This window comes from Haliotis cracherodii, unplaced genomic scaffold, assembly GCF_022045235.1.
Source record: "Haliotis cracherodii isolate W230 unplaced genomic scaffold, xgHalCrac1.p SCAF_15, whole genome shotgun sequence".
In the NCBI taxonomy this organism is placed as follows: Eukaryota; Metazoa; Mollusca; class Gastropoda; order Lepetellida; family Haliotidae; genus Haliotis; species Haliotis cracherodii.
This window is the reverse complement of record NW_027266270.1, coordinates 20,628,848-20,700,936: the sequence shown is the minus strand read 5'-3', so window position 1 is coordinate 20,700,936 and position 72,089 is coordinate 20,628,848. Positions and strand designations below refer to the sequence as shown.

Genomic DNA, 72,089 nt, shown 5'->3' with positions numbered 1-72,089 from the left:
CGAAAATGAGCGTCTGCGAGCCATTAGTATGCTTGAAGCAGGATCGAGTCAACGTGATGTTGCAAGACAATTTAACCTCCACAGAAACACCATTTGGCGTTTATGGCAAAGTTGGCAACCGATGAATGCAGTCAGAGACCATCCTCAGAGTGGCATGCCACGCGTAACCAATAATCGACAAACCAACTAGATTCGAACACACCTACGAAATCGATTCCAGCCAGCAACAGTGACTGCAAGAAGCATCCCTGGCCTTCGATGAATATCTTCACAAACCGTGCGTTGCTTCTTCAGATGTGCAAGGGTTGTCGCCAGAAGACCCGCCAGACGTCCCATTCTGACAGGAAACCACCGTCAAGCACGTCTACAGTGGTGCAGACAGCGTCTACGCTGGACGGCCATGCAGAGGGGACAAGTTCTATTCACTGACGTCACAGCGGATTCGAGTGTACCGACGTCGAGGTGAACTTTTCGTCAATCAATGTGTCATGGAAGAAGATCGGTTCGGGGGCGGCAGCGTTATGGTATGGGGTGGGGTTACAGCAAGACAGGGGACCCGTTTGATAGCGGTAGAGGGAAATCTCAAAGGACAGCGCTACCGCGACGAGATCATCGGCCCTGTTGTTCTACCGTTTTTGCGTCGTCATGGCCCAGGTATTACCTCTCAACATGACAACGTCCGGCCTCATATTTCTCGACTTATTCAGGATTCTCTTCAACAAAACAACGTGAATGTCATCCCCTGGCCGGCTCGCTCCCCTGATCCCTCACCAATCGAGCACATGTGGAGAGATGGATCGGCGCCGTCGACGTCAACCACTCCGAAACATGCTCCAGCAGATATGGACAGATATCCCACAGGACTTCGTGCGACGCCTGGTCCATTCCATGAGACGAAGATGTGGTGCTTGCATCGCAACCAGTGGTGGACACACACGCTATTGATTTTCAAATTGACATTTTGGCATGTTCATGTTTTTTTATGAAATCACGCAAAATTTGCCACACAAGTCAGTGTGGCAAATTAAAACATTTGAACACTTACAGGAGTCTTTTATCTGTTGCAAATCGAAATTATTTCAGATTTTGTGAAAAACATAACTTTGCATTAAATCTTATTCAATGTCACAGGAACCTTTTTTTGTTTAGTATATATAATAAACCTCTTTACGAATTCCAGTGCAAAGTGTATGCCCGGGTTTCAATGCGTGTCGACCCGTGAAGATCCGGGGTAGAATAGGTCTTCAGCAACCCATACTTGCCGTAAAAGGCGACTATGCTTGTCGTAAGAGGCGACTAACGGGATCGGGTGGTCAGGCTCGCTGACTTGGTTGATGCATGTCATCGACAACCAATTGCGTGGATCGATGCTCATGATATTAATCACCGGTGTGTCTGGTCCAGACTCGATTATTAACAGACCGACGTCATATAGCTGGAATATTGCTGAGTGCAGCGTTAAACAAACAAAAAACCAACCATCCAATCCAATGCGTGTCGTTAGAGCTGACTAATATGATGATTGCAAGGTGTGACCTGTCTCATCATGTGGCAGAGAACACTGTTAAAGTTGACTGTTCATGCTCTGCTTAACAACCACTGGTTTGTCTGGTCCAGATGTGGCACTGGTGGCTCTGCAGAGGCGTGCAAAAATAATAATAATAATAATATTAATAATGAATCTATTTGTATGGCGCCAAACTCCATACCAGCTCGTGTGCTCACGGCGCTTACATTATTACCCCAGTCAATGGATCAGTGAGCACTCGATTTTCATTCTCAGCTCCCTGGGAAGTATAGAACCCAAGCTGCCTGTGAGGCGCTAGAAGGTTAACAGCCACATTATCATCTCATCCTACCGGGTACCCACTCACTGCTGGGTGAACAGAGGCACATTTCGAACAAAGTCACTTGCCGAAGGAGACACCACGTGGTACATGTGCTTCAGTTCGGGGCAGAACCGAAGCCCTAGAAACTCACAGGAGTCAAGCTGCTGAACGTGGTCACCCATCCATCTACTCTCCGAGACCGACGTTGCTTAACTTCACCTGATTAGTGATTTGTGCGCTGTGCCCAAAAGCCAATCATCGCACTCAATATGATTCTTGATTTGTCAGTACCATTCCTGCTCGTGGGTTTCATCAAAGTGGTAAACGTCTGACAGCTTCATCACTTTAGTCCGTCCTTCAACATCAAGCTGTTACTCCTTTATATGGCCCGTGAAGACCAGTGTTAGAATAGGTCTTCAGCAACCCATGCTTGCCGTAAGAGGCGACTATGCTTGTCGAAAGGGGCGACTAACGGGATCTGGGGGCACGGGTGGCCCAGTCGTACGCGTCTAAGGCGCCGCGATTCGCTGTGCAGACTTGCGTTCCTTGGGCACGCCAGAAACCTATGATTCGAATCCCGGTTCGCCCCGATCATGTTTCTAGGTTTGTCAGCACCATGCCCGTGCTCGTGGGTTTCAACGAAGTGGTAAATGTCTGAGCCCTGCATCAGTTCGGGCTTTCCTCCCACGTTCAGCTGACACGCCGTGATATAACTGGAATACTGTTAAAAGCGGCGTTAAACCCAACTCACTCACTCACTAACAGGATCGGGCGGTCAGGCTCGCTGGCTTGGTTGATGCAGGTCATCGTATCCTAGTTGAATGGATCGATGCTCATGTTGTTAATCACTGGATTGTCTGGTCCGCCATCATATATCTGGAATATTGCAATAACAAACAAACAAACACTCCGTTATATAACGCCTTAAATTCACTCTTTCCCAGACTTTTCTTCAAGTCGCCGTCTTTCTCTCATTAAATTAGCAAGGCAAGATGATAGAAATTATGTGATATCTTATCAATAAATGTATATCAATATCTATGAATTACAAAGGGACAACTCCCAGTCGCCATAAGCGCTAAAGTATTTATAATACAACAAATACTTGGTTTACAGTACTTGCTTGAATAAACATCGCCGTGAGAGTATAACTGTTAATTTTGATCATGAAGGACAAGATCTGATCGGAGTCTTTTCTGGCCTATTTTAAATGCAGCAAACAGATTTTTAAATCGATATGCAAATTACCAGATGTATATATATATATATGATTAAAAATTGGAATTTGTTGATTTAAATTTTCGCATGTTTTTATGTAAGGCTAAAATATTTCATTTTCATTTTAATGTTTAAACATGAGCCGATGTTGATAGATAAAGGCAGTAAAACTTATGGCAAAACATTCATCTTGGGTCACAGATTGCCTTACACATTATAATTAGATCGTCTCATGAATATCGAAAAACGGCCTGTTACAATCATATTAGCCATACTTATGTGATTGCTGATGTCTAAAGTCCTATTCTTCAAAGCATAAAAAGATACAAGGCTGGTTATAAGCCATTTGAACATTTTTGATAAATCTAATACTAATATTTCGAAGTTTTCTGTAGCTTTAAAAGTGAACATTTCCAGATAGCCAACATGATCGAGTGTATATGACTTTACAACATTTCCACGTGCTAGACCTTTAACTACATCAAATACAATGGTATGAAACAATGTAAAAAAAGGCTTGTTAATGAGGGTTTGGACGAGCTTTTTAGTTTTGTTTCAATATGAGTATTCCTAAACCCAAGCTGATACTTTCAGGATTAGCAAATAACACAGACATGTAGAGTGCAGACATTTAGTGAAAATCGTTTTAAGTAATTGCTTTTTCATGCACCTGATGTCATTGAAAGTAAAAAAATAAATCCATTGAGAAATGTGTGCTAGTCATTTAGGCACGCTGTATTTCTACACTAATTGTGAAAGTTTCCTTCAAACTTACAAATGTGTGGTTTAATTTAATATGTGTGAGCGGAAGGGACCCTTGTTGATTTACACCATTAAACGGAAGCATCTGCCATGGTACAAAAGTACATTTATGGAGTTCTTTCACTCAACTTCCACGTCCCCTCGCAACAATGTCTTGGCGCACCATGTGGATCAGATGAAGACGCTCCTTCAAGTTTGAGAGTGTTACGTGCAACGACACGACGATATGGTGAGGCGTTACTTTTGTATTCGTGTTTCATTTCAAAATATTCCTCAATTCAATAAAGACACTAGCAATATAAAAACTATTTGTCCAAACCTTCGGCGCCATCGAGGGCAGGACATGCTGTCCTTACATCAGTCCTCCTTGAATAGGTTTGCAGTGATTCGCTACAATGTTGTTAGGGGCAGATATGGGTCTGTTTATTAGATTCAGCAATATAAACAACAAACATTCTATATGCTCGCGGATATCTTATCTGTGGTAGTATTATCCATTATTTCGATTTTGAGTTGATATGTGGTCACACAGAATTAAATCTGGTGGTCATTTCTTAATCTTTAATTAATTTGCTTAATGAATGTTTTATGTTTAACAAGCTATATACCTGTTTCTGTTACCGCAATTCACTCAGTTCTTTCCCATCATTCAGGTTTGTTTCTGTATTTGGTGCAGGAAGATCCCTTTGTGAAGACAGCAGATTGGTACCGTGATTGAACTCAAGAACAATTAAAAATGGATACTATCATGAACAATCCAAATTTAGTATACATTTTCTGGTATGGGCTTTGCCATCGAGCAACTATATTTCACATCGTTGCTGATAAAAGGAATACCGTATGCATTATATTTATAACATATTTCATTTAAAATAAAAACTAAATTCATCCTGAAATTAAATGTTGCATCTTTAAATATAAGTTCGTGATTCACTTTTTTACATGCATGTTAATCCCCTGCGCACAGTTTGGATGTTTGCATGTTGGGAGCATGACACTCAAACATGTGTTGTTTTTTTTATGTGAACAGCGTGCAAAGATTGTTTAGCTATCAGGTGCTCATAAAAACACTTTTGTTTAACCATAAATAACGCTTACGAAATGCCTCGACTTGTTGGAAATCAACGTCGTCGCGACGTGGGAATGTTGCAAACGGGAATGGCGCAGAAAGAAGTTCATAGACATTTCAATGTTCATCAAAACACAAGACATCTATTTGGAGACGTTATGTAAAGCAAGGCAAGACTCATGATTTGCCACGGGCCGGCCGTCAACGTGTGACGTCACGTCAACATGACAACCATATTCGGTTGGTGCATCTACGGAGTCGATACCAAACTGCCACATCAACAGCTACGATAATTCCTGACAGTTCCTGACCAATTAGTGCCCAAACCATACGCAACCGACTGAGGAAGCACAATATCGCCCTGTTCAACGACATCCTATTCTGATTTCACGTCCCCGTCATAGGTGAGCCTATTTGTCATCTGGACAGCCCTGATGACTAGAAGGGTCTACAGGCGACCAGGAGAACGTGTGAGCGACGCTTGCGTCACTCAACGTCTTTAGTTTGGAGGTGGAAATGAAATGATAGTGTAGGCATCACAACGCATGGGAAAACACAACTCTTCATCGTTAGCGGGACTACATCGTTTGAGATCATAAACCCTTTGTGTAAACGCAGGGACGTAACGTCACATTTCAAAAGTATAATGCCCGCCCATACGTTCCACTGTTTGAGGAACCTTAACATGTAGGCCTGTTTTGATTAGATATATGCCTAGTGCTTTAAAGGTTTGTAAGTCATTTGGGGGTTTAGTACCGTTGCAAGTGTCATTTGATTTTTGCAATTTAGTGTGGATTGGAATGTTGTTTTGTGTTGCAGGTAATGTGTGCAATATAGTATTACGTGTTCAGGCGTTTCTTGTAAGTTGCAGTGGAACATTTACCGGTTTGGTGTTTTTTAATTTGGTGTAGGTGGGGGTTTAGCTTTCGTCTCTGGGCCAAGGCTTATATACTAGTATCCCAGGGTCATCTAACACGGATTAAGTCAAAAATATAAACAGCAGTAGTAACAAGAAGTGACAGCTCGTTCAGGATGGCTGACAATCAATGTACAATACAATGGGGATTAACAATTGGGATTAGCTTCTTATAAATAATGGTAATTAAGGAAATCTAGACATACACATGTCATGGCCACAGGGTAATTAGCCATTGGAATTGAATGTTTATTCAAACAAAGGTTGTCCCAAATCGGTCGCTATGAGATATGTGATGTGCCAACTTGACTATAATATCGACCTTAAAGGCATGAAACAGATCAGGTTCTTATTCATTTCCGAAGCATTAGAAACGGAATACACATCTCACATTATAACCTGAAGACAGCCATGTTCTGCTAAGCCAATACATGTAACTTGACCATGACACTGAGTGAATGGCATTGACATATAAGAAGGTGTATTTTCTTCGGTATGCCTTCCTGCAAAACAAAACAGAATACAACATCAGGAAGTTAAATATTTGTTACGAGGTGTTCTCAAAAGCTCCCAATTATTTTTTCCAAAACCAATGTGCTTACTGCTGAGTGTTGAGCCAAAGTCTCATATGTTATTTTAGAAAGTTCCAAAAGGGTTGTCAAATTTTCTAAATGGTGTATCTCTAGTTACCATCGAACAATGGAGAATGGCCCATGAGATAAGGTCTACAAAATTGTATCAAACTTAATCATAACTTCTTCAATCACATTAATAGGTACAAAAAAAGTTGTCCTCAATATGATTCTACCAATACAACAGTTACTGTCCGTCTTGTTCTCTTGTCGATAAGGTAACATTCTCGTATACGATGCAGCTCCTGTGCTTGATCCGAGAAACTATATAGCGAGCGTGCACAATAGTACAGCGAGGGAACGCGATACTTGTGACGAGAGAACGCAACAATACGACCAGAGAACGCCATATTATAGCGTAGGAAGGCGAAACTATAGCGAGGGGCCGCGAATTGTTTTTGCGAGGTAACGCGATAGTATTACGAGAAAACGCTATGATATGGAAGGGGGCGCAATATTATTTTTTACGTGGCTGCTATAGGCTTTCGTAGTATAGCGAGAGAAGGATATAAATATATACCATGGCAGATAGCGGCTTCCGTAGTATCTAGTTCTAATGAGGAAACACAGACGCCCGTGTTGTGAACTGCATGTAAGCATTCCGACTTAATGACGCCGTGGTAAGATTCGAATTTCAGTGGAGATTTTACTGCCTCTTCCATCGGTATATACATCGCATGTCCACGGCACATGAACTCGCCTTGTGTGGGAGGGGTATGAGGTTTCGGATTTCAGGGAGTGGTTACCTTGTTTTAAAATGACAAAGACATATTATCCAAAATGCATTTCTGTTGACGTCACACAGGCAGATAAATTTCAATGGTTGAGGTCACAATTTGACGTGAATGGTCAAAAGATCGTCTCAGCACTTCGCCTACAAAATGTCCATACACATTTATTTGTATTCATGATTGATTGCATCAAAATATTCTTTTCAAATTTATAGTCCAAGAAAAAATACACTAATGATTATTATTTAACCATATACGGTAAGATCAGATGGATGATTACAGTTTCAATAAGAAGTTATAAAACATTTACTTTCGCGTCAAAGGAGTGTGAAGCAGTTATACAATCCTAATGCTTTCTACGTTTTGTCAATGCAGCCAATTAATTTTCACAATTTCATGGTTGTACCAAACATTTTATTATTGATGCTAGCCGGGTAGAGAATGTATGGACATAAAAACAATGCATATAGCTACCAATGTTAAATGTATAGAGAAGGTATGAACATAACAATCCACGTTAGCAGAATAGAGAAGGGTGGACATAGAAAATATACCTTCAGTTATCCATGCTAGCTGGAAAGAAAAGGAATGGACAGACCGAGCATGTACATAACTACCTATGTTAAATGCACAGAGAAGCCATGGACATATATGTCTATAATTACCCTTGCTAGTTGGATATAAGAAACGGAATTTGCAAATATACGTATAATTCATGTTAGTTGGACAGAGAAGGAATGGACAGACCAAGCATGCATATAACTACCCATGTTGAATGTATAAAGAAGGAATGGACATAACAAACATGCTATAATTACCGATGATAACTGGATAGAGAAGGAAGGACGAAATTGAAGAAGCAAAAATACTTATAATTTTCCCATGCTAGGTTGATAGAGAAGGTATTGACTTAAGAAATATGACTATAATTACCCATGCTAGGTTGATGGAGAAGGTATGGACTTATGAAAAATAACTATAATTAGCTATGCTAGCTCGATATAGAAGGAATGGACATAACAAATATGCATATTTTTACACATGTAAGCTGGAGTGAGAAGGAATGGACACATCAAATATGCGTATAATTACTCATATTAGGATAAAGAAGGAATGGAAATACCGAACTGATGTAAAGCTTATCCTCCTTCGTATCCAAATATCGCACAATTACGTCATAACACTAAAGATTATTATGGAAGTCAAAGACTAAGATATACAAACATCTTAAATCAATTGCCTTGATATAACTGGAATACTGTTAAAAGCGGCGTTAAACACAACTCACTCACTCTTAAATCAATTACAGGATACTTTATGCATGATAGTCTTTGTCATATATTTGCAAAATGCCTTTTAAGAGATTGTATTTCTTCCATTTGTGTGGCTTTCCTCTTCCCGCGTACAAATTGATCAGATGTGTCATGCAGCTCTCCTGTCTCCTCCTTGGAAAGAAATATTAGTTGTAAACGTTAAACACATGAAATATTAGTCTGTTGAAACTGACGGTAATGATTAGTGTCCTCTAAACCTAACCCAGACGCAGTGTTCTAGGTGAGGAATCGGTAGAGAAGGATTTTTATAGTTAAAACGTTATTGGACATTGTACAGTTCTTTACGTTGATAAAATCAATTATCAGAGACACATCATCTGGAAAACAACATTCAATCAAATTTAATCATAAATATGGAATGCTTAAGCAAAATATTCTATTGAAATCCACCACTGATAAATTTTGTAATACTACCGATAAGACACGTATGGTCTGTATAAGGATCTTACTATTCATTTAAAATGTGAAAATGCTCTTTCCTTCAGTTTTTCAAATGACATTTCTACTAATTCAGTTACTTTCGTCTTGAACCAAACAGAAGCATCATCAGCCATATTACAGACACGGAAATAAATATGTGTTATTATCCCATGGTGAATAATATTTCAGGTGGACCGGTCATAATTCATTTTTATAAAGTTTAATCGTTTCCCATGTTATCTGTCTAGTGATGTATTTCCAACTTATAATCATTGATGTAAATGGTTATCATTCCTAGGACTGTTGTCGGTCAAGTATTTCAGTCCTATGTAATATTAATGGTGCGAAATCTGTTCGAAACGGCCAGGAAAATAAACAAACAGTTTTCTCATTATATATTCACGTCTCTTTTTTATTCTACCGGGTGATTGAGTCTGATTTTACGCTGCTTTTAGCAATATTCCAGCAATATCACGGCGGGGGACACCGGAAATGGGCTTCATACATTGTATCCATGTCGGGAATCGAACCCGGGTCTTCTGAGTGACGAGGAAACGCTTTAACCACTAGGCTACCCGGCCGCCCATTAATTCTACTGAGGTCAAACAAGAAAAAGAACCTTGTGACCTGGCCCTGATCCACACAGTTACTTAGAACCCTGGCCCTGATCCATAAAGGATCTTAGAATCCTTCTGGCCTGAGCCCTGATACACAAAGGATCTTAGAGCTCCGAATATCGGAAATCAATATGAAATCATCGCCTTTATAGTTGACCTGGCGCTAAGATCGCTTAGATACAAAATGTGTGTTAAACGTTTCATTTGTTTGTGAGAGACATCACGTCACTCTGGAATCCTCTGGCGTTTTGGTCCATAAGATAACATCATATTTAACCATGACAGCTGTTGAGATACAGAGTGTTTATTTGTTTGCTAGTTGTTGAACGCCGCACTCAAGAATATTCCAGCTATATGACGACGGTCTGTAAATAATCGAGTCTGGACCAGACAATCCAGTGATTGACATTCATTATGAGCATCGAGGATTTCCAGGATCTGATCCAACAAGTTTTTCAAGCGATCAGGTTGCACAAGACAATCCCATTCATTTTGCAATTGCAAAAATAACTTTCTGTTGTGAAACCTTTGTTTCCGTCTCTCAGATATTTGTTCCACAAATGCTGTTTTTTTGCTGGCTAGTGGTCTATGCTGTGTGATAGAACGATTAAAGTGTCCATTTGGTAGGCTTGGGGGCCTGGGATTGTTTAGGAAAAAATATTTTCTTCAAGAAAAAAACCTGGAAAACAATAATATGTCCTCAAGTTTTATTCTTGGCCGGATGTCCTAAAACAATATGCCTTGTCAAATAAAATTAAAGTGGCTCCTTCTTTCACACACACGAAATGCGTGGTTTGAAGCAGTGACCGAAAATATATCCTGTATCTATAAAAAAAAATTAAAAAAGCCAACCATGGCCTTCCACCCTCCCACGCAGAATAGTAAATGGCGAGTCCCTTACTAGTCCGCCTGACTAGTTAGCCATTTCATGTTTCGAATGCGTATGTAACACTTATTATAATTAATATGATTATTTGGACAGTAATTCCACACTGTCCGTGTCTAAAAGACTATAAAACCACTGACCGCGAGTGGCCAGCATTAGGTCTGTCTATATGACAACCCAGTGGTCTTTCAGAAAACATAAACTAAGCTCTTGAACTCAATAAACCTGAAGTATTTCACAGATGGTAAACCAAGTGTTAACATGTTTCATCAATATTCGCTTGTAATCCTCTTCTTTCTACTATTAGCCATATCTGATATCCTTCTCCACACAAGCCCCCACAAAAGTTGACATCATACATCATACCAACCCGCCGAGTCTAGCATGTGTTAACAGTGTATTAACACGCCGAGTTGCGGGAAGCCAGCCGTATAAGACTAGATTCGGCGTATTAAGTACCATTAAGGGGAGCAATGGTGCGTTATATATTTTTTTTCACCACTCCATCATAGGAGAAGAGACAATGAATAAATCGATGTCCACTGACCCGCACCAGCTGAGCTGATTGAAGAAGTTAAATATCGACTTCCAAGGGCTTCAGGAACCAGGAGGAGGTGGGTTGGGGTCGTTGGAATAGAACATTTCAGAATTTAATTGTTGACGTAAACTTGACACCGGATGATGAAATGATATACTGTTCATACGCCCATAAGAGTGGATGAAAGAGTTTCTAAAAAGCTATTATTGTACATGTTTGATTTCATATGTCTGTATGGCCTCATTAGTAACTGGTTATCTGTCATAGAGCACTGTATAACATGAATTTTAGAATATTGCATGTCTGATACTCTTGAAATATATTTCAAAATGTCATACAAGCGATCGGCTTTCTTCATTTTTTTCTGATTTATCCGCTCCTAAGAAATGATTGATCACGTTTGTCAGCCAACCCACCGTCGGTTATAACACACATCAACATAGTTGTAAACTTTATCTATATGAACTTATAGGTGAACATGAGTACAAAGTAGATTTAGCACTAAACTCAGATTAAACAGGTAACGTTAAATGATAATATACTAGGTGCGGCGTTGGTTCTAGTTTTAATTGGTTAGTTTCCGGGTAGAGGTTATCGTTTCGCAAACACCTGGTGTCATCACTGATTTTCAGTGATCCATTCCACAATTTTCACCATTATTGCCTTTTACGCTCAACTGAATATGTTCGGCAGATAATCGAGTGTGAGTATTCTCTAGGTTTGATGTTTTAGATTTACACAAAAAAACATATAGCTATTCAGCGAATGTGAACTTTTTTAAAGAATAGTTGGTTTACGATACGCCGAACCAAACTTTTAGGGGAATATATTTTAAGAACTATTTCAGGAATTACAAATATCCAAAATTGATCGATATTGGAAGAACCGCTTTGACGTGACATCATAGAAATACTTCAAACAGCTCGCTTCTTCGTTTATTTTTTTTAATTTCTACTTATCGACCATGTTTCAGATATCTCAAAAGACAAAGTAAAGTAAATATTTCGAATATTGTACGTATGAAACGTAAAGGTCTCATTCTGTTGTCTGCACTAATGTTACTGACTTTTGTTCCCAATCAACAAACTTATGGTTTTATTCCTTTGAATACCTGAAACATGTCTTCCTCTTTTGAATTCATGAAAAACGTGTTAATATTTTGAATTCCTGAAAAATGTGTTACTGATTTGAATTCATGAAAAATATTTTACTATTCTGAATTCAAGAAAAATGTGGTACTGTTTTGAATTCATGAAAAATGTTGTACTGTTTTGAATTCATGAAGAATGTGTAACTGTTTTGAATCCATGAAAAATATGTAACTATTTTGAGTTCAGGAAAAATGTGGTACTGCTTTAAATTCATGAAAACTGTGGTACTGTTTTAAATTCATGAAAAATGTTTTACTGTCTTCAATTCATGAAAAATGTGGAACTGGTTTAAATTCATGAAAAATGGGGTACTGTTTTGAATTCAGGAAAAATGTGATACTGTTTTAATTTCATGAAAAATGTGGTACTGTTTTGAATTCAGGAAAAATGTGGTACTGTTTTGAATTCAGGAAAAATGTATTACTGTTTTGAATTCATGAAGAATGTATAACTGTTTTGAATTCATGAAATATGTTTTACTATCTTGAATTCATGAAAAATGTGGAATTGTTTTAAATTCATGAAAAATGTGGTACTGTTTTAAATTTTATGAAATAGGTTTTATTATCTTGAATTCATGAAAAATGTATTGCTGTTTTGAATTCATGAAAAATGTGATACACTCTTGAATTCAGGAAAAATGTGGTACTGTTTTGAATTCATGAAGAATGTGTAACTGTTTTGAATCCATGAAGAATGTGGTACTGTTTGAAATTCACGAGAAATGTGGTACTGTCTTAAATTCAGGAAAAATGTGGTACTGTTTTGAGTTCACGAAAAATGTATTACTGTTTTGAATTCATGAAGAATGTGTAACTGTTTTGAATTCATGACAAATGTGGTACTGTTTTATATTCATGAAAAATGTTTTACTGTTTTGAATTCATGAAAAATGTGGCACTGTTTTAAATTCACGAGAAATGTGGTACTGTTTTATATTCATGAAAAATCTGGTACTGTTTTGAATTCCTGTGTATGTATATCCTTAGTGGAGGCCGTGTTAGAACTAGCCCCAAGCAAACTATGCTGGTCGTAAGTAGAGACTATTTGAATCGGGAAGTCATACTCGATGACTTGGTTGATTGCGTGGCATTGAATTGTCACTGTATTGTCCGGTCCACCCATAGCGTTGTACATTCTTAGACTATTGATAATTGCGGCCAAAGACGCAAAATTATATAAATAGTAATTGTATTGCAAATTTAAAGTTACTGAAAAGTATCATTTTCATAAAATGTTTCAAATGTATCTAAAGAGTGTTTAGATTTTACTAAATGACTTTGAGTGAGTGAGTTGGGTTTAACGCCGCTTTTAACAGTATTCCAGTTATATCGCGGCGAGTCAGCTTAATGTGGGAGGAAAGCCCGAAGTGATGCAGGTCTCAGACGTTTAGCACTTCGGTGAAACTCACGAGCGCGGGTATGGTGCTGACAAACCTAGAAACATAATCGGGGCGAACCGGGATTCGAACACAAAATTATAGGTTTCTGGTGTGCGTAAGGGACGCAACTCTGCACAGCGAATCGCGGCGCCTTAGACGACTGGGCCACCCGTGCCCCCTCTAAATGACTTTGAAAGGCATTTAGAAGTGATACACATGAGGTAGAGAATTTATGGATGTAAACTTCTTTATTATGAGGAACACCACGTTTCGGGTTCTATACTAACTCCTTCATCAGGTGAATTAATGCTATGAGGCAGAGCACATAAGCATGTACCTGCAAGAACAACAAAAGTAATAAAAAAACAATGGTGGAAACTTAAGAAGGGAATTCAACAGATAATCGGCGTTGATATGTGGTTAGCAATGGACAAATGGAAGTCAACACTTAACAGTAAATAGGTGCTGATAGTTGATAGAGAAGTCCTTTTATGATATGGTATACGTCTGTTTAATGTTATACATTGTTTGATATTCAGACAAAAGCTAAGTCAGTGGATAACAAACTGATTCACATTTGATGCGGATCTTCATCATAAGTCATGTATTATAATATAACCCATTTATTTCCTTGGTCATGTCCGAAAATAGGCTTGTTCTTAAAAACTGTTGTAAAAGCTGTAACAATGCCTACTAATGCGAATTCCTGCAATAAAATCTTAATGAACATATCGGGTATATTATCCGCGTATATCTACATAATTATGTTACAAAATGTCAAAATTATCCATACCATTTTCTGACTCCCACGCTTCCCACGAAAACTTCACATCAAAAGGAAATAACTAAACCAAAGTAGAAATAACGGCTATTTGCTAAAGGATAATTGGTAGTAAAAATGTTTTGAACCTTACAAATGCCCATTAAGAAGCCGACATAAATGTTGCGTATCGAAATAAACACTAGGCGTAATGTCAGGCACATACGGAAGGGGAAACAAAGGATATTTGACGTTGACCGAAAAATAAACGAGACTCTACTGAAGATTCCTTGGGGATATGACGATTATATTTCTGAAGTTGATAGAAACAACGGAATTGCTGGGTGTAATAAAGAAATAACAATATGTGGCAATAACGTACTGCCTCAGCTTACTAATAAGGCGAGGCGAGCCAGAAAGAAATTATCTTGGGTTCGAATCTGGATTCACTCTGATTGTTTCATGGTTTGTCAGCACCATACCCTTCGTCGTGGGTTGTGCCAAAGTGGTAAGTGTCTGAGATCTGCATCCCTTTATACCCCATTAAGCTGACACGTCGTGATGTAATTGGAATACGTTCAACAGCTGCGTTTAACCAAACCCACACACTCATACTTGTAGTAAAGTTTACAATTCAGTAAACAAAACTATTCCTTCCAGATACTTTGAGGTTGTATTTAAGAAGACAGTGTTTACTCTATTTACGTCAGATTGCAAAGGCCGATTAAAAACTGCAAGTGCTGTCTAAATATGTTATTTATAGTATTCTAACAGTTCTTGGACCCACTACACTACGTGCATAACTTGTAGGTGAACACAACATCGGGTTACTGGCTCCGTGGGAGTCAGAACATGGTATGGATAATTGTGACATTTTGTAACAGAATTATGTAGATCTACACGGATAATATACCCGATTGTATCTTTGCCAGTAAACATACCTATTTGTGGCATAATACTGTTATATCAAACTGTGAGGTTTCAGACAAGTTGAGGGTTATGGCGCTATACCACCCTTCACGGGACATGATAAGGAGTGGACTGTGGCACTGTACCACCCTTCACGGCACCTGATAAGGAGTGAACTAGGTGTGCTATGCCATCCTTCACGGGACCTGATTAGGAGTGACCTATGGCACTATACCAGCCTTCACGGAACCTAATAAGGAGTGACCTATGGCACTATACCACCATTCACGGGACCTGATAAGGAGAGACCTAAGGCGCTATACCAACATTCACGGGACCTGATAAGGAGTGGACTGTGGCACTGTACCACCCTTCACGGCACCTGATAAGGAGTGAACTATGGTGTGCTATGCCATCCTTCACAGGACCTGATTAGGAGTGACCTATGGCACTATACCAGCCTTCACGGAACCCAATAAGGAGTGACCTATGGCACTATACCACCCTTCACGGGACCTAAGGAGAGACCTAAGGCGCTATACCACCATTCACGGGACCTGATAAGGAGTGACCGATGGCACTATACCACCCTTCGCGGGACCTGATAAGGAGTGACCTATGGCACTATACCAACCTTCACGGGACCTGATAAGGAGTGACCTATTGCACTATACCAACCTTCACGGGACCTGATAAGGAGTGACCTATGTCGCTAAACCACCTTTCACGGGACCTGATGAAGAGTGAACTATGACGCTATACCTCCATTCACGGGACCTGATAAGGAGTGACCTAAGGCGTTATACCACCCTACACGGGACCTGATAAGGAGTGAACTATGGCGCTATACCACCCTTCACGGGACCTGATAAGGAGTGGCCTACATGTAAGGCGTTATACCACCCTACACGGGACCTGATAAGGAGTGACCTATGTCGCTATACCACCCTTCACGGGACCTGATAAGGAGTGACCTATGTCGCTATACCACCCTTCACGGGACCTGATAAAGAGTGTACTATGACGCTATACCTCCGCTCACGGGACCTGATAAGGAGTGACCTAAGGCGTTATACCACCCTACACGGGACCTGATAAGGAGTGACCTATTGCACGATATGCCAACCCCTTGAGAGGTCTGACAAGAAGTTAGCTAGGCGCTATGCCACCCTTCATGGAACCAGAGAAGTACATAACTATGTCACATGATGTCATCCCAGTTCAAGTCTCACTGGGAGCAGACAGGTGATGCTAACAGCGGTAATGAAGTGCTATTGATGTCACGGGAACTGTCATCCCTGACCTACACAATTGGGTTGCGTGTCTGTACGCCTAGTTAGATGTATATTATAGTCATAACATCACTCGATATCTGCCAGGACTGTCAGGCTTGAGACATCCTCAAGAACCCGAAGTAATCGATGAAAGTGTAAACCTCTGTTGATCAGCTGTATTTGTGTCAGAATCGCCAACAAACTACAGTAAGAGGTGGTGGATTTTTGCTCAAACAATCGAATAAAAGTTACCAAATATGGCAAAACATGAATAAATATGAAAAACAGAGATTGATTCCGACTTGATGTTTGTATATAGAGTGAGAGAGTTGGGCAAAATTATATAAATAGTAATTGTATTGCAAATTTAAAGTTACTGAAAAGTATCATTTTCATAAAATGTTTAAAATGTATCTAAAGAGTGTTTAGATTTTACTAAATGACTTTGAGTGAGTGAGTTGGGTTTAACGCCGCTTTTAACAGTATTCCAGTTATATCGCGGCGTGTCAGCTTAATGTGGGAGGAAAGCCCGAAGTGATGCAGGTCTCAGACGTTTAGCACTTCGGTGAAACTCACGAGCGCGGGTATGGTGCTGACAAACCTAGAAACATAATCGGGGCGAACCGGGATTCGAACCCACCCCCTTGTATACAGAAGAGGAGCAGGTCATACCCAGACTGAAAAAAAAACAAAAGTTTTTCAGAACATTTCTGACTTTGTTAAGCCAGTAAACGTTTCATGAACGTGTTTTTTGCTTGTGTGTTTGCTGGTTAACGCCGCACTCAAGAATATTCCAGCTATACTACATCGGTCTGTAAAGTGTGGAGTCTGGTCTTCATGAACATGTTCGTCTATTGTTCCACCATAATTGAGTTTTAGGTGAGGTGAAATTGGGTTTAACGTCGCGTCCAAGATTATTGCACTTATATTGCGACGTGCATGTACGTGTGTGTGTTTGTGTGGCTGCTTGTACTAGTCCGGACTGATGCCGATTTATAGTGCTAGCGAGATACCAAGTCGCAGTTTAACATGAATACCCCACTTAGACACAGTATACTGACTCCGAGCCGACCAGTCCTTGTTTTAGCCCCTTAATGCCGAGCGCCAGACAGGGTAACAACAATCTTTAAACTCTTGGTATGACGCGGCCGGGAATCGAACTCCGGACCTTCCGCTCTCCGGGCGGACGCTCTACCACTAGACCACGGAGGCGGTCTATAATTAATGAGAGTGTATGTGTGATTTATTAGAGTGAGTGCGTAAATGTTTTTTTTTGCTGCTGTATCATACATTCCAACTACAGGACGTTGACCTGTAGATAATGAGCAACGCCCACGCTGTCAGGGTGCGATGAAACACAATCTGCATTATCACACATTATAACCATTCGATCCTCATTTTAGTCGACACGCATGGGGCAATGGGCAAATATTCTGCCCCTGAATCCCCAGAGATATCAATATTTTAATAGGATCGGTACCCCTGTCAGACCAGCCCACTGAGCTACCCTGCCGTAGTTTAACATGGATACTCCACTCAGACACAGTATACTGACTCCGGGCCACCAGACCTTGTTTTATCCCTTTAATGGTGACTGCCAGGCATGGTAATAAGAGGTACCATCTTTTAACATCTCTTTGGTATGTCGAGGCTAGTGAGCGAACCACATCCCTTTCCCTCCTTCGGCAGACGTTCTATTCATTTAGACAATGGAGTGAGTGAGTGAGTTTGGTTTTACGCCGCTTTTAGCAATATTCCAGCAAAATCGCGGCGGGGGACACCAGAAATGGACTTCGCAGATTGTACCCATGTGGAGAATCGAACCCGGGTCTTCGGCGTGACGAGCGAATGCTTTAACCACTAGGCTATCCCACCGGGTGACAACGGATTTTGGTCCGACAAGAAATGTCAAAAAGTATCGTATCACTGGCTGCGTTTTGAGTAGAGTCATTAATTCTTTAAGGTGCTTGATCGTGACAGTGATGAACCGAACTCTTAATATTCTTTTCACTTATATAAAGCTAGGTTGAACAAGTCAAATTTCGAAAATAAATGATACATAATTTAAACACCGCTTTTAGATTTTAACACTAATTATAAAACATAAAATACTTTTCTAAACCTAGTTCCCCTATAAAATCTCATTTCTGACAGTTATCGCATTCCGTTTTACAAAATCCTTCACCTGCGATGAACGCATGTGTGGACAAGTTATCTCGTGACGTCATCAATATCATAAATCAGAGCCCATATTGACAAACGTTCAACGCCTCCCATCTCTCCCGTGACAGGATATCGCTGATATTGATCAGTCAATTATCGCCCGCTAACGAGCCCCTTCTGTCATGCTATCGAAAAATATCATTTTTAAAGCTTTGAAGTTTCTTGATATAAACACGGTCGATGTGGTAATTGACAAGTTTCCTCAAGAAGACATCAATCTTTTGATAGGAGATGAGAATATGGGCTCCACGACCTAAATAACATGATGTATGACACTGATATTTTTTGATCGGTGCGAGACTTAAATTCCTCAAACTATATGACATGAGCTGTGTTTTTTAACAGAACGACCTGTATTGATTACAGCTTGTCAGCGACGCTTCTGAAATCCAATCAGCTAATTGCTGCACCTATTGGTAGTGAAGCGAAGGCGAGTGAGTCGCATGCGTCATTTGCAGACGGGTTTTACCTGGTCAAAATAACTGCCTTTCCCAACTGTTTTCCGTCAGTGTACATCGTAGCGCAACAGGAGTTTTAATTTCTCCAGGTTTGAAAAAAAAATAATGAGTGGTTATTTCTGATCCACTGCCTTGGCATATATGGCCTCAGGCTATTTTGACTTACAACGAGGCGTGCTCGTCACTTTCGGATAAAAAAGTGAATCCTAGCATGGACATTTCTGAAAATGTGATCTGTAGATCTAGGCAAGAACAGACACACAAAAAGGCAATGCATCGTGTCTATCCAGTACTGGTATTAATGAGCCTCCGTCAGAGAACGACCACGTTGTTTCCATACCATCAAGTACGACTGTGCAGATTTGACAAGCCCAGAGGATCTGCATCAGATTGATCAGCAAATAAGTGCCCTCGTTGGGTGGTGTTGATTCAAAAGATCTGAATGAAGGAGGCCTCGATTGTAACGGACATTATTCATCCAAATACTATCTTAGAGTATCTAATGTATTGCATCCTTTCTAATGAAACCACACAGGGGCTCCATGCCCTTGGCTTCACTTAATTCATAGTCAACCACACAAGTGCTTCACAAACTAACCATATAAGTGCTTCACAAACCAACCAAATAAGCGCTTCATAACCCAACCACATAAGTGCTTCACAACCAAACCATGTAAGTGCCTCACAAACTAACCACATAAGTGCTTCACAACCCAACCACATAAGTGCTTCAAAACACAACCACATAAAATTATCACAAACCAACCACACAAGTGCTTCACAAACCAACCACATAAAATTATCACAAACAAACCATATAACTGCTTCACAAACCAACCACATAAGTGTTTCACAACCCAACCACATAAGTGCTTCACAAACCAACCACACAAGATCATCACAAACAACTACACAAATGCTTAACAAACTAACCACTTGACATCACAAACTGAACACATAAGTGTTCACAAACCAACCACATAAGTGCTTCACAAAATAATCACATAAGATCATCACAAACAACTACAGAAATGCTTCACAAACTAACCACATGACATCACAAACCAAGCACATAGGTGTTCACAAACCAAGCACATAAGTGTTTCACAAACTAACCACATGAGATCACAAACCAACCACATAAGTGTTCACAAAACAACCATGTAAGCGTTAAGAACCAACTACATGAGAACTTCACAACACAGGAAATCACAGACATTAAAAATGTCAAGTCAGACACATACATTCTCATTGTAAATGTACATGGTGACATAACAAGTGAAAAAAATGTTTAAACGTTAACTAAACACCATATCTCTTTAATATTAATATTTATTTTTAAACAATAATTTCATTTAGGCTGACTGATTCTATGCGTCAACTAGTAACCACAATTCTGAAAACAGACATGGTATGACACAAACGGTTTCCCACTTGATTAAATGATTTACTCCACAAGCAGTTTTACAAAAGAACTCATACAATACAGTTCAAGTTTCATTGTTTTTTTACAGGCTCCGTGACAAACTAGAATATTCCCGCATTGAGTTAAACATTTTCTCACTCACTCTGATGAAGAACAATTTTATTAAACAACATTCACTCACTCTCTTGCCATCATGTTGATCAGTATTATCACATATTCATAAGTTGACTCGACCAATGATGTCACAAAAGTGGACATCCAGCACACTGATTTATATATTCATAGGATGAGTGAGTGAGTGAGTGAGTGAGCGAGCGAGCGAGCATGGTTTTACGCCGCTTTTAGCAATATTCCAATAATATCACAGCGGGGGACACCAGAAATGAGCTTCACACATTATACCCAAGTGAACGTATGGTACACCACTACCTAAATCTTAGTGAGTCCGGGAAAGAGAGAGTGTGAGTTTCGTTTAACACCACTTTGAGCAGTATGTTATTTATATCACAGCGTGTATGATTCCTTCTACAATACACCTTGTTAAATATTTCGCACACCAAGATTTTTTGAAAATCATACAAATGATAGGTAAGGAGACGCTGGAAAGCCAAACAAAAGCAATCAGTAGTGTAACTTAATGTCAAAAAAGATGTAGATTTATTGAAAAATAGGGAAAATAAGCCCTTGCAAAGAAAAAGGGCAACTTCATTCGCCAGCGACTACAAAAACTGATAAATAGAGATAGAATGAGTATGGAGACTGTCAGGAATGAGATGGACAAATCAACATGTATGTGACTTAGTAACGTTTATACCCACGTCACAGTTAAATGATCAACAGTTGAACGTTGAAGTCAATATCCGTTTTAGCCACCCTGTGTACAGATCACATCCACAAAATGTCTGCTCATGCTCAAAATCAGATGTCTGATCCTCAAATGAGGGATGTGATGCCATTCCTCATGCAATGCCTGGGTCCATGCCTCTAACCCTACGTCCCAAATGATCCAATAGATGCTCAATTTGGATTCAGGTCTGGTCTTCAAAGCGGCAAATATAGAGTCTCAATGGCATTATTCTGGAGATTCAGTCAAAGCTTGTGTTCCGTAGGGTTGGGCATTATCGTCCATGAAGAAAGGATGTGTGGCATGTGCATGGTTATCAAAATAAGGCACAGCACAACGGTTCAATATGGTACCTTGGTACCTTTGTCCATTTAATGCACCAGGTGTTTGCGGAAAGGTCTGTCGTATTCTTCCTCACCGGAGGCATTAGTCACAAACACATGCAAAAGTAAGTCAATTGATCACCTGAAAAATCATGGAAACATATGGTACAAGTCAAAATAGATTGGACATCATTTAGGTCACTCATGCATCAAATTCTGAAATGTCCTCCAAATGTCTGCCATAAAAGTTTAAAAGCCTTACTTAGGCTTTTTTTTTTTTAGCCTAAGGCGGCCTTCTTGGTTGTGACCATGAACAAACAACTGAGCAAGAGTCATATGACACTGACGCTGCTGAAGTCTTGCTCAACTTAAATGTACAGATCTTAATATGAAACAGATGAGTCAGTTTCACTGTTTCTCTTATTTCTAGCAGATCATTGATGTACCTGAAGCTTAAGTTCAACTTCTTGGCCAAATACCCTTGTTTTGATTTTGCCATTGACAAACTAAACCGAAATTCTGACTTGGATGCACAAAGAAACAGATCAGCAAGAACACACATACTTTGTGCTTCATTGTCTTATCACCAAATTTCACACAGATGCTATCAATGAGGCAGTCCAGCATTTCACATTGTTTTCTTAGTAAACATTTGCTGTAATATTTTGACAAGTTGTCCTGAACTTTTGACGATAGATATAGAACTGTAGCTATGGTAACCATGTTTAGTGAAAAATGCCCCTTTGATCAAGGAATAAAATTTGTTGTGTGAGATAGTGGTGTACAAGGTTCACGTGCATGATACAGATTTATTGTCCTGTTTATTGTTTCAACATCAGATATCCCTTCATAGGTTCGGGTATTGGTAAATTGTGAATCCCGTTGATGAAGTTATCCTTGATAGCATATCGCACAACTACCCTACACATCTCCTTCAAAGGTCTTGGTGTTGAAGCCCTTTCACGGAGCCAATCTATTAGTGGTAGAAGCTGTTCATGGTCCTCCATGTGGCCGTCCGACACTGGCACTGCTGGGTCAAACAGCCACTCGGATTGCGCTACGTCATACCCAGCTTGCACAAGCAACCGGATCTTCCGGTTGATGGCAGATGCTGGCATACAGAAAGTCCATCTGAAACTGAGTAGATAGTGCAGCCATCCTTTGTCTAAATAATTAGGATCAGCAAAATCTGCATCACTGAACAGTTTCTTCTCCTTTCCTGATGTATACCAGAATCGTGGCTGACAGCCATACTGGAGCATGAGCTTGAAAGGGTCATATGATAACTTGGACATAGCAAAGTACAGAGGACAGTGCAGGGAAGGCTGGTTAATGTTATATCCAGGAGTTCTCAGTAGTTTTTCCAGTATTTCATACTGAGCTTTGTCTAACAAACTTAACACAAGACTTTCATCAAAAATCTCAGTTTGAAAAAAAGTCACTGCATCCTCATAACCGTCCGTTCTTCCTTTGCCATCAACCGTCCCCTGAACAGTCCACAGATGGTCTTCCTCAAGCCTCTCCAGCCATTCCGCGTGGGAAACGTCACTGTCAGGTTTTAACATTGGAACCTGGTTCACATCTGCACCGGAGTCAACAAGTAAATCAAACAGCTGATGGAGGATATCTTGACGGCCATCTCCCTCACTCCACCCAGGAACTGCTTCTACCTCAGAGTGGAAGTCCAACACACGTTCGCGGTTGTACTGGACATATCTGTCCTCCACATTATGGCAGGGATTTGAGTAGTAGTAACACAGGTTGTAGATCTCGGGTCCACCTGAGGACAAAATTGTAAATTTTGCAATAAATTGTTTATGTATAAATACTTTAGTGTATCTCACACTATGCATTCCTCCTTTTTCTTCGATCCTGGTGTGGAAATGTCTTAGAACAAAGTTTCCAGCTTAAAAAAACCTCACCCCAACACATCCCATACGTCACCACAGCCACTGCTGTAACTGTGGGTCATACACCACTGCAAACCACTTCAATGCGACCCCTATGACGCCATTCACCTGACATTCCCTGCATCCTCATTCTCATTCTAGAGCATACAGGCTGGCGTAACTGCGATGCAGGGATGGCATGGCGGGTGTTTAGCATGTGAGATAGGATAAGTATTCATAAATATACAATTTATTGTAAAATGAACAAACTTATAAAACTTTTCCTATCTCACACTATGGATTTATTGCATGGTTGGATGGTGGGGCGCAAATACCCTTGCCAATATTAGGACCTCAACCATGAGATGTACACGAGGAAGCTGGATCGAAGCCATGATAAAATCAAAGGGTTGTCACAAAGCTTAGTAGTAGAATAAGAACTTGTGTTAGGGTTGCTTCTGAAAACCCTCTTTTGTTACTGAGGCAGATAAAGTATGACCTCGGGTAATAATGTGTTCCATGGTTTCACACAGGCATCTTCCCGAGGCAAGGGAGTTAACTGACTATAAGTCCAGTTTCCACCCTTGCCGAACTAGGCTGGAATTCCTGGGCTTGACTGTAGTGCCACCAGTGGTTATTACGAGTTATGTCCCTTCTAAGCCTCTCCTATTGACCAATCAGATTCCACCTCTCGTATCACTTTTATTCGTTTCAAACAAAATGGTGCCGCCCAGTCAAAACGATCTGATTGATAATCAAGATCTATATTGTGATAAAACGGGTCTTACATAGCGAAGTGCATCAAATCATGTGAGCACCTTGATTAAAAATATGCAAAGATATGGAAAATATGTGTTTACAACAAGTTGGCGGTGCACATGCTTTGCAAATCCTGCAATCGATAGAAATCTGCACGACATTTAACAATTTCGATTTCGGTGCGCGATTTTGATTGGACCATGCATAGACTCGTTAGCCCAGCCAAAATGTAACTCCATAATACCAGCCTAGTTCAGCAAGGGTGGAAACTGGACTTTCATAGTTAGTTAACTCACTTGTCTCGGGAAGATGCACACAGGATGATGATCCAAAGAACGACCCCGTAACTTGGAGCTAACAGAAGCATACACAGCCTACTTTAACCTCACCCCATATAAGAGGAGGTGTTCTGTTACAAACAACTCTTCCCTGGTCAGTATGTTCTGCAAGATAGACCTCACACATACCATCCAATGGCATCTCTTTTTGCATGTCTTTTTAGACTTCATCCAAGCTATAGATCACAACGACAGAGAACATTGATAACGAGAAGAGGAAACAGTCAACAATGCCTGTACAAGGTGGCATATTACATAACTTCAAAGGTTGTTACAGTTGGAGACAGAAAACCTCGCTCCCAAAAAGAAAATGTATTCTCTGTTCATTAACGACCTATCCACCATGCAATAAGAAAGAGAAGGAGGGTGCAGGGACTATCGGGTGATCAGATTGTAGGGGTCGCATCGCACGGGGTCGAATCACACGAGATTGGAGGGCTGTATGACCCACGATTACAGTATGGACAAAAGTGTTGTATCTCCGCTTGGCATTATGCTCACTTGTTGAGAACTCCAACTGACATAAACTCAACAAACACTCCGTATTAGGGATGGGACGAGTCAAAATTTATTTCCCGGGTACCCGACCCCCTATTATCCGACCCTACCCGGGTACCCACTGTAGGTCTGAAAGAGCTGGGTACAACATGTCTGATTGGGAATTGTTTTACTGCAGCCTTGGCAAAAACTGTTTAGCTACATGTGTCAAACGATCAGATCATTCATACACTGAAGTTGACTGAGGCTTTATCTTTACTCAAACATATACATGTCAAAAGGAATGTGAGCATTGTCAGAAAGAAATGCCAACATCAGTGACTTGTAGTTCACCACTGAGCTACAGTAAGTGTTTGTTATTAAATATATCACGTCACTAACCACGGGTCAGGGTAGTACTGTGGGTACCCAGGTCCTACTCAGGACCCACCCGGATCGAGTACCCAAGTTACCCATCACAGCCCTACTCCGTATCAATCAAAACGGTCTTTGCGGAGATACAACAATAGCTATGTGTAGGATGTGTTGAGGTGAATTTGTTTTTTTTAAACTGGAAACCTTGTTCTACCACGTTTCCACAGCAGGATCAAAGAATAAGGAGGAATGCATAGTGTGAGGTAGGATAAATTTTAAGAATTATCAGTCATCTATGAATAGTGAGTAAGATGCAAAAATGACATGAAAAATATGACAGTGTCACCAAAGTGGTGGCAAACCAAAAGCATTGTCGTTCAACTATTTACATTTCAAAGTGACGGTGAGATGACAAGAGTGAGTGATTTTGATTTAAAGACGCTTTCAACAATATATCAGTTTTATCACAGCGTGTCAGTTTGATGAAAGGAGGAAAGCGCAAAGTAATGCAGGTCTTAAACATTTACCATTTTGGTGAAACCCACAATAGCCGGTAAGGTGCTGATAAACCCACAAACATATTCAGGGTGAATTGGGATTCGAACCCGCGATATGTTTCTGGAACACCCAAGGGAGGCTGCACGATGTATTGCCGCTCCTTAGGCAACTGGGCTAAAGGTAACGTGAGTTGTGTATTGTTTCTGCCATATAATGAAAGACCTGTGGACAGGCAAATCACGGAATGTCACCTTAATGTTAGAGCAAAACCTCAAAGTGATGCCATGTCATTTGTATGTTTGTTTGTTTGGGGGTCTGTAAATAATCAAGTCTGGACAAGACAATCCAGTGACTGACATCATGAGCATCTATCCACGCATTTGGAATACAATGACGTGCATCAACCAAGTCAATCACTTTTTACGGCAAGTATGGGTTGCTGAATACCTATTCTACCACCGGATCTTCACGGGCCTTTGCAATATGTTGACTTGGTCGAACAAACAAGCAGGGTATGATGCTGACAGTCCCAAGAGTCCCAAGAAGATGCCGAATACACCCAAAATCTGTGAGAACCATACCGAAGAACACCAGTTTCAAAAGCAGACAGTCTCTTAAGTCTCACTTTTTTCTATAGGAATTTCAACACTTTAAATTTCATTATCAACAAAACATGCTATCTCACTGCTAGTTTGATATATGTTGTAAAGAGAGTGAGTGAGTTGGGTTTAATGACGTTTTGAACAATATTCCAGTTATATCATGGCATGTCAGCTTATTGTGGGAGATAAGACAATATTGATGCAGGTCTCAGATATTTCCCACTTTGGTGAAACCCAAAAGCATAGGTATTGTTCTGGCAAAACTAGAAACATTATCAGGGAGAATCGGAATTCATAGAAGTTCCACAATACTTTTTCCAGATACCAATTGGCATGAGTGACTCAGTAGGGTATGCTGCGTGAATGTTTCATTACACAACAGTTTGCAACATTTCAGCTATTTCACTACAGGATTTGAATATTGAGTCTGGACCAGAGACGTGAAGCTGATAAGGCCACACCATTTTTTACTACGTTTACAGATTTCTTACAAGAAAATACCTGTCGGTAGGTGGGGCAAGAAAGCAATTCAGTTGTTACATTTTTTTCTCAACTACAGATCGGCTGATATAAAAAAATAAAAATGATTTCATGTAACTGCAACATAGCTGTTGCTTTAGATTAGAAATGCAAAGCTGAAAACACAAGTGGGAATACCATTGTGTGTCGATGCATCCTATCAATTTCCGGAATAACAACAAACATTATTTTGACTCCCATGTCAACTTCAGTGGGTCCTTGTTTACAATATATGTTTGGGTGCAATATGCTATCAGCTTAACGGCTGGATAAAAAAAGCAAATTCCAAATTATCATTTTTTTCCATTTCAACAAAATTTAGTCGTCGGATCCGTAAAAAAAGGTGTGGCCTAACCATATTCATTTTAAATGCCATTTGGATAGAACATTATGAAAGACACACACCCAAGTCAAGACAGCCTGATTGAAGCAGCAGATTGAAGCTGTCTAACCTCCTTGAGGCTATGGCTGCATCATAAGCTGAGTCCAGAACATTGATGCCATTTTCAAATGTTCTGTTAATGTCAGCACCTTGTTCAATCAGTGCACGTGCTGAAAGAGATGGCATATGGTCAAATTTTATGTTAATACCATGTGTACAAGCATAGAACTATAGACATATATATCATCATACTATGCGTACAACCATAGAGCTCAAGTCATATATATTGCCACACCAGTGTACGACCACAGAGAAAAAGTCAGACATATATATCGTCATACCATGTTTAGGACCGCAGACCTTTAGTCATAGATATCATAATACCATATGTACCACCGTAGAGACAGTCATATATATCGCTATACCATGTGTACGACCATAGAGCCAGTCATATACATTGTTATACCATGTGTAAGCCCGTAGATCCAGTCATATATATCATCATACCATGTGTACAACCACAGTGCAATAGTCATATATATCGCTATTACATATGTACGACCTTAGCGACGGTCATATATATCGCCATACCATGTGTACGACTGTAGAGCAATAGTCATATATATTGTTATACCATGTGCACGGCCATAGAGCGATAGTCATATATATTGTTATACCATGTGTGCGACCGTAGAGCGATAGTCTTATATATCGTTATACCATGTGTACGACCATAGAGCGAGTCATATATATTGTTATACCATGTGTACGACCAAAGAGCGAGTCATATATATTGTTATACCATGTGTATGACCGTAGGGCGATAGTCATATATATCATTATACCATGTGTACGACCATTGAGGGATAGTCATATATATCATCATACCATGTGTACGACCATAGAGCGATAGTCATGTATATCGTTATACAATGTGTACGACCATAGAGACAGTCATATATATTGTTATACCATGTGTACGACCGTAGAGCCCTTGTCATATATATTGTTATACAATGTGTATGACCCTAGAGCCAGTCATATATATTGTCATACCATATGTATGACACTAGAGCCATTGTAATATATATATTGTTTTACCATGTGTATGACCATAGAGCCAGTCATATATATCGTCATACCATGTGTACGACCGTAGAGCCATTGTCATATGTATATCGTCATACCATTAGACCAGGGAGGCAGTCTTCAATAAAAGGTGACAGGAGCATGACTGAATAAAAAAAACAGAATATTAGAGAGAGTTTCATCTTGACTTACAAAAGTGGGAGTTCAGGGGACCCCCAATAATTATTTTGAAGGGGCCTTTTTTCTGCGTCCATTCTCTATATTTGTGAATATTGGACACACATTTGTGACTTGCGTTGATTTAAGCGGTATAATTGTAGGTGTTGGTGAGCTAGTGTGCTTGGGGTATCACCATCAGGAAGGGACTGCATCGTGTAGGCAGTGATGTCTTAATAAACAGAAGTTTAGACGTGAGTTGCTTACCAGTGTCGATGTTTGATTCTTGGAGACAATCTGCAAGCTGGGCGTCAAGATCCTTGTCATCGGATGTAACCCCCTCATCCATGTTTTCTCTCTTCTCCCCTTGTCTAGTTATCTATATGGGTCGGTCCACTGTTTGAGTTATATCACTATCATGCTTCAGGTGCCTGTAATTAACAGGTAGTGTTTCCGCTCATAGCTGTGCTTACCTCCCTTTCAAAGCAAGGCCTCAAATCGATCAAAAATCGCGCAGATTGTTTGGGCGTTTACAAAATAAACAACCCAGAAGAGGTGGAAAAAGACAACGAATAATTGAAGTATGACAGGTATGCGAATAATGTTGAAATTATCATGATACCGTACAGAGGCGAATAAAAGTTTTTGAAAGCGTGGTTACACGTAATTCCAAATTCTTAAGGGCGCAGTTAATAGAAGCTACACAGACACGACGCTCCTAATCGTAATTGTGAGTGAGTGAGTGAGTGAGTTAATAATTTAACGTCACATCGCCCCTAATCGTAATAGAGAAGTAATAGAGAAGTTGTCCATCCATATATCTTATCCTTACTTAACAGGTAAGAAGTCTGAAAAGGGACTCCCCAAGACCCACATTTGTTAGAACTATAGAATTATCATGTCTTTTTTTCAGTCTAGAGGCCCATACGACATATCAGTACCTGAAAATTTTCAAACATTAGGAAAAAATACATGATATTATTTAATAGTGATAAAGTGCCTAATGAAGCTCCTTTGCCTTAAGTATGTATTTTGACAGCTGTACTGTTCTAAAGTTACAATCGGAAGGTTGACAAAAACTCTATTGAAGGATTAGAACAATAACTAGGATCAATATAGGTTTGTCTAAGCCAGGTCAGTAAAAGTATGCCCCATGAGCAAGAAATTATATTCGGTTTCAGTCACTTATATCACATTATAAGAGACCGCCTCCTTGGTCTAGTGGCAGAGCGTCCGCCCGGAGTGCGGAAGGTCGATCCTGGGTTCGATCCCCGGCCGCGTCATACCAAAACACGTTAAAAGATGGTACTTGTTGTTACCCTGTCTGGCGTTTGCCATTAAGGGGCTAAAACAAGGACTGGTCGGCTCGGAGTCAGTATACTGTGTCTGAGTGGGGTATTCATGTTAAACTGCGGCATGGTATCTCAGTGAGCTAGCACTATAAATCGGCATCAGCCACACAAACACGTACATGCACGCCGATATATAAGTGCAATAATCTTGGACGCGACGTTAAATCCCATTTTACCTCACCTATCACATTATATCGGATACAATAATAACATAATCTGTTTTCTTGGTCCAGGTTCTGTGTTTTCCAGTTATACACATAATATTTTGCCCTAAATAGTACCTGACTTAGTAGTTACTGACTCATTTGTTAGTGGACACACTCTTTTTCCTACAAATCAAACGTTGCTGTTATTGACGTATGCCACCTTTGGATGTTACAGTCAAATACTTGTTGTTTAAATTCTCATAGGGATACATCTACACGCATAACGCATAACAGAATAATCGTGTTTCATTACATGTTTAATGAAATCGGATTACACAATAAATAATGAAGATTTAAAAACAGCCACATGGTACACAGGATGAGGCAGATGGTTCGTACACTACAAACAGACTGTTAATGTTCTAAGGGACGTCTGTGTCTGTGATGGCACTGTGCCAAAGTCAGTACCGGGTGTTACCACCACGAGCATCGATCACAGCTCTGCACCGCCTGGGCATGGACTGTATGAGTCGTCGAATCTGGCGTTGTGGAATCCCTCTCCACTCATCCTGCAATGCATGGGTCAGCTGTTGAAGCGTCTGTGGTTGAGGCTGTCGGCGTCGTACACGTCTGTCTAGCAGATCCCACAAATGTTCAATGGGGTTTAGATCAGGCGATATGGAGGGCCATGACAGCACAGTAACATTGTTGTGGGCAATATAATCCATTGTAACACGTGCAGTATGCGGTCTTGCGTTGTCTTGCTTGAAAATCTCTCTTCTGACGTCAATGGCGGGAATAAGGTGACGTTGAAGGATTTCATCACGGTAGCGCACAGCAGTTAAGTTTCCCTGCACGTGCACCAGATCTGTCCTACCATTCACGGATATGCCAGCCCACATCATGACACTTCCACCGCCGTATCGGTCGACTTCATGAATACAGTGTCGAGTGTAGCGTTCATTTCTCCGTCTGTAGACACGCATCCTACCATCATGGCGATACAGCATGAACCGCGACTCATCACTGAACCATATCCTTCTCCAGTGCAATAGGGTCCATGGTCGAACATTTCTGCTCCATTGAAGACGTGCACGACGATGATGTTGCCGCAGAACGGGCGCTGTATATGGTCACATTGGCCGTATCCCATGCTGCCTTAGACGATTTCTGATGGTTTGCGCTGAGACTCTACGAAGACCAGGAACATTGTTAGCTGTGTATGCTGAACTGATTGTCCGGTTGCGAAGATGCAACACCCGGGTGAAGCGGTCCTGCGCCGCAGTTGTGACCCTGGGTCTTCCACTTCTCGGTCGATCTCTTGTAGTGTTGTGGAGTCTGTAGCGCTGCCACAGACGAGAAATGGTACTCTGCCTCACGTTAAAGTGCCTGGCTTCTGATGTCTGACTTTCTCCAGCTTTCAGACGTCCAATGACTCTGTCTCTAAGTCTTCATTCAGTCTTGGCATCATGAGAGTTACGTATACAGAACATCGGAGAGTGATTCGCAGCAGGGATGCCAAATTTTTATACCCATCGGCATAAAGGTTAACTAGCCATATTTGCATGCTTGCAGCTTTTTCTCTATGCAATTTCTCCCAGTTTGGTTTCAAGATGCTGTATTTTGGCGACAAGTCACCAAATGTTGTGCTCGGGTGCAATAAATTAGTGTAAGGTCAATATGCACAGCTAGCAATGACATTTATATTGAGTTCAAGCCTTCATCTTTAATAACAGTTAAGTTTGAAAAACAGATTTCAGCTATGCGTTTCTTTTTTTGGCCAGTATACATTGCCTGCACCTTGTTTTATCCATGCGTATCCAAAGCCATATCTCAGAAGTATATCCTTGATGTATGTTGTCCACGACATATATGGTGAATATAAGATGATTTGTTCCTTAAATGACGGATGTGAAAGAAACCAACTTTGTATTCAAATTGTTGTGGGTTCAAATCTCACACTATTGAAAGTTATTAACAAAACAGTTCTATTGCACTTCATGCACGAGTGTCATTTCCTTTAAGAGGGCACGGGTGGCCCAGTCGTCTGAGGCGCCGCAATTAGCTGTGCAGTTGCGTCCCTTGGGAACAATAGAAACCTTTGAGGATTTGAATCCCGGTTCACCCCGATTGTTTCTAGGTTTGTCAGCACCATACCCGTGCTCGTGGATTTCACCAAAGTGGTAAACGTCTGAGATCTGCATCACTTCGGGCTTTCCTCCCATATTAAGCTGACACTAAGCGATTTAAATGGAATACTGTTAAAAGCGGCGTTAAACCCAACTGACATACTCACTCATTATGAGTAGGGCACACTGACGCACATGTACCACATGTGCCACATGTGGTGTTTCCTTAGGCAAGTGACTTTGTTCGAAATGTGCCTCTGTTCACCCAGCAGTGAGTGGGTACCCGGTAGGATGAGATGGCTGTTAACCTTCTAGCGCCCCACAGGCAGCTTGGGTTGTATACTCCCCAGGCAGCTGAGAATATATATCGAGTGCTCACTGATCCATTGACCGGGGTAATAATAGTGTAGCACTATGAGCATCCACTTGAGGAATGGAATCATTGAATATCGCCATAGCGGATGAAGCGTACGTAAAATAACCTGTCGTCACGTCCTCGTTATGACTGCGCCCATTCAGTGCTTTTACGGCTCCTTCAATTGTTGTTTGTCGTTTGTTGTTTAACGCCATACTCACTAATATCCCAGCTATGTGAGGCGTACGGCACATCAGAGGTAATTTACCCTCTTTTTCTAGACCTCATGAGCAGGGACCCTGGTCAGGGATCCCATTGTCCACGGGATGGTGCTGATAGAGTTTCGCCTGCATGAGTATGACCAATCACGGGATGACCGCTTCGTTATTTTTTTCTACATTTTTTAAAGAAACCCTCTGTTGAACTGTGTGTATTCAAATTCAAAGGTAACTGCGATTATGGATTTGTTGATACCTGAGAGTTAATAATTATGTTGATGATACAGACGATATGGCTTTACAGACTGATCAATCTTCTGTACACGGAACATATTGTGAAGATAGACTTGAGTAATTTAAATACGTACAGGGGTACATGTAGGTAAAAACCGCCACACATCAAATTTAATCCCCAACTAATAACATCTCTTCAGGAATGAAAGTAGCCAGATGTTCCACCATAACATGAACGCACGCACGCACGCACGCACGCACGCACGCACGCACGCACGCACGCACGCACACACACACACACACACATCATGTTCCCAGCCACACACACACATTATATTCCCAGATACACACACATCCAGTCCCCAGTAACACACACAGCATGTTCCCAGTCACTCACACACACACACACACACACACACACACACACACACACACACACACACACACACACACACACACACACACACACACATATCATGTACCCAGTCACACACATAAATCATGTTCCCAGCCACACACACATTATATTCCCAGATACACACACATCCAGTCCCCAGTATAACACACATCATGGTCCCAGCCCCGCATACATCCAGTCCCCTGTCACACACACAACATGTACCCAGTCACAAACACACATCATGTTCCTAGACACACACACATCCAGTCCCCAGTCAAACACATATCATGTTCCCAGTCACACACACACATCATGTTCCCAATCACACACACACATCATGTTTCCAGCAAAACATACATCCAGTTTCCAGTCACACACACACATCCAGTACCCAGTCGCGCACACACATCCAGTCCACAGTCACACACACATCATGTTCACAGTCACACACACACATCATGTTCCCAGCCACTCACACATTATATTCCCAGACACACACACACATCCAGTCCTCAGTAACACACACATCATGTTCACAGTCACACACACACACATCCTGTCCCCAGTCACGCATACACATCCAGTTCCCAGTCACACACGCATCATATTCCCAAATCACACACACATCCAGTACCCAGTCATACACACACCCAGTACCCAGTCACACGCATAGATCATGTTCGCAGCCACACACACACACACACACACACACATCCAGTCCTCAGTAACACACATCCAGTACATAGTCACATACACATACACACACATCATGTTCCCAGCCACTCACACATCATGTGCCCAGTCACACACACAGTCCCCAGTCATAAAAACACACATCATGTTCCCATTCACACACACACATAATGTTCCCAATCACACACGCATCATGTTCCCATTTACACACAAATCATGTTTCCAGCCACACATACATCCAGTCTCCAGTAACACACATCATGTTCACAGTCACACACACACACATAATGTTCCCATTCACACACACACACATAATGTTCCCAATCACACACGCATCATGTTTCCAGCCACACATACATCCAGTCTCCAGTAACACACATCATGTTCACAGTCACACACACACATCCTGTCCCCAGTTACACACACATCCAATCCCCAGTCACACACACTCATCATGTCCCCAGTCACACACACACATCCAGTTCCCAGTCACACACACACACACACACACACACACACACACACACACACACACACACACACACACACACACACACACACACACACACACACACACACACACACACACATACACTCATCATGTCCCCAGTCACACACACACACACACCAGTCCCCAGTCACACCTATGCATCGGACCTTACATTTCGATAATAATTTGTGTGTTCAACGAATTAACATACTGATAAATGTACTATAAATCATGCTTATTCATGTTCATGCCGCACATTGCAAAACAGCAGCTGCGGGCAAGCATTTATCTCTTTGAAGAAAGATACTAGTATATGAACTACCCATGCAGACATAAATCACAAACGCCTGGCAGCTGTGCTGTACGTTAATATTAAGCTCCAACAGTCCAGTCTCATGCATATTAACGACAGGTGGGTGCGCCACGCTCATGTCACAACACAATGTCCGTAACGCGGGTCTTCTGCGTTACCAAGGTTATCAGGTATCAATAATTTATGTTTTTTTCGGTAAACCGATACTCTTAGATAGCATGCATATCGAATGGATATTTTTAAACTTAGCGATACGGAATGAGGTTTGCGGACCGGTGGGTTTTCGAGGTATAGATTTCATAATGTTTTAGCTTGTTGTGTTGGTCTTGCGTGGTTTCCTCAGTATATGATATGATTCGTGGTGTCACTTCTTAGAAGAGAAGATCAACTGCAAAACAGTTTCAATAAGGCATGATATGTATCGTGTGTTAGTATGTGTGTAACTGAAACAATGTTAAACACAACTCACATACTTTTAAATCAAGCCTTTCAAATTACAGGTTTGGGAAAATCAAATCATGTGAAAATAGAAAGCAGTGAGTTACCTGCTTGACGAAAGGGTAATCACTCACCCACTTGCAGTTTTTAATTGTTTGTTGTTTGACGTCGCATTCAGTGCGTCGCTGTGGTCAGGGCCGAAGCCCTATAGACAATATAGGGTCAAAATGCCGAACGCGGGCACCCATCGAGCAGTAGTGCTGAACTGCACCTGATTACTGACCTGCGCTGACACGTGCTAAAACATATATCGACACTTCTCTTATACAGATCATGGCACAAAACTATCCGAAAATCCTTGTGCATGCCTTCCACATTCCAGGTTTCTTCATTTAGACTGAAAATATTGGTATATATGTCAGCTCTTTTTTAATATATATTTAAAGAAGAAAATCGAATATATTTTATTACTGAGGCTAATGTAGCATTATGTATAAAAGTACATTTGTCCTTCCGTCAAAGAATGAATAACTCCAAGGAGATTTAGATTACACACAACAAACTGATTATAGCTGTTCCTTGGGATTTCTTGAAGCGTTTTTTTTTCCTGATCCCGAAACTTGATGATGTTATACTTGAGTAAGGGTTGGCGACTGATAGTGAGTGAGTGAGTTTGGTTTTACGCCGCTTTTAGCACGGCGTAAAACGGCGAGGGACAGCAGATATGGGCTTCACACATTGTACCCATGTCGGGAATCCAACCCGGGTCTTCAGCGTGACTCGGAGCGAACGCTTTAACCAATAGGCTACCAGACCGCCTCTGACGACTTATAATAAGGTCTTGGTAGGAGTAGTAAGGCCTGAAGGGAGGAGCGTAGGTCAAACATTAAGGCCAGGGGTGTTACTTTTCCACCTATCCCCCCACCCCCACCCCACCCCCACCCCCGAGGTCATACTACTCCTACCAATATTGAATTATATGTCGTGAACCGACTTATAAAACGACATATTCTCAGACTGATATACGAATTTTTAAATATATTGTATTTTAGTTATATCTATACACTGTTTAAAATCTGCCAGTCTAACGCTCATTGATTTGAAAGCACGATACTCAATTATCTTCTACTTTCGGCAAAATATTACGTGTATAAATGACCAATACTTGAAACGATCTGTATATTTAATAACTACGTTAAGGGGTTAGACTTTCATGTACAAGTTATGAACACACATCAGAAAATGGACCATGCAATGCTGGAGGGAATATCATCAGCTCTGCCCAAGTAATGTCTACTGAGCCTGCACTACTACAACCTGTCACGTGGTCCTGTAAGGTCTGTTGTAAAATCGTGGCAATTAATATGTAATAAAAAAATTAAAAAAGAGAAAAAAAAAAGATATGATAGCAAATGCAGCAACGGTGTACCAATCTGGGGACAACGAACTCTCACAAACCATGTGCTCAGTGAAGCTTTGTACTTCAGTGTTTGGCTCGGTGTTTGTTTTCTGTTTAACGCCGCACTCAGCAATATAACAGCTATGTGAGTCTGTAGTCAGTCTGTAAATAATCGAGTCTGGACCAGACGATCCAGTGATTGATATCATTAGCATCGATCCACGCAATTGGGATGCATCAATCAAGTCAGCGAGCCTGACTACCCGATTCCGTTAGACGCCTCTTCCGACAAGCATAGTCACCTTTCACTTCAAGCATGGATTTTCTTTAACGCCGCACTAAGCAATGTTCCAGCTATATGACGGCAGTCTGTAAAAATCGTCTCTGGACCAGACTACCCAGTGACTGACATCATGAGCATCAATTCACGCAATTGGGGTACAATGACATGCATCAACCAAGTCAGCGAGTCTGACCACCCAATCCCGTTAGTCGCCTCTTACAAGCATTGCTGGGTTGCTGAAGACGAACTGTAGCCCGGAACTTCACATGTGTGGATTGAGGTAAGGAACTTATCTGAAATTAGAAATTGTAAAATGTTCAATGCACAAAATACCTCAACCCAGTCTCTACACAGGACAATAACATCGGGACTATATATAGCCGTTGCATACCAGTTAGAATAGAGTTCGGAAAACGAATAGGCCTATGTACATAGTTAGTTTGTCTCTATGGTCAATAGGAGTACAACGCTCTGTGAACTTGTTGAATTGTATGTAGACGTGGATTGCCATGCAGTCACTAACCGTCACGTTAACCGCTGTACGACCTTTGCACTACAGTAAACTACGGTTATAACGAACTCAAAGGGACTACTAATTTTAGTTCGGTATAACCGTAGTTCGTTATAAGCATACTTACATCATAACGACAGCAAATAGTCGTGACCAAAAAAGTAAGTTTGTTATATCCGTCAGTTCGTTATAAGCGCGTTCGTTATAACCGTAGTTATACCGTATATCAGAATGGTGAAGTGGCGGTAAAAACATTCGCTTCATATGCATGAAAAGATTTAGGAGGTCACAAAGGACCGGTCATTATGACAGGGGGGGAAGGCGGGGCAGCGGTTTTTGATGCTCTATTGTACTGAAACAATTTTTTCCTCCCCTAAACTCAATGATGATATTTATCGCTAGCAAAATGAATATTTCTTGAATAGCGCACTTTGCATTTTTTTTGTCATAACTGTAAGTTTGTTTGCCGCACTCAGAAATTGGGATACGATGACATGCATCAACCAAGTCAGCAAACCTGACCACCCAATCCCGTTATAGTCGCCTCTAACGACAATTTTACGGCAAGCATAGGTTGCTGAAGACCTATTCTAACCCAGATCTTCAAGGATGCATTACTGTAAGTAATAGTCCTTATCGTCGGAATGGCTTGTTTTCACGTAATCAGTATTATCACATATGCAGCTGTCTTCGTTAATTAATAATCACAATATTCCCTGATTCTATTTCAAGTTGCGGGGACTATTGCCGATTTTATAGTGCTAGCCCACTGGGGCACCATGGCGCAGTTTAACATGATTACCCCACTCAGACACAGTATACTGACTCCGAGCCGACCAGTTCTCGTTTTAGCCCCTTAATGCCGAGCGCCAGACAGGGCAACAACAAGTGCGTCTCTTGATATGACGCGGCCGACCTTCCTCTCTCCGCGAAGACCACTAGACCAAGGGGGCTGTCCTACAACTTGAAGAAGCGCTTTAAGTTTGACATCCAACACGTAAACATTTAAATGCAGTAACTTTTGAATATTGAGTTTTATAAACATCCTAATTTATTCTATTCAATTTACTCTATGACTATGACCGACATGGATACAATGTGTTAAGAACATTTCTGGTGTTCCCCGCCGTGATATTGCTGGAATATTACTAAAAGCGGTGTAAAACCAGACTCACTCATAGTGTACAGTCGTCTTAGGCGCCGCGATTCGCTGTGCAGAGTTGCAGATTGTGGGTTCGAATCCCGGTTCGCCCCGATTATGTTTCTAGGTTTGTCAGCAGCATTCCCGTGCTCTTGGGTTTCACAGAAGTGGTAATCGTCTGAGACCTGCATCCCTTCAAACTTTCCTCCCACATTAAGCTGACACTACGTGATATAACTGGAATACTGTTAAAAGCGGCGTTAAACTCTCAACTAACGCACTCATGCAGTGCATCGAACCGTCAAACACTTACGTATATATATGTCATGAACTAATTATTATTTTCCACTCTACTGGCATGGCTCGCTGATCATGACTTGGTTGAAGCATGTCATCGATCCCAATTGATGTTCATAATATCAATCACTGGATTATCTAGTCCAGACTCGATTATTTACAGACCGCCGTCATATAGCTGGAATATTGCTTAGTGCGGCGTAAAACAACAAACCAAAAACATGGAGTTTATGTTACACATAATCAGACTCTATTATAGGCTGCTATTTGTAACCTAGAATGATCTGAAAATAACTACCCTAAAAAGGTTGTCACCCCTATTAGACTTCAACACACGTTATGTCATACAAGCACTGTTGTTTTTAAACAGAAAAGAAAATATTCCTCAATTGAAAGATTCTAAAGCATTTACAGCCAGTTCGGCTGGGTAGACGCCGCACTAATCCATCTGCAGTTATGTCCCTTTTAAACATCATTATATGTTATAAGGGATTACATCTCCGCGAGTCAATGACACAAGATTGTCGCTCTTCTGCCAGTGAAGGCGAAAAAATGAAATTCACGTGACTATGAGAAAACAATCTGTGTCAGCGGATATCACATGAAGCTTTACTGTGTTGTTTTCATAAACACTTCAAAACAACCAGTTGAAATGTGTTGATACGTGTATGAATATACGATCAAGTGTTAGTTGACCACTTGTCAACGTTAGATTGGAAGTTTCAGCGCTTGTGTTTCCAACAGGTAACGTGACTTCTCTACCATGACTGTAGGCCAGTAGATCTAAGTTATGCTATCTCATCTATTGTGTCAGGGGAACACGTTCTTAGCGGTACACACTAGGCAACTCGAGTGCGACAGCGCACCAGGTCGCAGTCGGCTGTTTCGAAACGTGTTTATGGCCTGACACCTACATTTGACATCATCAAACTTTCCGATGATGATCGTGATTATAGTTTATCCACGGACTGTGTGTCGATATTGACATAAGCCGGCTGGGTCGGGACATTCTTTTGAAATGACACTTGACACACCTTCAACAGCTAGTTTGACGCTGCTAGACGTCCATGTTCATGGGTGTGTCACTGGGTGACTGCGGTGCTTGTTTATATTTTAGGACCGTTGGGTGGGGATTATCAGCAGTTTGTTCATTTAAGAACTGACTTCAATATGTTTTATGTTTATCAGAGACCATATACATGGGTATATGGTCTCTGTGGGTATATGGTCTCTGTGTTTATGGACGTAAAAATGTAAAAATTGGTCTGCATGCACACTGTAGATCGGTACAGTTTTTTAGATATATACCTCTGTATAATGCAAAAACATATTTAAGTCAATTCTTATAAATAACAACAATAACTTCACAGACTGCTTAAAAACTATTTAGTCCTTATCATGCAAAAAAACCTTAACAGTACAAAATCAGTGAATATCATTCAGTTCAAAACTGCAACACAAGCCTCGCCTATTCCATTATGAGGCAATCAGTAAACAGTAGTCTGTTAGGAGGCACAATCTCATTAAAATCAGATCTTAGTTCTCCCTTCCGCTAAACAAAGATCTGAGGAGATCCCATTACGGGTCACTTCAGACCGACCTTGTGCGAACTTTGACCCACCAATTGAATGACCAATCAGAAGGCAGCTTTCTCGTGTTTACGGCACAAATTTCATATTGGCAACTACGCTTCGAAACATATTTTAACAAATTCTTGATTACAAATTTGAAACCTGAACAAAAAACATTCTGGAATGGCTAATAGATGGTCTAGATTGTAAGGATTCAGTTGTCAAACCCATAACTATCGTTCGGAATACCCCATGTTAAAGTTTTCGAGATTGCATGATTAGAAATCACATTCCGACTGTCACTTTCAAAATCTGGTAAGCGACGCACTGATTGGTCGGATGAAAGGTCGTTCTGATGTGACCCTGAATGGGATGTCTAAAGATCTTTGTTTAGCGGTAGCGAGAACTGAGGTCTGATTTTAATGAGATTGTTAGGAGGCATGGCCTAATTTTTGTTTAGGTTTATGAAAGCATAAATGCAAAAAATATTGCTTGGTTAGCCAATCAAATGCCATGATATTTTTAAAGAAGTTTCATGTATATAGTGCACCCTTTTCTTTTAATGGGGGATATCCTCTGAGGAGTGAATAAGACAGGCAAACAATGAGTATTGACTCTTTTTCTCAATGCAAAGACATTTCCGTGAGCAAGTAACACCAGAAATAGCATCTCAGCTAACCTGCACTGAAATATGCAAGTTAGCTCTTTATAAAATCTTTTATGACTATTAAAAGTGCTCGTTGTTTATCTGGCCTTGTGTTTGTAAGTTATTTTATTCATTTTATGCATAATGTCATTCATTACTGTTAACACACATAAGGATGCATCGGTAGATTGTGATTTTTTACTTCTCGATACAAGTATCTATCACATTCACAGTCGCATGACCCATGAAGATCCGAGGTAGAATAAGTCTTCAGCAACCCATGCTTGCTGTAAAAGGTGACTATGCTTGTCGTAGGAGGCGACTAACAGTATCGAGTGGTCAGGCTTGCTGACTTGGTTGATGCTCATGATATCAATCACTGGATTTTCTGGTCAGACTTGATTATTTAGAGACTGCCGTCATATAGCTGGAATATTGCTGAGTGCGGCATTAAACAACAAATAAACAAATCTAAGGAAAAAATATTGATTCTGACCTTAAATGTTTGCTTTAATAACTGTTCCACTAAACACTAATAAGTAGTGCAAGTTAATAGTGAAAACATAAATATTTTCATTCATTATGCCATATTTGACACTGCCAACTGTAAATCATCAGTGTGCCAGGTATATTTGGCCATCCTGTCTATGAAAAAGATGGCTTACGCACCACAGTTAAGAGCAGATGCAAGTATCGTGATACATATCGGATCGTGAGTAAGGTATCTTGATACATATTGGATTGCACAGTTAGTGTATCGTCCCAGCCCTAATGAGGATCCAGGTTTGAATATACCAGATCCTCCATTGATCAGAATTTGCTCGGATTTGTGGTGTTTCAAGTTACAAAATTACACTCTATTTAAGACTGTGCAGGTTGTTATGAGGAGAGTGCTGGGGATAGTTTATCTTTAAGACAGATAATGGAGATGGAACTAAGCAAAAACCATTGCAGCAAAGTGAAAAGGTCTTCAGCAACTAATGCTAGGTAAAAGGCGACTTTGCTTGACATTGCTTGTCTTAAGACTAAGAGGTTACTAATGGGATATTGCAGGCCAAAGACAATGATAGAGGAAACTGACGCTCAGACACCTACATCATCGTCATCATCAACTTCATCAGTATCACCGTCGACTACATCAGCAGCATCATCGACTACATCGTCTCCATCCAGATCCAGTCCAACCACTTCCCCGACTAGTCGTACTGTGGTTGTACCCACGGCAGTTGCCAATTCCCTTCCACCATGTCGAGTGTGTGGGGAAAAGGCAAGTGGATTCCATTATGGAGTCAACACCTGTGAAGCCTGCAAGGTGAGGACAAAACATCTCTCGTTTTGACATGGTCATTATATTATAGGACTGCAATACGCTTATAAGACGATGCATATTGCAATATTATTTCTGTGTTTTGGTATTTTGGGTAATAAAATATGAATGTTTCATTATTATTATTCTTTAACCTAAAATCTTCACAGAAATTCATTTAAGAATTGACTTATGCTTTGAATGAGTTCATTGGAGCGTGCACCTTCATAGAGTTAGGGCCAAACTGTGTGAAGATGGGAGTTGCATCATTTCACCAATACAGTCTCGTGAAAAACGTATGAATGTGAAATGTGTCGTTCATACACCTATGAACATTATCATGGTCATGTGACCGACCACTCGTCCAGTGGGAAAAAGCGTGTATCATGTAAACTGCACATTGAAAACATATTCACGAATGATGTTTTCCTTTGAAATTTCGTTGAATTTAATGAAATGATACATCGGTGCACTGGTGCATTGTGAGTTTTCATGCGACGATACTATACATGATAAAAAAAATTCTGTATCGATACAAGAGGATACACTTGCTAAAATGTTACAGTACACTACACAACACCCATTTCATTACTTTACAGGACCCTTGTAATCGGTGGGGGGAGGGGAGGGGGTCGGGTAGACTAGTGGTCGAAGCGTTTGCTCGTCACGGCGAAGAACCGGGTTCGATTCCCAACATGGGTACAATGTGTGAAGCCCATTTCTTGTGTCCCCTGCCGTGATATTGCTGGAATATTGCTAAAAGCAGCGTAAAACCATACTCACTCTGAACTCATTTTTTCTGAACATATATGGCTGTCAGTGGGGTCAACATTGTTACAACTGTACAAACCATATTTTTTTCTGCTTGCTCAAACTCAGGTTTTTTATTCAGGGGTTCTTCCGACGAAGTCTGCAGCGTAAAGACAAATACAAGTGCTCTGCATCTGGCAGATGCAAGATTGGTATGGGAAGACGCAGCACCTGCCCATCTTGCCGTTACGAGAAATGTATCGATGTCGGCATGTCTAAGACAGGTGAGCTAATATTTGAAACTTCTTTTTAGAGAAACAGGCAGAAAATGAGGCCCAACATTGAATTATTGAATTGATGCTCTACATGCCCAGGACTGACAAAAGGTATCACAAAGGAAGGCGCGATTAAAAAGAATAATTTGGAATTATGATTCACAAACTGGAAATTCATGAAGATCCAGGGTAGAATAGGTCTTTAGCAACCCATGCTTTACATAAAAGGTGACTATGCTTGTCGTAAGAGGCGACAAACGGGATCGGGTAGTCAGGCTCGCTGACTTGGTTGATGCATGTTCTCGTATCCCAATTGCATGGATTGATGCTCATGATATCTATCACTGTTTTGCCTGGTCCAGACTCGAATCTTTACGGACCGCTGTCATATATATAGCTGGAATATTGCTGTGTGCAGCGTTAACCAACAATCAAACAGACACAAACAGGAGTATGCAACATTAAGTCATAACCAACTTGACCACAGCTATTTTCGGACAAGTTTATGTAAAATAGCTAGATTTGGCTAGAAATACAACGAGCTGTGATGTCACGATATGACTATCTCCCAATTTGATAGATATCACGATCTCTGTTTATGATACGACCTGTATCACAAATATTTACTTAGAGGCATATTTGAGTGAATGTTAATATTTGATAGGGCATGCAAACTATTAAAAAGTCTTGATACTTCCTGAATATCTGGTCTCATATTTGAAAATACATATCTTATTGCAATCAGTACTATATTTGGGAAGAAACCTGAATGTCAACAACACCAGCTACAAAAAGCACTGGAACAGAAGTTCAGTCTTAAATCTGTTCATTGTACAATGTAGATATGGCATTAATAGATAATGATCAAATTGTATATCAATATGTATGTAGGACACATTTTGCAAACAAAGTCATGCCTTTGCTGTTTTAAATATCCCATGTGTAAATAACTAATTGGTTTTCTTGTGGTATGATCACTTTTTGAAACTTCCAACCAGTTGGTATTGGTAAGGCCGATATAGAACTTGAACTTATTGAGGACTCTTGTCTGTATTGTCCAGGTTGTCTGTATTGTTAAATGTCATCAGGACCATTGTCTCTTTTGTTGAGGTAATTAGGACCATTGTCTGTATTGTTCAGGTTGTCTGTATTGCTGAGGTCATCAGGACCCTTGTTTGTATAATTGAGGGTAATTAGGACCCTTGTCTGTATTGTTGAGGGTCATCAGGGCTATTGCCTGTATTGTTGAGGGTCATCGGGAGCATTGTCTGTATAATTGAGGTTGTCTGTATTGTTAAGGTCATCAGGACCCTTGTCTGTATAATTGAGGTTGTCTGTATTGTTGAGGGTCATCAGGACCCTTGTCTGTATTGTTGAGGCCATCAGGAGCATTGTCTGTATCGTTCAGGTTGTCTGTATTGCTGAGGTCATCAGGACCCTTGTCTGTATTGTTGAGGGTAATCAGGACCCTTGTCTGTATTGTTGAGGGTCATTAGGGCTATTGCCTGTATTGTTGAGGGTCATCGGGAGCATTGTCTGTATAATTGAGGTTGTCTGTATTGTTAAGGTCATCAGGACCCTTGTCTGTATAATTGAGGTTGTCTGTATTGTTGAGGGTCATCAGGACCCTTGTCTGTATTGTTGAGGCCATCAGGAGCATTGTCTGTATCGTTCAGGTTGTCTGTATTGCTGAGGTCATCAGGACCCTTGTCTGTATTGTTGAGGCCATAAGGAACATTGTCTGTATTGTTCAGGTTGTCTGTATTGCTGAGGTCATCAGGACCCTTATCTGTACTGTTGAGGTCATCAGGAGCATTGTCTGTATTGTTCAGGTTGCCTGTATTGCTGAGGTCATCAGGACCCTTGTCTGTATAATTGAGGGTAATTAGGACCCTTGTCTGTATTGTTGATGGTCAACAGGGCTATTGCCTGTATTGTTGAGGGTCATCGGGAGCATTGTCTGTATAATTGAGGTTGTCTGTATTGTTGATGGTCAACAGGGCTATTGCCTGTATTGTTGAGGGTCATCGGGAGCATTGTCTGTATTGTTGAGGTCATCAGGAGCATTGTCTGTATTGTTGAGGTCATCAGGAGCATTGTCTCTATTGTTAAGGTCATCAGGACCATTGTCTGTATTGTTCAGGTTGTCTGTATTGCTGAGGTCATCAGGGCCCTTTTCTGTATCATTGAGGGTAATTAGGACCCTTGACTGTATTGTTGAGGGTCATCAGGGCTATTGCCTGTATTGTTGAGGGTCATCGGGAGCATTGTCTGTATTGTTGAGGGTCATCGGGAGCATTGTCTGTATTGTTTAGGTCATCAGGACCCTTGTCTGTATAATTGAGGTTGTCTGTATTGTTGGGGTAATCTGGACCCTTGTCTGTATAATTGAGGTTGTCTGTATTGTTGATGTCATCAGGACCCTTATCTGTATTGTTGAGCTTGTCTGTATTGTTGAGGCCATCAGGAGCATTGTCTGTATTGTTGAGGCCATCAGGAGCATTGTCTGTATTGTTGAGGGTCTGTATTGTTGAGGGCATCAGGACCCTTATCTGTATTGTTGAGCTTGTCTGTATTGTTGAGGGCATCAGGACCTTTGTCTGTATTGTTGAGGGTCTGTATTGTTGAGGTCATCAGGACCCTTGTCTGTATTGTTGAGGGTCTGTATTGTTAAGGGGATCAGGACCCTTGTCTGTATTGTTGAGGGTCTGTATTGTTGAGGTCATCAGGACCCTTGTCTGTATTGTTGAGGGTCTGTATTGTTAAGGGGATCAGGACCCTTGTCTGTATTATTGAGGGTCTGTATTGTTGAGGTCATCAGGACCCTTGTCTGTATTCTTGAGGTCATTATGACCCTTGTCTGTATTGTTGAGGGTCTGTATTGTTGAGTTCATCAGGACCCTTGTCTGTATTCTTGAGGTCATTATGACCCTTGTCTGTATTGTTGAGGGTCTGTATTCTTGAGGTCATCAGGACCCTTGTCTGTATTCTTGAGTCCATCAGGACCCTTGTCTGTATTCTTGAGTCCATCAGGACCCTTGTCTGTATTGCTGAGGTTGTCTGTATTGTCATCATTGCTCAAAGAATCCAATCTTACCTTTTCTGCACTCAGGATACTCTAATGCTTCAGGTGGCGCCTCATTCTTGTTCTGTTTGTTTTTAATTTCCTCCTATGACGTTTATTTCAAAAGAAAAACTCCCAACAATATTTCTTTAGTTATTTATAATGACAGACTGAATGAAAATGTTGTGTTTTTTAAGTTAATTAAAACAACAGACTATAACTTGTGTCACAATTGGCACAATTGGGAAATTTAGGTGCATGTTTTCAACACAAACAGGTTTCTTGCGTCCTCTGAATGGATGTCATTTAGGGTTTGGACGAGTCCAAATTTACTACCCAGGTATCCGACCCCCTATTACCCGACCCTACCCAGGTACCCACTCGGGTCTCAAGAGTTGGGAACAAGATGTCTGATTGGGAATTGTTTTACGCAGTCCTGGCAAAAACTATTTAGATACATTTATCAAACGATCAAATCATGAATTCAATGAACCTGACTGAAGCTTTATCTTTACTCAAACATATACAAGTCAAAAGGAATGTGTGCATCTCCAGAAAGAAATGTGGCCATTAGCGACTTGTAGTAACCACTGAGCTTTTTTTTTGTCATAAAACAATATATCCAGTGACTAACCATGGGTCTGGGTAGACCTCTGGGACCCGGGTCCTACACAGGACCCACGCGACCATCAAACAAGTGACGACTTTTAGCACTGCATTGTTCACCATATAATCATATTTATGTGTCATAATACACAATTTCAAGTAAGCATATGCATTATAATAATGTGAACCCAGCCTTAGAAATTTGATTTTCTTTTTTTACAGGTTACACACAACCAAATGTTTTCCCATAGATTTCTATAGTACGTTATATTTTTTTTTTAAAATAACTAAGCATTCAACAGCTATTACCTGTACATGTGTGCAGAGTTTGGCCTTCGAGCAGCAATAAAGCGATCTTAGTGCTAAGATGATCTTAACTCCCATACTTTAACATAGGCTTATAATAGTCTTAGCGCTTAGATCGTTTTGTGCAAGTGGGCCCTGATCACTTGTGGAAACCTTAGTTTGGTTGCTAGTCCAGCTTGAACAAGAAAAAAATATTTACTTTATATGTTTACATTGACAAGATGGACACAATTTTATGGATAACAACTTCTTTAATACTGTGAAAAGCGACGTTTCAGTATAGATCCTTACACCGTTGTCCAGCAAACTGAATGAGGGACATAGTACAGAATATTTACAGTAGGTGGAGGATTAACAGTAACAACAATTGCATACATGAGTGGGATAACATTGGTAGGTGTTGACAACAAAGGGATGATGCTGTCACAACACTATGGACAGAGAACACATAGGTGGAAGCCAATAGGGGCATGAAGCCAATAAACAGGATAAGTGATTATTGTTTGATTAGTTCATAGTCATGATAGTAGGCAGATGGGATGAAATAGCCTTGATCTCTGTTGATTGATGACATTCGATTGGCGGCGAATGTGGACTGCTTCTGTTAGTTTTCTTTGAGTGAAATCATGGAGGTTGTTGGCGAGGATTTGGACGTTGTCCCAGTTGATGATGTGATTGGGATGTGCTGATATGGTCCCAATGGTATAAGGATCTATACCGAAAGGTAGCTTTTCACAGTATTGAAGAAGTTGTTATCCATAAAATTGTGTCCATCTTGTCATCCGTCAACTTCAAAGTAATGCCTATCAAACAATTTATGTTTACATTTTCTGTCAGTTTTATTCATTTCAAATTTTTAGTAAATTGAAGCATTGAGAACTGGTCCAGAATTATAGCCCTCAAATGCTACGAGTCAATGAGGGCTACCATCAGTGTAATAGTCTCAGGCTAACAGACTAGATTAAATTCCGAAGTCTGTGAACATGGTAAGTGTGTGATGGGTAAAGGTGAAATGATACACTGTGATGAATCAGAAAGATTTGAATATGCTTAATTCTTCAATAGAAATCATATATATTTGTTAAATAATCTTAACGGCAGGAAATCAGCAAGTCAGTACTGGTGGACATTTTGGCCTGTTCGGGGTGGTTTCATCACCTACAGGTCTCCTTGATAAGGCTGTAGCCCGTGGGGATTCAAGGTTAGAATTGGTCCCCAGCAAACTGTGATTTTTGGGTGAGGTGACTTACTGGATCAGAAGGTCAGGCTCAGTAATTTGGTTCATGGTATGTCATCATACTTCAACCGCATGGATTCTTTGTCATATTATCAATCACTGGTTTGTCCTCCAGACATTATTTACAGAATGCCATCGTTTAGCTGGAATATTGCTGAGTTCAACATAAAACAACAGATTATTGTTGACACCACACATGTTAAATCTTTGCTTCAGCCATCAAGACTGGCCGATACACTCACGAGAAGCGAACCCAGGACATTCTGGAGGTGAAACAGCTAGAGCTTACACAAGACCACCACCCTAACATTACGACAGTGACTCAAGCCAAGACTGTCGAGGTGGCTCCTACACCACTTCAAGCCTCTGCTACACCTAAAAGCACAACCTCAAGAACCAGAGGAAGAGGGCAAGCAAGATCTTCAAGTTCCAGAGGACACCCTACAACACCATTGACAACAACAAGCCAAGCCCCAGAGCTGCCCATGACACCATGTCCCCCTGGCACATCACCGACAACATTGTGTTCTGATACAGCACAGGAAACAACATCTCATACTGTCACAGCAGAGGCAACAACAGCGCACACAGCACAGGCAACAACATCGCTCACAGCACAGGCATTAACAGCACACACACCACAGGCAACAACATCGCTCACAGCACAGGCATTAATATCGCACACACCACAGGCAACAACATCGCTCACAGCTCAGGCAACATCATCGCTCTCAGCACAAGGAACAACATCGCTCTCAGCACAAGGAACAACATCACATGCTCCCCAAGCACAGGCAACGGCTTCATACATGGAGACAGCAGCGGCAACAATATCACAGACACTTCTTGAAAAGGCAACAACATCACAGACTTTTCTAGCAGAGGCAACAACATCACAGACACTTCTTGAACAGGCAACAACATCACAGACTTTTCCAGGACAGCAAGCAGCAACATCAAACACAGCCAAGGGAGCACTTGTACACCAGGAAGGATTTGAATCATTTCCTTTCAGACCAATGAGTCCCACTGGTGCTGCCTCCTGCGATCTGGAGACACCATATTGTTCTGCTACTACTTTGAACGATTGCCTTCCTTTGTTGCCCCTAGCAACACCAATGCCACCTACCCCAGAAGAACCAATTGACTGTGACTCCATCATTACCAGTCTGATCGAAGCTCACCATACATTCATTTGTTCCAGCACGTACATGTCCAAGGCATATCTATTGGAGTGTCAGAAAAAACATTTTGTAAGTTACGAATTTATCAGTTCTAATCAAGTTCTGATCATGATAACATCCGTCCCAATGATGGTCATAGGTAGAATAGGTCTTCAGCAACCCATTCTTGCCCTAAAAGGCGACCATGATTGTCACATGAGGTAACTAATGGGATCGGGTGGACAGACTCTCTGACTTGGTTGATGCATGTCATCGTATCCCAATTACGTAGATCGATACTCATGATGTCAATCACTGGATTGTCTGGTCCAGATTCGATTATTTACAAAACTGTCATATAGCTGGAATATTGCTGAGTGCTGCGTTAAACAATAAACAAACAAACCAGTTTGTTTATGCAAGTTGATCAACCAGTTATGTTTGTTACCAATGGTGTATGACAGTGTCTTTGCTCTTGGAAACCTGCCCAAAAAATCTCATGATTACAATCACAACACTGCTCCCCCGCGTTGTGAAAATGTCCAGTACAGTAACATCAGTCATGGTGAAACCATAACACTGCTCGCCCGTGTTGTGAAAATGTTCAGTACAGTAACATCAGTCATGGTGAAACCATAACACTGCTCGCCCGAGTCGTGAAAATGTCCAGTACAGTAACAGCAGTGGTGGTGAAACCATAACACTGCTCGCCCGCGTTGTGAAAATGTCCAGTACAGTAACATCAGTCATGGTGAAACCATAACACTGCTCGCCCGCGTCGTGAAAATGGCCAGTACAGTAACAGCAGTGGTGGTGAAACCATAACACTGCTCGCCCGCATCGTGAAAATGTCCAGTACAGTAACATCAGTCATGGTGAAACCGTAACACTGCTCGCCCGCGTCGTGAAAATGTCCAGTACAGTAACATCAGTCATGGTGAAACCATAACACTGATCGCCCACGTCGTGAAAACGTCCAGTACAGTAACATCAGTGGTGGTGAAACCATAACACTGCTCGCCCGCATCGTGAAAATGTCCAGTACAGTAACACCAGTGGTGGTGAAACCATAACACTGCTTGCCTTCGTCATGAAAATGTCCAGTACAGTAACATCAGTCATGGTGAAACCATAACACTGCTTGCCCGCGTCGTGAAAACGTCCAGTACAGTAACATCAGTGGTGGTCAAACCATAACACTGCTCGCCCGCGTCGTGAAAATGTCCAGTACAGTAACGTCAGTCATGGTGAAACCATAACACTGCTTGCCCACGTCGTGAAAACGTCCAGTACAGTAACATCAGTGGTGGTCAAACCATAACACTGATCGCCCGCGTCATGAAAATGTCAAGTACAGTAACATGAGTGGTTATCAAACCATAACACTGCTCGCCCGCGCCGTGAAAATGTCCAGTACAGTAACATCAGTGGTGGTCAAACCATAACACTGCTCGCCCGCGTCGTGAAAACGTCCAGTACAGTAACATCAGTGGTGATGAAACCATAACTCTGCTCACCCGCATCGTGAAAATGTCCAGTACAGTAACATCAGTCATGGTGAAACCATAACACTGCTTGCCCGCGTCATGAAAATGTCCAGTACAGTAACATCAGTGGTGATGAAACCATAACACTGATCGCCCGCGTCGTAAAAACGTCCAGTACAGTAACATCAGTGGTGGTGAAACCATAACACTGATCGCCCGCGTCGTGAAAACGTCCAGTACAGTAACGTCAGTTATGGTGAAACCATAACACTGCTCGCCCACGTCGTGAAAATGTCCAGTACAGTAACAGCAGTGGTGGTGAAACCATAACACTGATCGCCCGCGTCGTGAAAACGTCCAGTACAGTAACATCAGTCATGGTGAAACCATAACACTGCTCGCCCACGTCGTGAAAATGTCCAGTACTGTAACAGCAGTGGTGGTGAAACCACAACACTGCTCATTACATTCATAGGACTCTTGTAAAAACACTTTGAACCTGTACAATCTTTGTCGTTGACCTGACCTATGTCATTTGAATATGCCTTACTTGGAATTTCCTGCTTTTCATTTCATGGACGTTTGCTGATTAGTTCAAAGGTAGGGCTACTCGCATTAACGTCATAACACATTTTAGGACAGGAGTCAGCCCTCGCATTAATTTGGTGACCGATTTACAGTATACAGTTTTACATCTCAGGACTCAGGATGTTATGGATGACATTAAATGGCTTACGCCTGTCAAGGTTCACATTTTCATAGTACCGAGTCATATTACATCATTCTACTACCATGATCTGCAGACAAGAACAGGGGTGGTTGGGTAGCCCTGTGGTTAAAGTGTCCACGAACCCGGGTTCCATTCCCCTCAAGGGTACAATGTGTGAAGCCAATCTTGTGTTCCCTGCCATGCTGGAATATTGCAAAAAGTGGTGTAAACTCACTCACTCACTCACTCACTCACTCACTCACTCACCAATTGTACCTTTATACCTGATTCATGAACTTGAATTATCTCCATCTCTTACAGGATGGGTATCAGAGTAAGGAGGAGATGTTTGGGTCGCTGCCGACGTTGTCCCAAGACCAGTACATGGACATCTATGAGCAGACAGGGATGGACATTGACAACCGGCAAGAAATGATGGCTTATTTTGCCACCCACATGGAGAACGGAATAAGGAAGTACATCAATTTTGTCAAACTCATCCCAGGATTCACAGACCTTCACATAGAGGACCAGGCTAGTTTAGTTAAAGGTAATGTGTTGGTCAGCACTGGGGCTGTTACTAGAGAATCTCACCCTCGTGTCTTTGGATATCAAATATGGATTTTTTCCACTTTTATCAGTGAGTGTTGATATATTTGATATCAAAAGTCACGAGGGAGAGATTTTATTCATCATCTAACATCATTCTTCCTACTTTTTCAGTTTGTAGACAGTAATAAGCAGTGTCTTAAGTGTAAAATGTACTGCTAACAGCTTCAATAACAGAGCCATTAGTGATGTCATTTGATTGTGACGTCATGGTAACCAATGACGTCACAATGGTCTGCAAAGCATTGTGATGCAACTTCTTTGCAGCGATATTTACAGTGTAGATATCGCTTGATCTCACCCAAGTGATGTCTCCTGTGGGAGCCAGTTTTGGATGATAAGATTCACTGAATCACACCGTATCCATTCATGAATTGAATTCATTATTCGTGGCCACTAGAATCAAATAATTATTTCTAAGCAATCATGTGCATTTACATAACCTGTACCTAACCATATCCATAACATATCATATGCATAGATTTCTTCTAAGACAACACTCTTATAATATTTACAGTATTTTACAATATTGTGGTCACTGGCCATTGTCGTATTTGAGCAGATCATGTGCCTTGATTAGTGAAGTATATAAGTGTTTAATATATTATTAATAATTAACAAACCATGTCAAATAATTTATGTAGTTATTGTTTCTCTGAATATAACCATTAATACATCAACTGCTGGCTTGTTATTGTATTCGTGAATTAATATTCGCATTTGTTACTCTACATTCATGATACGACTTGTACCCGCCTGATAGTGTATTCATAGCAGCCCTAGTCATCACACTTGTCAAGGTAGGGGGTGGTCATGTGGTTTAAGCGTTCGCTTGTCACAATGGGCTTGGGCCCCGGTTTGATTCAATACATTGTCCAATGAGGGAAGCACGTTCCTGTGACACTCATCACTCACTCACACAATCGGGCGGTTGGGTAGCCTAGTGTTTAAAGCGTTTGCTCGTCACGCTAAAGAGCCGGATTCGATTCCCAACATGGGTACAATGTGTGATACATCTTCGTTGGGCAGTCGGGTAGCCTAGTGGTTAAAGCATTCGCTCATCACGCACACGACGCCACATGTCATTTCTGGTGTCCCCTGCAGTGATATTGCTGGAATATTGCGAACAGCAGGCTTTCCTTCCACATTAAGCTGACACGCTGCGTTTTAACTGGAATACTGTTAAAAGCGGTGTTAAACCCCATACACTCATTCACTCACTCAATCACTCACTCACTCGCCTACCATTAATTTTACAGATGAGGAATAAGTTTAGTGTTCGTTAACTTATGTCAGTAATGACATGTATGGAGGCCCTGTAAATTGTACTGTGCCCTTTTGCGTGTTGTAGCCTCCCGGTTTGAGTTCTGGCTGTGGGGCACCTTCTTAGGCTACAACGTTGACCTAATGGTGGCATGCATGCCGAACGGAAAGTGCCTACATCGCAGTGAGATGTGCAAGATTTGGGATGACGACTTTATTGTTGAAACATTTCGTTTTGCACAAACTCTGAAAAAATTACCGTTACTGCCAGACGAATTTGTTATTGTGAAGTCTATTTGTGTGACATTTGCTGGTGAGTATATGTTGTTTTGTTGTTTTAATGCTTGGCCCGATGATGCAATCTAGATTTCTATCATATTTCCTTGTCAATAGCGTAGAGATTCTCCCCCGAGTGTCTTTTGATACCAAATATATCTACATGAGTCAATAAATGTTTAATTGACCCGTGAAGATCCGAGGTAGAATAGGTCTTTAGCAACCCATCCTTGCCGTAAAAGGTGACTAGGCTTGTCATAAGAAGCAACTAACGGGATGGGGTGGTCAGGCTCTCTGTCTTGGTTGATGCATGTCATTGTATCCCAATTGCGTGGATCGATGTTCATGATGTCAATCACTGGACTGTCTGGTCCAGACGCGATTATTTACAGACTGCCATCATATAACTGGAATATTGTTGAGTGTGGCGTTAAACAACAAACAAACAATAAAACTTTGAGGCTTGCCTGACTATCAGATTCTATTTATCATCTGAAACCATTCCAACTTTATCAGTTTGTAAATAGTAATAACCAGTTTCTTAAGTCTTAAAAGTACAGCTAACCATCTTTTGTGTCAGAGATGTCATTTGATTGTGACCTCATAGTAGATGGTGACATCACCATTGTCTGCAAAAGCATTGTGATGCAATTTCACCCAGAACAGATCCCCAGTTACTTATGTTTGTCATTGAGAGGAGTAACATGGGGATCAGGTGGTCATCTTTGTGACTTGTTGGACTTTGTGCCATCATACATGAGGATTCCTAGTTATAATTGGTCCCTGACCTAGTAAGTCATGAGACAACTTGAAAGGACTTGGTGGTCAGACTCGGTAAATTGGTTTATGGCATGTCCGCATATCCTGTCTACATATTGGTTGAGATTCATGTGTGTGTATCTTTGTCTGTGTGCAGACCGGTGTGAGTTGAGATTCATGTGTGTGTAGCTTTGTCTGTGTGCAGATTGGTGTGAGTTGAGATTCATGTGTGTGTATCTGTGTCTGTGTTCAGATTGGTGTAAGTTGAGATTCATGTGTGTGTATCTTTGTATGCAGACCATGTGAGTTGAGATTCATGTGTGTGTATCTGTGTCTGTGTGCAGACCGGTGTGAGTTGAGATTCATGTGTGTGTATCTTTGTCTGTGTGCAGACCGGTGTGAGTTGAGATTCATGTGTGTGTAGCTTTGTCTATGTGCAGATAGGTGTGAGTTGAGATTCATGTGTGTGTATCTGTGTCTGTGTGCAGATTGGTGTAAGTTGAGATTCATGTGTGTGTATCTTTGTATGCAGACCATGTGAGTTGAGATTCATGTGTGTGTATCTTTGTCTGTGTGCAGACCGGTGTGAGTTGAGATTCATGTGTGTGTAGCTTTGTCTGTGTGCAGATTGGTGTGAGTTGAGATTCATGTGTGTGTATCTGTGTCTGTGTGCAGATTGGTGTGAGTTGAGATTCATGTGTGTGTATCTTTGTCTGTGTGCAGATCGGTGTGAGTTGATATTCATGTGTGTGTATATTTGCCTTGTGCAGATCGGTGTGAGTTGAGATTCATGTCTGTGTATCTTTGTCTGTGTGCAGATCGGTGTGAGTTGATATTCATGTGTGTGTATCTGTGTCTGTGTGCAAATTGGTGTGAGTTGAGATTCATGTGTGTGTATCTTTGTCTGTGTGCAGATCGGTGTGAGTTGAGATTCATGTGTGTGTATCTGTGTCTGTCTACAGACCGGTGTGAGTTGAGATTCATGTGTGTGTATCTCTATCTGTCTACAGACCGGTGTGAGTTGAGATTCATGTGTGTATCTTTGTCTGTGTGCAGATTGGTGTGAGTTGAGATTCATGTGTGTGTAGCTTTGCCTGTGTGCAGATTGGTGTGAGTTGATATTCATGTGTGTGTATCTCTATCTGTCTACAGACCGGTCTGTGTTGAGATTCATGTGTGTATCTTTGTCTGTGTGCAGATTGGTGTGAGTTGAGATTCATGTGTGTGTATCTCTCTCTGTCTACAGACCGGTGTGAGTTGAGATTCATGTGTGTGTATCTCTCTCTGTCTACAGACCGGTGTGAGTTGAGATTCATGTGTGTGTATCTCTCTCTGTCTACAGACCGGTGTTAGTTGAGATTCATGTGTGTGTATCTCTATCTGTCTACAGACCGGTCTGTGTTGAGATTCATGTGTGTATCTTTGTCTGTGTGCAGATTGGTGTGAGTTGAGATTCATGTGTGTGTAGCTTTGCCTGTGTGCAGACCACGTGAGTTGAGATTCATGTGTGTGTATCTGTGTCTGTTTGCGAATTGGTGTGAGTTGAGATTCATGTGTGTGTATCTTTGTCTGTGTGCAGATCGGTGTGAGTTGATATTCATGTGTGTGTATATTTGCCTTGTGCAGATCGGTGTGAGTTGAGATTCATGTCTGTGTATCTTTGTCTGTATGCAGACCACGTGAGTTGAGATTCATGTCTGTGTATCTTTGCCTGTGTGCAGACCGGTGTGAGTTGAGATTCATGTCTGTGTATCTTTGCCTGTGTGCAGACCACGTGAGTTGAGATTCATGTCTGTGTATCTTTGTCTGTGTGCAGACCGGTGTGAGTTGAGATTCATATGTGTATCTTTGTCTGTGTGCAGATTGGTGTGAGTTGAGATTCATGTGTGTGTAGCTTTGCCTGTGTGCAGATTGGTGTGAGTTGATATTCATGTGTGTGTATCTCTATCTGTCTACAGACCGGTCTGTGTTGAGATTCATGTGTGTATCTTTGTCTGTGTGCAGATCGGTGTGAGTTGAGATTCATGTGTGTGTAGCTTTGCCTGTGTGCAGATTGGTGTGAGTTGATATTCATGTGTGTGTATCTTTGTCTGTCTACAGACCGGTCTGTGTTGAGATTCATGTGTGTATATCTCTATCTGTCTACAGACCTGTGTAAGTTGAGATTCATGTGTGTGTATCTCTCTCTGTCTACAGACCGGTGTGAGTTGAGATTCATGTTTGTATCTCTATCTGTCTACAGACCGGTGTGAGTTGAGATTCATGTGTGTATCTTTATCTGTCTACAGACCGGTGTGAGTTGAGATTCATGTGTGTGTATCTCTATCTGTCCACAGACCGGTCTGTGTTGAGATTCATGTGTGTGTATCTCTATCTGTCTACAGACCGGTGTGAGTTGAGATTCATGTGTGTGTATCTCTCTCTGTCTACAGACCGGTGTGAGTTGAGATTCATGTGTGTATCTCTATCTGTCTGCAGACCGGTGTGAGTTGAGATTCATGTGTGTATCTCTATCTGTCTACAGACCGGTGTGAGTTGAGATTCATGTGTGTGTATCTCTATCTGTCTAGAGACCGGTGTGAGTTGAGATTCATGTGTGTGTATCTCTATCTGTCTACAGACCGGTGTGAGTTGAGATTCATGTGTGTGTATCTGTGTCTGTCTACAGACCGGTGTGAGTTGAGATTCATGTGTGTGTATCTCTATCTGTCTACAGACCGGTGTGAGTTGAGATTCATGTGTGTGTATCTCTATCTGTCTACAGACAGGTGTGAGTTGAGATTCATGTGTGTGTATCTCTATCTGTCTGCAGACCGGTGTGAGTTGAGATTCATGAGTGTGTATCTTTGTCTGTCTACAGACCGGTGTGAGTTGAGATTCATGTGTGTGTATCTCTCTCTGTCTACAGACCGGTGTGAGTTGAGATTCATGTGTGTGTATCTCTATCTGTCTACAGACCGGTGTGAGTTGAGATTCATGTGTGTATCTTTGTCTGTCTACAGACCGGTGTGAGTTGAGATTCATGTGTGTGTATCTCTATCTGTCTACAGACAGGTGTGAGTTGAGATTCATGTGTGTGTATCTCTATCTGTCTACAGACCGGTGTGAGTTGAGATTCATGAGTGTGTATCTTTGTCTGTCTACAGACCGGTGTGAGTTGAGATTCATGTGTGTGTATCTCTCTCTGTCTACAGACCGGTGTGAGTTGAGATTCATGTGTGTGTATCTCTATCTGTCTACAGACAGGTGTGAGTTGAGATTCATGTGTGTGTATCTGTGTCTCTGTGCAGACCGGTGTGAGTTGAGATTCATGAGTGTGTATCTCTATCTGTCTACAGACCGGTCTGTGTTGAAGGATCGTGCAATGGTGGAGCAGATTCAGTGGCGCCTGGTCCAGTGCTTCCTGCACCTTCTCAAGAAGAACCACAAATCAGAAAAGGGGTTATTTGCCAAGGTCATGGACAGAATTATGGAACTGCGGACGCTTACGGAATGGAATAACAAACTTGCCCGAAAAATGCATATATGGCCAGCCATACAACAGAGTCCATTGTTGGTAGAAATGATTTCCATGTGAAGAATGCAAGAATCAGGACATCCATAATTCCAGAACCTAATGTGGCTGGTATTTGCTTCTGACATTCCACACAAATGGTGTTTCTTTGTATGGTTTTGTGTGACATTTTCAACCATCTGTATTGACATTGTCAATTCTTCACAGGTTTGAATACACCTCCATTAACCATGAATATGGATATAAGTATTGTGTTGTAGATATAAGTATGCAAATTAGATACCCGGAAGTGGGACTTTTTTCGCCGGTGAACATGAGGAGGTGTTTACAAACAACACGGATTCCTTTGATGTTGGAGACAATGTTTTAATAGATCAAAGGGAAGGTGCTACAGTGATACCAGTGTTGCCAAATGGATATTTCAGGTTACAGGTTGATGGTACCAAATTTGATTTTGACTGTGATGGATGCAGATTATCCAAAATTCCCTGTGACCAACATCTTGTCATCAAAACACCATCGTCGAGAACGGCGAAGCCGAACGATGCCTGAGGTAGATTTGTCGCTGCTGAGGACGGCATGATTGATGACGTGATCCTAGACAGTCAAAACAGAAACACAGCCAAGAAAACTGTTTGATAACTTTCGAAAAGTCCAAAATGAATTTTGCCAAAGGCATGAAATACACCCTAACAAACTAGACACACTTCTATGCAAGTTTTTTCGTAAGTGTTTGAAAAACAAATGGGGAAAATTATGAACCAAACTGTCTCACCAGGTTTCAGCATCAAGAGATCACCACAATCAAAAGGGTCTGGCTTTCCCTCACGTCATCCTTCGAATTTTCAAGATCACGGGAGGTTTTAAATGGGAGGAAAATTTAACTAAAGAATAAGGGACATGGCAACGTACCGAGGAGAGCTGATCCAATTAGGGATAAAGAGATCAAATCCCTGTGGCAGTCTTGATCCGTTGGAATTAGTAATCCGATGAGCATAATACACTGTCTATGGATCTACAACACAATCCCTTTTTAAATTTTGTGTCAATGATCACTACAACATGTGTTGGGGGATGTAATATCTTGAAGTTTCCACAAAACAAGAAAAGAATAGGTCTGGTGGGAATTATCGTGATTGTCATAATTATCATAAGGCCCAAAATGTCTAATGTTGCTGATCCCTCTCAGGGCCCTGTGCAGGTGTACAGGTGGTATGCATCCACGCGGCCGCTCGACTTCTTTAGAGATGGTGATCCCTTTTAAATCGCCAGTCAGCACTCCGATTATACCGGTAAATGTTTCTGGTGGTATCAACACTATGTTTGCTGGCAACATTACTGGTGGAAACATAACGATTAATGAGGCTGACTTAAGCATAATGCGACCTCTCTACCATGAGACATTCCTCAAGTGAGAGTGCAGGTTGATTTGAAAGATAAATATCAGTGAAATTATGCCAGAAATATGATCAAATGGCACAGAATCGTTGTTGTTAACGTCATTAAAGTTTCAATTATTCTACAAAACTCTGTTCAAGTATTTTGTTTTAAATAGTTAATAGGATGCTTATTTTGGTTCACACGGAAATGGAAAACATATCACTATGCACAATTTATATGTAAGATTTTCGACAAGTTTCTGATTTTAATTTTGATGCATTTATTTCTTCAAATTTTGAGGGAAAAAACCAAGATGTTCGATAGTGACCTAATATGAGACCATATACCGTCAGTAACAGCCATCTTGGATTTTCCAACCCCCACCCCTCTCACATATTTCACATGGAAATGCTGGTACCGAAATTCGTTTTTTGACACTGTTTTGTGTTTTACTATTATTAATTGTGATGATCAAGGACATAATCTGTTTTTTAGATCACGTTCGTGGCTCTATTGATAAAGATTATCATTAAAATTTTCAACAAGGTTTGGCCACTAAGGTTTGAAGAGTGGTCTCCCTTTGACATCAGCAATGGCAATGGCTGGTAGCACCGATGAGGAAATCTTTGATCAAAGGCAAAATGTACAAAATGGATACCACAGAGTGTAAACGTTTCGGCATAATAAATTTGTTATGGTGTCTTTAGTTGCCGTATACGATGTCATATTAGATTAGCAGAAAAATATTGGGCGAAGCTGACTAATAATAACTGTGGTAGTAGTGACTGGTCTGGTCAAATAATTAAATGAGGCTTTGTAAAATAATATTTTGTAGGCTATGTATATGATATATTGCCTGGGTTTGGTTGCCCTAACTAAGGCAAAACTTTGAGTAGGGTTCCAATGTATGGCCAAAGATAATGTTACTTTGTGGTAAAGACAGACTACAGTGAGCACTAAGGACTGATGTTAGAACAATTCTTGTCTCATTCTGTGGAAAACTCATATGATTTTGATGATCACTGGTGCTACTACTGGTGGACCAGGTTTACCTAGATGATAGATGTGGTAATAAGAATGGAGATTGATAGAGTGTTCTCGTGTTCATGTTGCAACCATGAGTGCAATTGAAGTGAACATCTTGAAGTTCATGGTTTGTTTTGCTAGTTGATCTTAGAATCCTTGTGACAGGGGCCCTGTTCTACAGAGGATCTTAGAATCCTTGTGACAGGGGCCCTGTTCTACAGAGGATCATAGAATCCTTGTGACAGGGGCCCTGTTCTACAGAGGATCTTAGAATCCTTGTGACAGGGGCCCTGTTCTACAGAGGATCTTAGAATCCTTGTGACAGGGGCCCTGTTCTACAGAGGATCTTAGAATCCTTGTGACCCGGGCCCTGATACACAAAGGATGTTAGAGCTACGACTATCGGACGTCAATATCAAATGATCGGCGTTATGATTGACTTGGTGCTAAGATCGCTCTGAGGCAAGGGTCCCTAGGAGATACAAAATATGTGTTTTCATGTGTGTGTGAGAGACATGACGTCACTCTGGAATCCTCAGGCATTTTGGTCCATTAGATAACATCATATCTAACCATGACAGCTGTTGAGATACAGAGTGTTTATATGTTTGCTTGTTTTGTAACGCCGCACTCAGCATTAATCCAGCTATATGACGGGGGTCTGTAAATAATCGAGTCGAGACCAGACAATCCAGAAATTGATATCATGAGCATCTATCTACACAATTGGGGTACGATGATATGCATCAACCAAGTCAGCGAGTCTGACCACGCGATCCCATTAGTCGTCCTTTATAATAAGCATAGTCACCTTTTACGACAAGCATGGGTTGCAGAAGACCTATTTTACCCCGGATCTTTACAGGTCTGACGTTTCATAGAAATAGTGATGGTTAGGTATTGGAAATTTTCATTATTACTGCTAATCAGAGGAAAACTAAACAGATACAGGTCTGAAAAGAAACTTTATAGGATGTGACAAGTTTCAGGTAAGTTTTGTCACTGTTAGACTTGATAAGGTGTGACATAGGCTGCTTTCATAGGCCTGACCACAGATTACTTTTATCAATATGCATGAAGTACGAGCAACTGGTTCGTGTTCAGAATGGTCTTCAGAAGCCCATGCTTGTCGTAAGAGGCGACTAACAGGATCAGGTGGTCATGCTCGCTAAGTTGGTTGATGCATGTCATCGTATCCAAATTGCGTGGATCTATGCTCATGATGTCAATCACTGGATTGTTTGGTCCTGACTCAATTATTTACAGACAGACGTCGTATGGATTGAGTACAGCGTTAAACAACAAACAAACAAAAACTGTTCTTGCTCAGGTTTTGGCTCTCTTTATAATCATGTGTTATTCTTGTTTAAATTTATGTGGTACATAGTTGCACTGTTTATCGGCAGGATAATGTCATGTCTGCAAAGAGCTGCATAACAGTATGTTATTGCATAAGAGTGTCTCATCTTACGCTCGTTTGTTAGAGTTACAATCTCATTAAAATCAGATCTTAGTTTTAGCTACCGCTAAACAAAGATCTGAGGACATTCCATTACGGTTCACATCAGAACGACCTTTCGCAAACTTTGACCGATCAATGAAATGACCTACAAGAAATTGACATTAGCCAATCAGAAGGCAGCTTTCTCGAGCTTTACGACACTATTTTCAAACTGGCGACTCTGCTTCGAAACATATTTTAACATATTCTCGATTAAAAATTTTAAAACTGATAAATAGAACATTCTGGAACATCTAGATTGTATGGATATCATCATAAAACCCTGTAACTGTCATTCGGAATACCCTCTGTTAAATATTTCAAGGTTGCATGGTTAGAAAACCCATTCCGTCTGTAACTTTTGTGACCCGTAATGGTTGTCCTCAGATCTTTGTTTAGCGATAGCGAGTACTAAGATCTGATTTTAATCAGATTGGTTAGAGTTAGTACAAAGGGGAGTGTAGTATGGCTTGAAATTTGTCTTTTATCTGAGTATGGTTTGGGACCCATTACATCTTGTTAATTTGAGACACTCCAGTACACAGAAATATAATCTCAATACATAGATATTGAAAACATTTTGAAGCAAATGAGTCCCTGATACTTCTGTCGGTGTGTTGTGGATACACAGAGTGTCTCCAGATCTCAAACAATTTGAACTCGGTGTAATGTTGGTGGTTCCAAGGACTTCTAAGTTGGCAAGGTTTCACTGCACACATATTGGTTCAGGTTAAGACAATCTGATAGTTTTAGAGAATGTCATTGAAATACTTTTATCATGATTTTGACCCTGGGAGTAAATGTATTAGCATAATGTCTAAGGGTGATCTTGTTATGTTTTTGAGAGTTGAATATTTTTATGAATTTTTAACCAACTTACAGACCATGCAGGATGGGTGGAAATATGTAGTTCTGTGGAAATATATCATGTTGTTGCATCCATCAACCCAGTGCCTTAGAAAATATTATGTAAATAATTATTCATTGATCACCAATGTATATATGTTGACATTTCCAACACATTTATGTGGACAACTTCCCTTGAACTATGGATGAAATATGACCAGTTGTTGATGGCCTGTATATCAACATTAATAACCTCCATCATGTTTATATGAACATTCATTGATTATCTTTATATAAACACTAGCTCATTGAGGACCTATAGCTATATATGACCATCAGTTGTTCATTTCCTATGGACTGTTATTCATTGATGATCTTCATATAAACATTTTTTCTTTGATGATCTTCATATGGACATAATTATTAATGACCTTCGTATGGACAATTATTCATCCTGACTTTCATATGGACAATCATTGATTGATGACCTTATTGTGGACATTATTCATTGGTGTATAAGTGGACATTCATAAAGACCTCTATGTGGACATTATCATCCAGTATATGTGGACATGATTCATTGATGCAAAAGTGGACATTCATAAATGACCTGTATGTTGACATATTTCATCCAGTATATGTGGACATAATTCATTGATGCAAAAGTGGACGTTCATACTGACCTGTATGTGGACATAATTCATTGACCAAATGTAGACATTGGTCATTGGTGCATAAGGGGACATTCATAATGACCTGTATGTGGACATAATTCATTGACTAAATGTAGACTTTGATCATTGGTGTATAAGTGGACATTCATAATGACCTATATGTGGACATAATTCATTGACTAAATGTAGACATTGGTCATTGGTGTATAAGTGGACATTCATAATGACCTGTATGTGGACATAATTCATTGACTAAATGTAGACATTGATCATTGGTGTATAAGTGGACATTCATAATGACCTGTATGTAGACATTATGCATTGACTGAATGTAGACATTGGTCATTGGTGTATCAGTGGACATTCATAATGACCTGTATGTAGACATTATGCATTGAGTATTTGTGGACATTATTCATTGATGTCTATGTGGACATTATACATTTATGTATATATGGACATTATTAATTTATGTATATATGGACATTATTCATTTATGTATATGTGCAAATATGGCCTATATGTGGACATTATTCATTGATGTATATGTCGGCATTATTCATTGATGTATATTTTTAATGATGACCTTTTCGAGAAATATTTCATTGATGTATATGCGAGCATACTTCATTAATGTATATGTGGACATTATTCATAATGGTCTATATGTGGACATTATTCATTGATGTACATGTGGACATTATTCATAATGGTCTATATGTGGACATTATTCATTGATGTACATGTGGACATTATTCATAATGGTCTATATGTGGACATTATTCATTAATGTACATGTGGACATTATTTGTAATGGTCTATATGTGGACATTATTCATTGATGTACATGTGGACATTATTCATAATGGTCTATATGTGGACATTATTCATTGATGTATATGTGGACATTATTCATAAGGACCTATGTGCAGAAATATTTCATTGATGTATATGTGGGCATTTTTCATTGATATATATGTGAATATTTTTCATTGATGAATATATGGATACTACTCATGATGACCTATATGTGGACATTATTCATTGAGTAGATGTGTACATTATTATTATACTGAATGTCAATTTCAATTTTCTGATAAAAAGCAGCTCTTTTTTCATTTTTTACTGAAAATGTTTTTACTTAAACAATTGTGTGACCTATAAATTGAAAACGGCTTTACGGATGCTTTATAAGTGAGCCCTGCTGACTTTTTGTCTTGTTTATTAATGACCTTTATGCACTCACATGCTTTTCTATTGACTGCATGATCCTGATACCAAGTTCAGTTTGTTCTTTTCATTGGTATTCTTGTACCTTGAAAATATACTGACTAGGTTTTAACAAGGGGTGACTATTGTTCTGGAAGTCACTTTTGCGATAACTATTGGTATTGAAAGAAACTATTGCGATAACTATTGATATTGCAAACAACTATTGAGATAAATATCATTAGTTTTCAGTGTATCATTTTAGATAGATTTTAAGAGTTCAATTTAACCTTGGAACTGAAGTTTCCTTTGAATGTGATGACCATAAGACTTCTAAACACTCAATTTTCCACCCAAATTTGTCACAAACTCAACTTGACTGTCACCCACAGCCATTTTACTTTAAGAAAGACTGGTTGCTAAGCATCAAGGGCAGTTAACTCTAATGCTCACTCGGCTGCAGTCGCGGGGGTGATTCAGTGATTTAATCACATGATATGATAAATACAATCAAAACTATTGATATTCCTAACTGACATTGATACTATTGATCGGAAACTGATTTAACAATTGATTTATTGACTTTAAGTGCTTACCAGTAGCAGTATATCGATATTTCGATTTATCGTGACACCCCTAGTTTTAACCTCTCTATGGTTGCCACACATATAACAAATTTAGGATCGGTTAAGAATTGCTTGTTTTAGCTTGTGATGTGAAGGTTTACAGATTTTGCGGAATTTGGCTGAAAGAATGTAATCCAAAGGATGATTTAATTTTTTAATAACCATACAGTCAGTCATGCTAACAGATATTTCTATTTCTTTTTGAAAGTTTACCCCAATTTTGAAAGAATTCGTTTTCCTCAATTAACCTAGATGTTCCTAACTGTCTTGATTTGGGGTTGGTATCTCTGATCTGTGTGGTTTGTTGGTTTAGTCATGTGTTTGCTAACAGACAGACAGTTTATTCAGTAATTTAGGCATCAAGGCTCATAGTTCAATGCAGATTGGATATTAACATTGTGACGTGATGTACATGATTAGATTTCAAATCAAGTTACACATTTCTCATTATAAAGACATGTTTTAAAAATACAGAAACAGCATGGATCATATCAGGATTTTCAGAGTTTAGAAGAATTATCATTAAGTGACGGTCTTTAAAAATACCTTGCAACATGGGGAGAAATTTATACCTTAAATGGGAATACGTTTCACATGTAAGTAAGACACGGTATTCATCATATACTTCTCCAGGTGAACTGTTTGTACAAATAGAGTTCACAATATCACCGTCTTTGGACCTGCGGCATACATTTACATTAAAATTGTGCAATGAAATTCTAAGATTTCAATCAGCTCTGATTAAACCTTTATCAAGTTAAATATTTTTCAGTTTGTAACAATGATTTTACTTTGCTGTAATTGCTAAGATAAAGTGATACAGAAATACTTTGGTGCCACTGTTGACAAAGTATATCCTTTTATCTTTGCTTAAGTGAATATATGTAGAAGCGGTCGGGTAGCCTAGTGGTTAAAGCGTTCGCTCGTCACGCCGAAGATCCGGGTTTAATTCCCGACATGGGCACAATGTGTGAAGCCCATTTCTGGTGTCCACCGCCGTGATATTGCTGGAATATTGCTAAAAGCTGCGTAAAACCATACACACTCACTCACATAAGTGAATATAAAATAACTGTGGATCTCCCACATCTTGGGAAATTCATACATATGAAAGGCCACTTACAATTAATAGATTTCTCAGCTAACAGGTGCGTTAGTGTATTAGCTAACAAATTTATTATTATGTCAATGCAAGCATGTCCCTGGTATGTGGACAAACAGCTTAAGGCAACCCAACTTTTACACCCTTTTGAAACCAATTCAGTGCAAGACAAACCCAACCTAGATTATTAGGGACATCAGCTTCCTTGACATAACTTCACACTGTTAACTTATGTTTATCAGCAAAAGCCACAATGACATAACTTGAAACAGTTCTACCGGATTGCAATATTGAATGTCAAACAAGATCTTTCTGTTCAGCGGGCATGTACTAGATGATGGTTACAAGCGTGGATGAATATTCTTTTTAAATGAAGGGGTTCATGCCTGGCACTGAAGCACATGTAACACATGTGTCTCCTTGGGCAAGTGACTTTGGTTGAAATGTGCCTCTGTTTACCCAGCAGGGAATGGGTATCCAGTAGGATGAGATGGCAATGTTGTTATTAACCTTCTGGCACCTCGGGTTGTATACTCGATCCCCAGGGAGCTGAGAATGGTTGTTGTGTGCACACTGAAGAAGTGGCTGAAGTGATTTGGGCATGCACCTGTGTAATGTTGAAATATGCACAAAATACATTATTATTATCATAAGTGATTAAAATGCTGCAAAAAGGAGCACACCCATGCACCTTGCCTCTGTTATCAGTATGAACATGCAATCCAGGGTAGAACTGGTCTTCAGCAACCCATGCTTGCCATAAAAGGCGACTATGCTTGTCTTAAGAGGCGACTAACGGGATTGGATGGTCAGGCTCGCAGACTTGGTTGATGCATGTCATCGATCCCAATTGTGTGTATCGATGCTCATGATATTAATCACTGGATTGTCTGGTCCAGACTCGATTATTTACAGACTGCCGTCATATAGCAGATTATGCAGTGACTGGATGCCATGAATTTGTCCGGGTCAAAGGGAGACAATTTCTGCCCTGTTGTCATTGTTGGTCTGCACTTTGACTTGTGTGGCTTGGTGAGACATGTTCATCGTGTAATTAAGGTAAGGTCAAATCTATTTTGTTTCTTGACTTAATTTTAGATTAAAATTTGTTGATTGAGAATATTCTTACTTATAAATACAACATTTTGTTTGAATTATCATGTAAGGATTTTTTTCATAATTGTCTTGTCCATGTTAATGCTGTATTGGTTTGTTTTAGGTAAGTTTAAAAAATCATTTGAATGAAATTTTAGACAAAATACTAAAACAATATTTTTTCATAGCATAGCATATTTTCAATCAAAAACAATTTTGTTTTCCTTTTTGTTAACTTTTGCTGAAAGATATCAGTAAAACAAGAAAAAATGTTGGACAGGACAAACCTTTAGTAGAATTCATTCCTGACAATGAAATGTTATTTATATATTTCCTCCTGAATATGGCAATATTGACCAAGATATGTTTTTGTAAAAAATAGATTACCTAAACAGTTATTGCTTGGTTGATAAGAATCATAAAGCGCTGTTTGAATTACCTGTTTCACTGAAACTGTCTGTCAAACCTTACCCTCTCTGAGATTGGTAAGTGGAATCCTTGGCCTTTATAAGTTCTGAGAAACTATTCATCTGCTTGCTTTTCTCTGATGATAGATATTGTAGTATCATGACAGATCGAATGGGGCGGTAGGGTACACTATTGGTTAAAGTATTAGCTCGTCACCCTGAATGCCCGGGTTTGATTCCCTAAATGGGAACAATGTGTTAAGACCATTTCTTGTTTCTGCGTGCCGTGATATTGCTTGAATGTTGCTAAAAGCAACATAATACCATACTCACTTATTCACTCTCTCATGACAGAATGGACCAGGGTTTCTACACCAAAGTATACAAATATCATGACCTTTTTGTTTTATCAAGTTGAACAATATATTTTAACCTTTTTGAAAACTATATGTTGCAATGATGAGAATTATTGTGTCACCTTTGGTAGTTACCATGGTAACAAATGAAAATTACTAAATAGTTTTTTTGTAACTTCAGTCTTGCAAATTGTGATGTCTGAATTATTTTTGTTTCGTTTTGAATAATTGTGTGTGTGATACTTAAGAACTACCACAGTAAGTCCTGAAGTAATGATGATGAAGATGATGAAGATGATGCTGATGCTAATGATTAATGTTGTCATTTAAGTAGGGGTCTTACACAGAGGGCATGGTGAGAGAGCATGACATTATAACCGCAGTGAATAAATGTGTTGACATTTCAATCTCATTTCCATGAGGTGTATGCATTATTATAGCCTTGTCTTTTGTGAAAAAATATTACCATGATTTCAAAATATAGACCTATTTTTTCTTTTGCGGGTTAATGTAAAATTATTTTTGTTTGTGTGAGTAATATGCCAGTAAATGAATATTACTAAACCATTATAGCATGTAATTGTTTTTATTGGTGGAAATATAGCTGCACTTTTACATTTGTGAGGTTTAGCTCTCTGTTATTCTGCCTATCATTTCATGTATATTACTGTATTGCATGTAGCAGTGTTTGAAATAATTCTAAAACCCATCAAGACAGTCGGGCAAGTGACCCATAAATGTTGCATGCCCATCTCCAAAGTTACCTGCCTGCATTCACATTATAAATATTGAAAAATCATAAAAAGTTAGAAACAATTTGCATCCTGATTCAGTTAAAATAATGCAAAACAATTACTGGAGAATCTACAAGAAGTTATTACATAACTGAATGTGTAAGTAGTCTTAAAATCTTCTGCCAGACAGTTGCACAGGTGGAAGAAAACTTCATGCAGTCCGACAGAAAAGTTACCAGCCAAGGGCACGTAGGCAGGCAGTTATTTCGGAAACCAAGTGGTAATGCGCCCCAGGATTATGACATACTGACTTTTGCCAAGCTTCTTGCCGAGCAAAGTTGTGTTCCTTACCTCTTCTCTTTATTGGTTTGAATCAAATATTTTCCCTAATTTCTGAAATACTGTTAACAAAAGTGACAATGAATTTTTTACCTTTTTACCTGAATTTATGATGAGCTTTCGAGAGTTATTATACTATTCAAAAGAAGTCATGGACCATCCATTTTTTCCATGTCACTATTGTTAATCCCGTGGGTTTTACCAAAGTGGTAAACATCTGAGATCTGCATCACTTCGGACTTTCTCCCTCATTAAGCTGATACGCCATGATATGACTGGAACACTGTTCAAAGCGGCATTAAAACCAATTCACTCACACAGTCGCTACAGTTAATCTGTCATGCCGTGACAGATTAGCTATAGTAATATGAAAGAATCAGGTGGTCCTTAACTTCTTTTGAGTAGTATATTTATCTGTTTTGCCTGAATATGGCGATAGGGTATTGCTATTAACAAGCTGTTTTTTATTGTGCCTTGTGTGAATACCATCTTGACATTATATATTCTGGCAGCTGGGGTGCACAGCACATGATGTGTCGTCGTGAAAACGTCATGGCCATTTTAAATTATCTTGCAATAACAAGCTGAAACTTATTTCAGGTTTTTATGTTTTTATGATGGAATACTTAATCTTTGCACCTATCAGACACTTGAGACACCCCTCTGTTACAGTATTCCAATGGGGATGCCAGATTAGAATTTGTCCCCATGCTCTGTGACATGTGTCATTGTGTGTCACATCACCCCAAAGTCATGGATCTTTACCTATAATATCAATCACTGGTTTGTCTGGGCCAGACTCAGGTCACTATCACATGGTGGGAATATTGCTGTCTGCAGTTTAGCAACAAAAGACAAAAAAATTGTGGAAGATTTGGTGCCAGTTTTTGAATACTGATATATGATCACTACATTTGTTGCAGAGTTTCATCCTTTTGTTGCAAGGATCATCTGGTCGTTGGTTAGAATGCGTTGGTTATATATGTAATGAAATTTGAGTGTAACCAACTAAGTATGTATAGAATGACTATAAACATTTAACATGTTGGTCAGTATGTGTGCTTTATGATAATGACCTATACTTATTGTTAACTTTAGCTATAGAAAAGCTGATATACATTATACCCTGTGTTTCAACCTGTTTGTGATTTTTTTGTACTTTTGTTGATTTTATATATGTTTATGTGAGCTCTGACCTGGAGAAACACAAGTCCATGTTTCTGTTCAAATATGCAGACTTTGTATATAAAGTAAATACAAAATTATTGATCATGTGTTGTTATTATTCAGGGCCCACTTGCTGAAAGTGACCTTAGCGTTAAGACTATCTTAAGCCTATGTTAAAGTATGGGAGTTATGATTGTCTTAGCACTAAGATCCCTTTGTGCAAGTGGACCCAGAGCTTCAATGAAGTAAGCAAGCGCTATGCGTTTGCTGATTATACAAGAACAAATTGAATACTTGTTTGGCAGAAACACTGCACAGCCTAAATTGTAACAAGAACTAATGTCAGGACCACATAGCCGCAGTGCTGCAATCCCTCCACTGGCTGCAAATAAAGCATAGCATTATCTCCAAGATATTCAGTATTACCTGCCCAACTTTAAATGACATTAATGCACCACAATGTCGAAAAGATATTGTAAAACTATATCACACAACAAGACCCTTGTGATCACAAAACGGTTGCCAGTTCCTGTACAAGTCGTAAGACCGCCATAGGAGACGGCATTCATTGCTACGTGGAATGTTCTCTCCATTGACCTGAGGTCCACAACTTCCCTTGATGAATTCAGAAAACATTTGAGACAAAACTTTCCATGAAGACATGGCCATTATAATTGTTTATTCTAGTCCTCTTTTTCATCACATTTATGTAACGGCGCCACTGAGTAGCACTGTTTGGATATTAGTTGCTTTAAATTTTTCTAATTTATTATTGCTTTAAGCCATGACCAAACACATTCTGCTCATCATCTGCAGTTTTTATCTGACTTTTTTTCTTGCCCGACAACCTCTGACAACCGCTTTACCTGTTCCTAGCGCTCCACAAAGGATGGGGTCTCCAC

At 40.3% G+C, this 72,089-nt stretch overlaps 2 protein-coding genes across 5 annotated transcripts; one reads left to right on the top strand and one right to left on the bottom strand.

The window, feature by feature from the left end:
• Positions 1-20,476: 20,476 nt before the first annotated feature.
• LOC139461931 (uncharacterized) lies at positions 20,477-29,253 on the bottom strand. Of its 4 annotated transcripts, XM_071243418.1 has the most exons (4): positions 28,642-28,718; positions 27,564-27,710; positions 22,622-23,481; positions 20,477-21,843 (listed from the first exon to the last, which is right to left on the bottom strand). In XM_071243418.1, exons 1-4 carry the CDS (start codon positions 28,709-28,711, stop codon positions 21,832-21,834), a joined length of 1,089 nt encoding a protein of 362 aa, XP_071099519.1. In that variant the 5' UTR covers positions 28,712-28,718; the 3' UTR covers positions 20,477-21,831. The 4 variants fall into 4 exon arrangements, with proteins under 4 accessions (XP_071099519.1, XP_071099521.1, XP_071099518.1 ...); XM_071243420.1 differs by lacking the exon at positions 28,642-28,718 and adding an exon at positions 29,053-29,253 and having other exon boundaries at positions 20,477-23,481; XM_071243417.1 differs by having other exon boundaries at positions 20,477-23,481.
• Positions 29,254-39,761: 10,508 nt separating this feature from the next.
• On the top strand, positions 39,762-61,783 carry LOC139462365 (nuclear receptor subfamily 1 group D member 1-like). Its single transcript, XM_071244043.1, has 7 exons — positions 39,762-39,928; positions 42,455-42,713; positions 43,600-43,741; positions 49,162-50,198; positions 52,626-52,854; positions 54,265-54,489; positions 58,550-61,783. Exons 2-7 carry the CDS (start codon positions 42,465-42,467, stop codon positions 58,786-58,788), a joined length of 2,121 nt encoding a protein of 706 aa, XP_071100144.1. The 5' UTR covers positions 39,762-39,928; positions 42,455-42,464; the 3' UTR covers positions 58,789-61,783.
• The last annotated feature ends 10,306 nt before the right edge of the window (positions 61,784-72,089 follow it).

Excerpts from the sequence above, each read along its gene's own strand:
- LOC139462365 (XM_071244043.1), top strand. The coding sequence starts at position 42,465 with ATGATAGAGGAAACTGACGCTCAGACACCTACATCATCGTCATCATCA. Across the intron at positions 43,742-49,161 it reads TGTCGGCATGTCTAAGACAG|CCATCAAGACTGGCCGATAC; the intron begins GTGAGCTAATAT and ends TCTTTGCTTCAG. Across the intron at positions 50,199-52,625 it reads AGTGTCAGAAAAAACATTTT|GATGGGTATCAGAGTAAGGA; the intron begins GTAAGTTACGAA and ends CATCTCTTACAG.
- LOC139461931 (XM_071243420.1), bottom strand. The coding sequence starts at position 29,134 with ATGGATGAGGGGGTTACATCCGATGACAAGGATCTTGACGCCCAGCTT. Across the intron at positions 27,711-29,052 it reads AGAATCAAACATCGACACTG|CACGTGCACTGATTGAACAA; the intron begins GTAAGCAACTCA and ends CATCTCTTTCAG. Across the intron at positions 23,482-27,563 it reads ATCAGGCTGTCTTGACTTGG|GTGGACCCGAGATCTACAAC; the intron begins GTGTGTGTCTTT and ends TTTTGTCCTCAG.